The sequence below is a fragment of the Pinus tabuliformis genome, chromosome 4_1 (assembly GCF_031772625.1).
Source record: "Pinus tabuliformis cultivar Carrire ecotype Pingquan chromosome 4_1, CPIR1, whole genome shotgun sequence".
Taxonomy (NCBI): domain Eukaryota; kingdom Viridiplantae; phylum Streptophyta; class Pinopsida; order Pinales; family Pinaceae; genus Pinus; species Pinus tabuliformis.
Window position 1 is genome coordinate 135,227,153 of NC_142303.1, and position 72,089 is coordinate 135,299,241.

General features: G+C 37.7%; 1 protein-coding gene and 1 long non-coding RNA gene across 2 annotated transcripts; both read left to right on the forward strand.

Moving 5' to 3' along the window:
* Window positions 1-22,111: 22,111 nt before the first annotated feature.
* LOC149174578 (rust resistance kinase Lr10-like) lies at window positions 22,112-24,890 on the forward strand. The gene is made up of 3 exons (XM_089422636.1): window positions 22,112-23,129; window positions 23,226-23,255; window positions 23,344-24,890. The coding sequence occupies exons 1-3, from the start codon at window positions 22,436-22,438 to the stop codon at window positions 24,444-24,446; spliced, it is 1,827 nt and encodes a 608-aa protein (XP_089278762.1). The 5' UTR covers window positions 22,112-22,435; the 3' UTR covers window positions 24,447-24,890.
* A 6,526-nt stretch (window positions 24,891-31,416) lies between these two features.
* Window positions 31,417-32,105, forward strand: LOC149174579 (uncharacterized). The gene is made up of 2 exons (XR_016258502.1): window positions 31,417-31,588; window positions 31,890-32,105. It is a non-coding gene; the product is annotated as an uncharacterized LOC149174579 (long non-coding RNA).
* The last annotated feature ends 39,984 nt before the right edge of the window (window positions 32,106-72,089 follow it).

The following is a 72,089-nucleotide window of genomic DNA, read 5'->3' on the forward strand; positions in this document are numbered from 1 at the left end:
TTGAGAGTCATGCACTGGCTGTGTGGTTTAACCAAGTACGTCCAGTAAGAACCCCAATTTAACTTGGTTAACCTTTTGATGGAATCTGCTCTTTCTTGAGCCTTTTGTCTCCAGCTTGTCTGTAGATGTTGTACATTTGGTAGAAATTTACATACCACTTGAGGATATCTCTGATAAATACCACTGGTTTTTAGAGCTTGGGTTTTGCCTTTGGCCTTTAGCACTTTTTCCTACAATTTTACGGGCTTACATGTGATTGAGTGATTAGAGGATTTCCTTCTCAAGGGGTTTTGAATCGCGCATCGGAAACCGCCTCCATTTCTCAATCTGGGCTTCCCTGGTGCTATTTTTCGCCTCTTGCGCACTTTTTGTTGGAAGATGTAAACCTTAAATTTTGTGGAAAGAACGACTCCATGAGTTCTTGGCTCTGAGTCTTAAATTGTCTGTCTGTTATCTCAGCACTATCCAGTACCCATTTGACCATGTTCGTGTATGGAAGAATCTTAGGCCTTGCCGCTATCTGGTGCAAGAACGAGCATGCTAGTTCTGTAATTGACACCTCAGATATCCCGCGTCAGTCTGCAGTAGCTGTAATCTCCATTACTCTGGGATTTTCTTCCTCGAGTAGACTGTGCATGCCTTCCCAAGTAGTAACATCGGCATCTCTGTTACAGGTGGTGTCTGTGTATAAGGGAGTCATTTCTTTGTCTTCAAAACTCAGAGCTTTTCCCTTCTTTCCCATAATATTCTGAACACTGCTATGTATACCTCTCTGCTTTTCGCTCCTGCAATTTGCAAATGAGGAAAGAGTAATGACAAGGAGACTGTGATGGGAAAGCTTTAAATGCCAAAATCATATAAAATATATCACCCTACGTGAAATGGCCCTTCGATCAGATCAAAGCCATATTTCATTAATGATTACCAACTAACTCATTAAATTGACATTAACGCGCATAAATGGGCATCGGTTTATGGAAAAACTTTTTTGAACGACGAGCCCTACAGATCTGCGATAAGGTTATTTTGCGATTTGCTTCGCAATATCGCAGATCGCAATATCATAGATCCGTTGCATGTGGCAATCATGCATTATCATATGTTTTCTGTGAAATGCGATTTGCAAGACGCGCCATCGCATATCCACGGTTTGAGGTATTTCACCTTAAGTGATATTTGAGGCATGTGATGCGATGAGTGTCTTCAGTGCATGATTTCGCATCGCGATTTCGCAATCTTAGGATTCTGTTTGTAGGATGGCACCCATTACCTTTTTGCGATGTGACATTTTTTATTGAGAGAACAATTTTATTCAGACTTATCATAAAACTTAAGCCTTTTTAGATTTTTCGAGTATTCTACTAAGTTTATGATAGTAATATTTATTCAAAAAGGGAATACAAGCACTAATTTATTTTTTAAATTTTTTTTGGATAAGGGTCCCCACTTATTTAGTATTAATGATAAAACTAAATAAGAAGGGGGGTTGCTGCTAGCCACAACAATTGGTGATTCACTTGGAAGAACTAGTTCTCTCTGCTTTTCTTTTGAATTTTCTAAACTTCCAAAACAGAAAGCTTTTCCAGAAAATCAAACTTTATTATAGAAAGATAAAGTACATCATGCTTTCAGCTATCAATGATAGTTTGTTTCTTCTATGTTAACTTTGGTTATTTACTTCCTAGAGCTAGTCATTGTATTTACATTAGTCATTACTTGGTTAATAAAGATAAAAACAAAGCCTTCTCTGTAAATTAGTTTTAAATATGCTCATTTGTCGTAGGTAGAGCCTCTGCTGCTAGTAGGCATTTATAGCCTCGACAGGGTTACCTGTTACCCAGCAATGATCCTGTATCCTACTTGGAGAAATGTACGATTTTCAAAGGGAAATCCATATCCACACTTATTACTTTTATTTTCTTTTAATCCTTAAAGAACAATGCCTTGGTTTGGTAGTCAAATTATGACAATGCCACTCACTTGATTTATAACTTTGCTAAACAAGCTGGCTCGCGATGAGACCCCTTGTCTTTTGATTGCAACAATCTTGAGTCATTTCCCTAGTGTGGTATGCAGTTTTGGCAAAGTCAACAAGCTATAATATCTATGATCATGATAAGTCAGCTCGTGATGAGACCTCTTATTCTTTAAGTTAAAGTGTATCGCTGGATTATTCATTGAAGCTCGTAATTCCCTAGGTGGGGAGGAAGTCATTGTTTCCTTAAGAATAGCTCTGGACGACAATAGTAGAGTTTTTGAAGAGAGCTTTTCTATAGAGAATCTTCGTTTTTTTATTGATACTTTTCATTTGACTGATATAAAACAAATTCCCACTTAAAGGTCGTTTTTTATCAAAATTTACAAAGTTGAAACTAGTATCATTTTCAGGCTTATAGCCTTTGTCTGTATCTTTCAATAATAATGACCAATTTTCCAAATCAATTCTATTTATACAAGCGAAAAAAACAAAATCTAAAAGAAATACTTGTCTTTTTCGTGAATTCCAAATGTAACCACTTACAACTGGTTTTATTATCAAAATAAAAGAAAAATTAATTTACAAAAATAGAAGAATGATCTCCTATGGAAAGTATTTTTTGAGGATTTGCCCATTAACAGGTAAAGATTCTCTTTTTCCTGTTAAATCATGTAACATAAAAGTAGATGGACCTATGATTTGTGCAATTTGGAAAGGGCCAAGCCACATTCATTAAAATTTCGTATGTTTTCCCTTTTCCTCATGAGCCTTATCCCATTTTAAAACTAGATCTCCAATCTGAAATTCCTTTCTGGATATCATGTTTGAATCAAAAGAAGCTTTTACTAATGCTTGGTGATGCGCATGAGTTATTTTAGCCTGTTCTCGTTGCTCTTCTAGCTTAAGGATTTGCAGCTGCCTTAATTGTAAGGAAGAAGTTGGTGTTTCGTCAATAGATTGAACTAAGGCCAAAGAGGGAATCGCTAGATGAGTTGGGAGGACCACTTCTTTCCCATAAACTAAATTAAAGGGAGAAGTTCCAATGGAGGCTTTCTGCGTTATTCAGTCTACCCATAAAGCATATATTAAGGATTTGTGCCAATTTGTTAGGCCCCTATACAACTAATGTAACCCCTTATTGTTATTAGTACAACCCCCTTATTATATTGATGTATCCATGTAGTGCCCATATTGTTAATATTGTGCCCCATAAAAGCCCACTATTGTTATTATTATGCTCTTACATTATTATTGTTATGTCGGCTCTGATTATATTATGACCCCTTAGACTCCTATATATAGAAAGGAGGTATTTTCATTTGTATCATCCAAGAATTGTTCATTTATGTAATGTAAAGGAGGTTATCCCCTTAAAGAGGCTGAATTATAAGGTGTTGATCTATCTTTTCTATCTTTTGTGAGCTGGTTCCATAACATTTGGTATCAGAGCTTTGGATTCTAGGGTTTCGCTGCTCCAAATAGGTCATCGTGGCATTTTCGCTATAACTTTTTTTCTGCAACGTTTCAGAATCGAAAAAAAAAAACCATTTGAGACGCAACTACACTAAACCTTGGGTCCGAATTTCAGAGCTTTTCGCGCTACATTTGCAGAGATCTGATCTGAGGAAGTTGGTATTTTTGTAGACTCCTGAATTACATTCCAAACAGGTGACCTGGGGAAAATCATCATAACTTTCTCTTTGAGCATCGGATTGAAATTTCATAAGAAGGTACAAAAACAGGATGAACTTTAGTTTCTTGTACATATTTTTTTGAGCCAAAGGTCGAAACAGTGACATGTGGCACGTCGTTCAAGTTTTCTCTACTGAACTATTCTATAATCAGGTCACTGTGGGAGATTTGGCATAACTCTTCCTTGGAGAATCCAATTTGAATCAGACTAGTGGCATTGGAAAGAGGAGGCAGAGGGCTACTACAGGTCGTAATTTCAGAACTTAAAGATCTGAAAGTACAGAGTTACGGTCGTTTCAAGATCGAGCTCCTAAAATCAAGAAAAAGCAAGATGAAGAAGTTTGATGGCAAGGATTTGGTAAATTGGATACTTCAGATGGAGCAATATTTTGATCTACATGGTGTACCACTGTTACAAAAGGTATGTACTACATCTTCATATTTAGAACCGGATCAATTTTTATGATATAAAGGGCTTTTTTCTCGTAAACAACTTGTTATGTGGTCAATTTTCACGGAGGAAATGATAGCACATTATGAGGATACAAAGAGCAACACCTTCTTTAGAGCAACACCAAAAAAATTGGAAAGAGTAAAAGGGCTTTGTTACATAGTGGAAAGTAAAATTATGGCAACAAGGAAGTCTACCCCTCGCAACTATAAAGATGGAAGTGTTGTTTCTTCTAGCCTTCCACAACCTACAAGGGTTACACCACAACAATTGGAAGAAAAATGAGAAAAAGGGCTTTGTTACAATTGTAATAGCAAATGCACTAAAGGTCATAAGTGTGCTGAGAAGAAATTATTTTACATAGAGTATGAAGATGAGGAAGAAAAGGATCAAGAAACATCAAAAGAAGAGGATATACGCTAGGACCCAACCCCAGAGAAAGAAGAAATGAATTAGACCATATCTTGTAAAGAATTGACAAGAATTACCACTCCTCAAACTCTCAAGGTAGAAGGACATATCACAAAGAAAAAGTTGCAAGAAGTGAAATATCACATCGAGAAAGAAGAAATGAATCTAACCATATCTTGTAATTCGTTGGTCGGAATTACCACTCCTCAAACTATCAAGATAGAAGGGCATATCAAGAAGAAAAATGTTCAAGAAGTGAAAGATCACATCGAGCATCAAGAAATGAATCCGACTATATCTTGTAAAGGATTGGAAGAAATTACCACTCCTCAAACTCTAAAGATAGAATGACATATCAAGAAGAAAAAGGTTCAAGTAGTGAAAGATCACATCGAGCATCAACAACAAGTTCTCCAACTTTTAAAGGATAACGCCACTTTGGTGCAAAATTGAATGAAACAACAGGTAGATCAACATCGTAGTGAAAAATGTTTTGATGTAGGTGATTGGGTATTTTTATTGCTACATCTCAAGCAAGCTATTTATGAGAAGGAAATGTTGGCAATACTATATGCACTTAAGAAATGGTGACCTTACCCAATGGGAAGACACTTCAAGTTAAAAATGTATCATGATAGTCTTAAATACTTTTTAGAACAACTATTATCTTTAGAAGAACAAATATGTTGGGTTATGACTTTGACATCATCTATAGAAAAGAGAAGCAAAATTTTGTTGCAAATGCACTCTCAAGAAAGGATGAGGATGTGGAAGCATTGTTTTGTGTTATTTCTATTATCCAACCAAATTGGATAAATGAAGCAAGGGATGAATGGAAGAAGGACGAAGAAGTATGGCCACTTATTCAAAAGTTGCAAAATATCCCAATTCAAACAATATTGCCAGAAATCAAAGAGGAAGGAAAAATCATATTGGAACCTGGAGCAGTCACAAAAACAAGAACCCGAAAGCTACGAAATCAATCAATTTTAGAGTACCTCATCAAGTGGAAGAACTTACCCGCTGATGATTCCGCATGGGAGGACAAGAATTTTATACAAAAGCATCAAGAACTACTCAAGCGTTGAGGACAATACTTTTTGAAGGAGAGGGGCATGTTAGGCCCCTATACAACTAGTGTAACCCCTTATTGTTGTTAGTACAACCCCTTTATTATGTTGATGTATCCATGTAGTTCCCATATTGTTAATAATGTGCCCCATAGAAGCCCACTATTTTTATTATTATGCCCTTACATTATTATTGTTATGTCGGCTCTGATTATATTATGACCCCTTAGACTCCTATATATAGAAAGGAGGTATTTTCATTTGTATCCTCCAAGAATTGTTCATTTATGTAATGTAAAGGAGGTTTTCCCCTCGAAGAGGCTGAATTATAAGGCATTGATCTATATTTTCTATCTTTCGTAAGTTGGTTTCATAACACATTTCTTATGAGTTTGATTAATGGTTCGCTTAATGATTCTGATTAAGTTTTTATTTGTTGATTCAGCTAACCCGTTCCCCTATGGGTAATAATTGGCAGAGTATTTATGTTTAAAACCTCTTTTGAGTGCAAATTCAGTCATAGCATTGCCAGAAAAATACGATGCATTATCAGACATTAAAGCAGAGGGTAAACCAAACCTGGTGATTATGAACTGATCTATGAAATCAATGATGTGTTCGGCATTAGCTATCCTGAGAGGAACTGCTTCTACCCATTTAGTAAAATAATTTGTAGCTGTAAGGACATACCAATGTTGTTTATAAGAGTGAGGAACGATCTCACCTATTATATCCAATCCCCATTGATCAAAGGGTTGATCGATATTGACTGGTTGCAAAGGCAACGATGGTTTCTTTTTTCTCCCAGCAGCAGTTTGACAAACTTGACATTTCCTTACATAGCTATGTGCGTCTTTGAATAGTGTAGGCCAATAGTACCCATCACACAAGATTTTATGTGTGGTAGTATCTCCAGCATAATGTCCACCTGCTGGTCCATCATGGAGTTCCTGCAACACCTTTTCAGCTTCAGATTTCTCGAGACATCTAAGGAGGACAGAATCATAATTCATCCTAAAAAGTACATCATTTACGAGTTGATATTGCTTAGCCTTCAACCTTAGAGCTATTTTCTTTGTATAATCGAGGTTTAAAGGAGCATATCCGTTCTTTAGATAAAATATGATGTTAGCGTATAATGATTCAATATCATTTAGGCTTACCTCATACGTTTGTATTTCTGCAGATGGTATTTCGGAAATAAGCGATGCTCCAGCCAGCATTTTGCAAAAGCCTTGACCTTTTACAATATTTGCTGGTTTGATTTCAGCGTCGTATTCTTGTAAGGCAGTAACCCAATTTGCTCTTTTCTCACCCACATCTTTCTGTACTAAGAGATTTCTTACCGCTGGAAATGGTATTATAATTTTTGTATGGGTTTTAAGTAGGAAGGGTCTGAAATGCTTGATTGCTTTGAAAATAGCATCAGCTTGTTTCTCGACGTCAGAATAGTTTAATTCAACCCCTTGTAGATTTGAACTGAAAAATGCAATTGGGGCTTCTGCCTTATCTTGATTCGCTTGAGTGAGTATCGTAGCATATGATCTATCAGAGGCAAATGTATATAAAATGAAAGGATCAGAGAAATTTGGAGTGTTAACAATCGCTTGTTTAATCAGATTGAATGCTTCATATTCCTCTTGGCCCCATTTGAATATTGAATTCTTTTTAATCATTGCTTGTAAGGGAGATACGATCCTTGAAAAGTCTGGAACAAATATCTTTACAAAATTAATCTGGCCAAGGAAGGATTGCATAGCTTTCTTGTTGTGAGGCAAGGGTATTTCGGAAATCTACTTGATTCTGTCGGGATCAATATGGATTCCAGATTTTGACACTATAAATCCAAGAAGTTTTCCTTCACTCAATGCGAAAAAGGACTTTTTTGGATTAAGTGAAATTCCATACCTTTGGCAATGTTGGAAGATCTGTTTTAAATCTCTGAGATGATTACCTCATTTTTTGGAATATACAGTTATATCATCCAAGTAGATTACTACTGATTTGTTTACTAATCCCTTAAATGCGATGTCCATGGCCCTTTGATATGTGGCGCCAACATTGATCAGACCGAAAGGCATATTTTGATAGGCTTAAGTACCCCATTTGGTTCTGAACATGGTCTTTAATTGATCATCGGGATGGACCAAAACTTAGTTGTAACTGGAGAAACTATCCAAAAATGACATTAATTCTAATCCTGCAATTGCTTGTAATATTTGATCCATGGGAGGAAAAGGAAAATTATATTTTTGGCAGGCTTTGTTAAGATTTTGAAAGTCAATGCAAATTCTAATTTCTCCATTTTTCTTTCTAACGGGAACCATATTGGAAACCCATTTAGAATGTCGAACGGGAAAAATGATTTTGGATTTCAATAACTTATTAAGCTCAGACTTGATCTGGTTCTCTAGATTAGGATGGATCTTTCTCAGCTTTTGCTGGACAGGTTTTTCATCGTTTATCATTGGGATAGTATGTTGAATGATAGAAGTGTCGTAAGTCTTAAGTTCATCATAGTTCCAGGGAAACACAATTTTGTATTGTTTCAGAAGACGAACGTATGCCAATCTTTCTTCAGGGGCTACACCAAGACCTAGATTGATATTCTGCAGCTTGGTATCAGTTCCTATATTTACTAATTCATAGTTCAGAGTTGAACTTTGAAGTTTTGAATTGGTAGATCTTTTGAATCGGTCTTTCAAATCATATAGGTCTTCCAATTTGACTACTGATTTTGGCATAGCATTATTAGTGCTATCTTGTTGCAATTGTTTGTCGTGTTGGTCCTCATCAATTATCTGATTAGTGTAAGATCCCTCAGATGTGAGGAAGCTTACAATATCAGGATCATCGTTGAAAATTCTCCAATTGGTAATATTATCAGGAATCGAGGGTCTAAAGATCAATTTGATTGAGAATCTGTCTGGGCTATAGTCTTCTGAGGGAATGAGCTTGGAAGCTATGTTTGCCAAGAGGCTAGCACTTGCATTTTGGAGTCTAGGAATTGATGAAATATTGAATGCTATAAAATGTTCAGTCAGATCTTGTACTAAAGATTGATAATGCTTTAAATGACCTGATATACAATGTATAGTATTTCGTACCTGTCTGATAACAATTTCAAAATCTCCGATGACTTGTAGATATTTGATATCTAATCCGATTTCTTTGTATAATCCTTGGACTAAAGCCTCATATTTTGCAGTATTATTGGTGCAATCGAACTCGAGTGTACAAGTTAGCATAGTTTTGTTTCCCTCTAGACTGATTAGTACGCATCCTGCTCCTGCTCCCTCGTTAGACTTAGAACTGTCAAAAAATAACTTCCAAAATAAAGATTTATTTACAGGACTATCTATAAAATTAACACATTTAGAACTATCTGTTTGAGAAAAAATTTCTACTTGAGATAAAACAGAATGTTCTAAGGTGAAGTATGAGCATTAAAATTTCCTAAGAAATAGTCGATAGAATAGTTGCCAATTATGTTGTTGTTGTATGCTACAGGTTCATTTTCTCCTTCCAATTCTGTTACTATGTATTTTTTATTTCTTTCTCGCTCAACCTTTATCTGATTTGGTTTACCATTGTAAGGGAGCCACATATGCGACCAATCAGTTGCAAAGTATCCATGAAGCTTTTTAGACCAATCTCCGTTAAGAATTAAGCCATAAAATTCTAGAATGTCTGCAACTAAAATATCGATAACTTGACATACCTTTGGATTAGTTGATAGCCTTATGGTAACCTGATTTAGTTCGTTGATGACTTCAACCTGTGACCGGTTCAGCTGAACTATGCGTACTGCAGATTTTTTAGGTTGGACGTTCAATTTTGCACATATCGTTTTAGGTAAGATATTAGATGAAGCTCCTGAATCTACTAAACAATTGTGCGAGTTTTTGTTGAAAACTTCATAAATAAGAAGAAATGGGGGAGTATGAGATCATGATCTTCATCCAATTAAAGCGATATTGTTTTGATCAACTTTATTAATCACATTAGTTGGACGTCTTCCCATCTCATGAGAAGCTTGCGAGATTACAGCAGCAGGCAGAGGTGCAACTGGTATTGCGTGTAACTCTTTTAAAAGTAGCTTTTGTTGGTGTTTTAACTTGCTCAATTCATAAAAAGTAATGTTAGCCCTAGTCTTCTTCATGTCTTCTATGATATTATACTCCATCTCATCCGAAACAATAAATGTTTTAGATGGTGTTGGTGAATCTATTTGGACTGGGCTTGTTTGAGTCACTTTAGGTGACATTTTCTTAGCTGTGACTTTATCCTTAGACATTGAACTTGCGCTCTTTGGCTTAGGAGTAGGTTGTGGAGGATCGAGTTGATTTCTACTTCTAGTACTGACCGGCGATGCCTCTTGATCCTCTTCATCTGGGAGGATGAAATCCCACATACCCTGTACTTCTACAACTTCTTCTTCATCAGTAGGCTCTTCGTTAGAAATTTCCTCTTCTTCTTCTTCTGATTCAGCATTTGTGATAGCATTGGGAGGCTTTGAATCAGTTGAAGGATTTCTTCTATAAGGCTTGTAAGGCTTTTTAGAAGAAGTATCTGCTACTTGTTTCTTAATGTCAACCATTTCGTTAGACATGGTTTTCAAAACTTTCAGCAATCCTTCTAAATCAAATGGGTCTTTCGATTGTTTCTTCTTTGGATCTTCTTTAAAAGTAACCTTCTTAGATTTTCTTTCATCGACAACGTTTTTATTTTCTAAAGCTATGATGCGTTTCTCTACCACTATTGCTTCCTTCATATTGTCATCTAAACTTGTTTTGTTAGCCCTATCAACGAAGATTGCTATGTTTGATGGTAGAGCAGATATGTACCACTCACTCGAACTTCTTCACTAGGCTTGGAGGCGGTAGGAATTTTGTTCAAAAGTTTATTGAAATGCGAGTTAAAATCTTTGATAGGTTCCCTTAATTCAGCCCTAAGGTTAGACAGGTCATTGATCAGTGTCGCAGTAGACTTGTCATCACCGAACTTAGTCAAGAATTGTTCTTGGAAAATATCCTAACTAGTGATAGATCTAGACGGTAATGAGAAATACAATGATCCGGCTGCTCCTTGCAAAGTGTAAGGAAAAATCCAGACAACAACGTCTTCATTAGTAACTCCATTGAGATTTATAGATAACATAAAGTTGTTTACGTGTTCTTCTGCTAGCATGCTTGCTTCAGGATTAAACTTAGGCAGCCATTTTTCAGGATGGGCCGGTATTTGACTCAAGGGCGCAAGCATTAACACTGCCCTTGGGTTATTCCATGGAGTTTGCGCCATCGTTGAACTACTAACAGAGGAAAGTGCAGAAGATGTTCCTTGTGGTTTGGAAGATGAGGATATTACAGTTCCAGATTATTGAGAAGCAGATGTTGAAGTTCCAGTGGTCTGGTGGACAATAATTTGAAGTGGAGGGGTGGATGGTTGACTTCCCGGTGGAGAAGTTGAGAAGGAGGATGATGACGAAAGAGTCTCGCTATTAGACCCTTTAGGTGATTTCCTTGCTCTTTTCGTTGTGGGTAGAGGTAATTCAGTTGGTTCAATACCAAACTTTTCACTCTGCAATTTGGTAAGAGGATGAGAAGGGTTATGTTGCGAAGTCACACTACCTTGAGATTTTTCAGATTTTTGGGGAGATATAGAAAATCGCTGAAGTTTATGGATCAAAGATTCAACTTCAGGAGGTTCAATAGTAGATTTCTCTGAAATGTTTGGGTTTGTGGTAGTGGTTGTTGTTTTATCAACTTCTTGCTCAAGATTTAAAGATTCTAAATGCGATGGAGAAGTCGGGGGAGATGGTGAGGGCGATTTACTCTCAGAATGGTATTTAGATTTAGATTTACTTGCCATTCATAGTTCGGGGCCCTCCTTCTAGCGCCAAATATGTTGAAGCCTCAAAAATCAGGTCTATAACAAGGGGGATACCCACCTAGTCTGGACCTTGGTTAGCAGCTCCTTTTCCGTTTGGTATAGTGGGTCCGACTGGGGATATGGGACCAGTTTCCCAATTTATGTGTGTGTGTGTTGAGAATTGATATTTCCTTTCTAATAATTTCTAAGCAAAATGCTTTTATTTTAAATCTAATTTATCAACAATGCAATTGTATTCTAATGAATAGAAATATCTAATTCTAAAACTAACCTGGGATTCTTTCAATTATGCGATCTAAAATAATTTCTAATGGCAATTGGTAATAAAGATCATTCAATTGCTATGAGAAAAGAATTCAATAAAGATAAACCGTTTCGTATAAATAGTTAGACGAAACAATTGTGAAAAACATATCGCATAATAACTCACTCATATATTCAGCATAAATAGAATAGCTATCATCGTACAGAAGTGCCAAATGATAACTCAAGCATTCAAGCATTCATATATAAATAGCTGAACATGAATATCACCTCAACACATAAGCATAAATAGTTAAGAGATAAAAGTACCATTTATAACGAGTTCTACTCATGAGCTTCAGCAATAATGATTTATCTCTTCTTAATTCAACATCCACTAAGAGTACAAAAGTGCAATTTCAGTAGCAGATATTAAACACGGATATCAATAAATCTTGTTCCATTCATTCATCAAAACCTCCTCGGAGGGTGCAAAAGTGCATGTTCTAAGGACAAGTTTTTGACAAATTTCAGGACCTTTCTCTAAATGCATGAGAAGGGTTTAAATACTACTAGCTAAATCTAAAAATAGTTTATTACAAAAATATAGGAGGCGGTTTAAATGACCGTCCTTTTTTCAGGAAAAAATAAAGTAAAACTAAAACTAAAACTGAATCTAAAACTAAAAATGGCAATTAACTATCTATGTATCTGTTCCTTGTAGTCGCAAGCATCCATCATTGGCTTGAGGAGAGTTGGCTAGCCGACCTCCGACTTTAGCTGTCCTGCGAAAATGGAATCGGTAAGTGCTGGTGCCATCTTCTCGGCAGAGTTAGTGATACATTTGAGAGTCATGCACTGGTTGTGTGGTTTAACCAAGTACGTCCGGTAAGAATCCCAATTTAACTTGGTTAATCTTTTGATGGACTCTGCTCTTTCTTGAGCCTTTTGTCTCCAGCTTGTCTGTAGATGTTGTACATTTGGTAGAAATTTACATACCACTTGAGGATATCTCTGATAAATACCACTGGTTTTTAGAACTTGGGATTTTCCTTTAGCCTTTAGCACTTTTTCCTACAATTTTCTCGGCTTACAGGTGACTAAGTGATTAGAGGCTTTCCTTCTCAAAAGGTTTTGAATCGTGCATCAGAAACTGCCTCCGTTTCTCAATCCGGGCTTCCCTGGTGCTATTTTTCGCCTCTTGCACACTTTTTGTTGGAAGATGTAAACCTTAAATTTTGTGGAAAGAACGACTCCATGAGTTCTTGGCTCTGAGTCTTAAATTGTCTCTCTGTTATCTCATCACTATCCAGTACCCATTTGACCATGTTCGTGTATGGAAGAATCTTAGGCCTCGCCGCTATCCGGTGCAAGAACAATCATGCTAGTTCTGTAATTGATGCCTCAGATGACCCGCGTGAGTCTGCAGTAGCTGTAATCTCCATTACTCTGGGATTTTCTTCCTTGAGTAGACTGTGCATGCTTTCCCAAGTAGTAATGCCGACACCTCTGTTACAAGTGGTGTCTGTTTATAAGGGAGTCATTTCTTTGTCTTCAGAACTCGGAGCTTTTCCCTTCTTTCCCATAATATTCTAAACAATGCTATGTATAGCTCTCTGCTTTTTGCTCCTCTAATTTGCAAATGAGGAAAGAGTAATGATAAGGAAAATGTGACAGGAAAGCTTTAAATGCCGAAATCATATAAAATATATCACCCTACGTGAAATGGCCCTTCGATCAGATCAAAACCATATTTCATTAATGATTACCAACTAACTCATTAAATTGACATTAACGCGCATCACTGGGCATCGGTTTATAGAAAAACTTTTTCGAATGACGAGCCCTGCAGATCTGCAATAAGGCGATTTTGCGATTTGATTCACAATATCGCAGATCCGTTGCGTGTGGAAATCATGCATTACCATATGTTTTATGTGAAATGCTTGCGAGACGCACCATCGCATATTGGTGGTTTGAGGTATTTCATTTTAAGTGATATTTGAGGCATGCGATGCGATGACTATCTTCAGTGCATGATTTCGCATCACGACTTCGCAATCTTAGGATTCTGTTTGTAGGATGGCACCCATTATCTTTTTGTGATGTGACGCTTTTTATTGAGAGAACGGTTTTGTTCAGACTTATCATAAAACTTAAGCCTTTTTAGATTTTTCGGGTATTCTACTAAGTTTATGATAGTAAGATTTATTCAAAAAGGGAATACAAGCACTAATTTACTTTTTTTAATTTTTTTGGATAAGGGTCCCCACTTATTTAGTATTAATGATAAAACTAAATAAGAAGGGGGGTTGTTGCTGGCCACAACACACCCTTAAGAGGGAACTCCATCAAAGATACCTTGGGATGTCAGGTCTACCACCAAGGCTATGCATGAAATGGAATTAAGTGGTTGAGTTGCTCAAAGGGTGAGAAGCATCTTTAGTAGGAGGTGATGATGGGCCTCAATAACATGTATGTAAAAAGTTCTGTATAGTCATCCTTCAACATACATTTACCTCTCTCCTTACATTGGATAACACCTTTTTTATTATAATGTGTGTATTAGGAAGATTAAAGGATGTTGATCATATCTTGTGGTCTAACATGATTAATGTGCAGGAAAAGGGTGCATTTATTATGCAGAAGTATGTTGGAGAAAGCTGGAGGAGATGTAGAAGGCATTTCCATTAAATTTACTCACCTAAAACTTAACTTGGTCCCTATATTTACCCACATACAGTTCGAGGATCTATTGAACAAATAATGCACTCAAGGATTAAGAGGATCTCATGGAACTAGATACACCTTTAAAGGGATTTGGAGGTAAGAAACCCTCCTTCTAAGGAGGTTTACCCTCAACCATTTTTGTAGAAATAAATAAGCCCAAGGGCTCAATAGGATTCAAACTTTTAGAGAAGAGTAGTGACTGTTAGAGCTAGGAAGCTTGTGCTTGTCATTTTCATTTCCATGTACTTGAGCGCTTTTTGAGATCAATGAGAATTCTTGTATTGTCTTAAATTTAAGTGTGTTCTATAGGGCTCAGTTCCCTTAGGTCAAGGCCCATCCCAAGCACTCTAGTCTCTCTCTTTGTACATTTTATCACGCATCTTTCTTTTCTGTATTTAGATTAGCAATATTTCCATTTTAGAAGTTGTGTTTATATGAATAGTTTCCTTTGTAAATTTACTAATCATCTCTCTTAGATAGTGTGGTTGTAAGCCTTGTATTGGAAAGCACAAAAATATAGGTTTCATTTTTCATGAAGTAGGAAGATCATGAATAAAATTCAACTCATCCACATTACACGAAATTTAAGCCTAAAAGTGGTTTCCTAAGGAAAAATAGGAAAATAATAGTTAAACTAATAAAACAATAGTTTTGAATTTTGGAGGGGAAAGAAGAAAACTACCCTTTTTAATTGTATTTTTGGCTTACCTCCTTATGGGTTTACTCATATTTCAAGTGTAGACACTCATTGGACACGGAATTGAATCCTACATTCAACGAGTATCCATTATGCAGCCTTTTGAGAAGACCCACATTGATAAACATTGAAGATAGATTAAAAAAAACGTGTTCAACACATTTTTTTAATGTGTTGTAGCTCCTAGAGACAAACCCTGGGTTGAGGAGAGCTCACTACCTAGGACATCTTACTCTCTCTTGAAGATAATTCGGTGCGGATCAAGAGATGAATGTAAAATGATTTTAAAGTTGGTTCAATTTCCTTTCTCAGAGGCAAATCCAATATACACATGAGCAAGGTATCATTCCCAAGAAAAAACGTTTAAGGTCCAGTGGATGACACACAGAGAATGCATCTTAAATTTTTTTTGTTACGGTAAGATGGGAAGAAGAAAAAAAAGGAAGGAACTCAGTGCAGAGGGCTCAATAAACACGTAAACCTATGCAACAAATCCCAGTATAATCATGAAAGGATAAAAGGAATGAAGTGCATAAATTATGGAGTGCATTATAAGGCTTTCATCTCCATGTCTCACAGGTACTATCTACTATCACACAACATAGGTAAATCAACAAATGTCACATGTACCATCTGTTATCACATAACGTTAGTAAATTTTTGATTTCACAAGTACTTCCTGCTATCACATAACATACACAAATATGTAATTTCATAGGTACTGTCTGCTACAATATAACATAAGTAAATATGGGATTTAAGAGTGAATCAGGTAGCTACAATTACATAATTTCTGAAGAAGAAAAACACACATGAAGTAAAATACAAAAGAAGAACACATACTACATATCCCAATTGATTCGAATCACCAGAGATTCTTCATTGATCTTTGAGAATGAAAATACATGTCACATGGCCTAAACTCGCGAAATATGCAAACAAAAAAAATAGATACAACCTCAAAGACAAGAAAATAGAACCATTGGAACAAGAAAATCTAGAACCTCTGGAACCAGAAAATCTTGAACCTTTCTAATGATTTTTTCCTCCCTCTTTATAGGGAGAGAGTCCAAAAAATAGTTACAAAATATCTTTAAAGTGCTAGTTCTCTTAACTGCCCAATTGTTTAAGCATGCGAATAGCCTAGTTGTACTAATGATTACATAACAGATTGGATTCTTTTCTTGAAAACACAATATTAACCAAAAAATGAGAAACAAGAGGTGTCACGATTGACACATCAAAATATCTCCCATGTTAATTCCTTTAATTGCCTCTGATCTGGCCACGCCTCTGCCATAATATTCCTCCATGGTTACCTGCCAATATGCTTGTTGCTTTCTCCCTTTAACTGCTTGAATTTCCTCACTTTGGAACTAGCTGCGATTTGATGTGGTGGCACTGGGAGGTGCTCTGCAACTTAGCTGCCGACCCATCCATATTATATTACCCATGTGCTACACTATCAGGGCCCAATACATCCTGTAATATTAGCATAGTGCAACTTTAGAGCACTTACTCATTGTAACTTCCTTTAACTTGATATTACAAAAATATAAAGTTTTGATTCCTCGAGCCCTTATGTGCTTATCTCCTTATTGTGCATATACCATAGAAACACCACCTGTGACCACCGATTTAGCGCTTAGGGACTACAATATCGGAGCCTTCCTTCGTCACAACATTCTTTAGAAAAGTCTTACGAATTCACAGAGTTTCAATGACTTCACCCCCTTCTATGTTTGGCCTCGTTACCATTTCTCCCCTATAGGGTTGTGTGTTGTGACCGTAGGCTCAATGTTTCGGTTCTAAATCCTTTCGGCTCTTGTCAAGGGGCTATCTCCCTTTGTAATCGTGCTCTACCCTTAGTTCTTTTAAATTCTTGAAACAAACTGCCTCTCCCCATCGGAGCTCCTCTCATCATAAGTTCTCCAATTTCCAATTAAAAATAGAGTTTTGATTCAACCTCCCTCCAATATTCTATATATCACTTAGGTGCTCATCCCAGCTCTACGCCCTTGGTCCTTTGGGTCCTCATGACCAAATGCCATTCAACATGGGAACCCCTTTCATCAGATCCTTTTCAAAAATAAATTGCATAGGAGTTCTGCTATTCACATCCCCGATATGGTTCATAGCACTTGGTGCTCATCCAAACTCTACACCCTTGGTTCTCTTGGGTTCCCATGACTGGGTGCCAATTTTACATCAGAGCCCCTTGATCAGATCAAAACTTTTTATAAAAAAATTTAAATAGGGGTTACGAAATCTCTTTCCTCTGAAATTCTGACCTCTGAGATGATGTCACGCTGAGGTCATCATATCCACGTGGTACCTCCTAAGTGGTGACACATGTCACCCATATTTGCCACATTACACCCTCGAAAATGTTGAAACCAACTACCACGTGTCCATTGTACGATAATTTCATGCCAACATCATCTGTCATGTCTGCTTCTCGGAGCTAATTACCTGCCACCATGTGTCTTCTTGAAGGAGAGAGAAAGGGGTCCCTCGGTTCTTGTTTTTTCATGTGATTTCCTTTGTAATTCTATTTTCCTCACTACCTCGGGGCTTCTAAGGAATTGTAATTGTTAAGGAGAATGAAACTCTGAGGCTCCAAAAGCTCTAGGCTTCTGAAATTAGATCGCTCTAAGGTTCCGATATCTGGTCGGTCTTTGAATAAATCACTGAGGTGCCTTAGTTCTGACCTCTGAAATGCCGAAGTCCCGATATGCCTTTTTGTCGGTCCTTTTGATATCGACACCCGATATTCTTAGTCTATCTCTGATATCCATTGTTCCAAAAATCGACTCCCAATATTTTGGCTCTCCTTTTTCAGCTCCCTTCTAGATCTCGGCCTCCGAACTTTGACACTTCCTCTTGGATTTCGGATTCCAAATTTCGGCACTTGCTTTTGGATTTCAGCTTCAAAATTTCAGTTCTCCCTTTCATTTTGACCTCCAATTTGCGGCTCTCCTTTTTGGCTTTCCCTTTAGTCCACCAAGAATGCACCTGTCCTTCTTTGCACCAAGGATGAAAAATAGGACCATTTGACACAAATATAAGATGGTGTGATAGGTGACAACATAATGTATCTTCAATTTTTATCAATGTGGGTCTTCTCAAAAGCATGCATAATGGGTAATCGTTGGATGCGGGATTCAATTCCGTATCCAACGAGTGCCTACACTTGAAATTTGAGTAAACTCATAAAGATATAAGCCAAAAATACAATTAAAAACTATTTTTTCTTATTTTCCCTCCAAATTATTTACATGTACCTCTTTTTAAATTTAAATGATTTTGATTGGTTTACATATTATGACATGGAAATTAGATGAAAATTTCATGGGCACTTTTTGGATGAAATTTCCCCTAATGTTCCTTTGTAGTTTAAATTCCTGCAATTGACATTGTTAGCATGCTTTAGATGTTTTCCAAGATTGGGTAATGCTTGCAGTGTGGAGGTCATAATGTTGGGTTTTAGGACATAGATTTGTCATTTCCTCTTTTCATATTAATATTAACACCCTCCTTCCTTCCTCACAACTTCTTCAACCACATTGTTTACCGATAAGTCTTTTCAGATTTGTTTAATGCCATCGTGTGCATTTCTCCTTATGCAAGATGGGCTCCTGAGGAGTACTAAGATTAAAACTATCACATACATTATTATTCCACCTTCCACTACCTTTCCTCACCTTCATATAAGCTTTTAAGTCCTCATAATGCTCTCAGATTAATTCCTGTAGTAAAACAAGGAAATCTTGTAACATCCTGTAGCAATCTTGTCGCTCCTATAACATTGTGTAAAAGCTCTCCAAACTTGACCAGAATCGTTCTTTAAGCTATATTTTTTCCTCCTAGCCTTGCATGATTCCCCTAGGCTTTGAAACCAAGTTTGAGGAAGAGTAGAGACCACTTATGACTTGTCTCTTCACCACTGCAATTCATTTCTCCAATTAGGGTTAGTAAACACGTTCATGAATTGAATGTTACAATGATGGTTTACATGATTACTTTTTGAAGCACTTAGTGAACTTTGTTACTAGGATATGATCTCTTTTGAATGTACTTATTGAGAGTTGATTTCATGCTCTTTACTTTATGCAAGTTAGATTAGGTTTCCTTTATCTGTTTTATATTTCCTAGGCTAGGGTTTCCATTTCAAGCATTTTCATTTCTTGCAAATAGACTAGAATTTACTTTAATTCACATTTTTATTCATGCAAGTAGATTAGCATTTACATATATGCAACATTTACATTCTTGCAAGTAGTTTAACATTTACTTTTATGCAAGATCTTCCATCCCTGCAAGTAGACTAGAGATTCCTTTTATACAACATTCTTTCATTCCTACAAGACTTATATTTAGTTGGTAGAATGGTCTTTGTACACCTTAGTTTGGTTCACTGTCTTAGAGCAACTTGAGTAGAGCTTAATTTACTATGCATACAACATTGTCACCTCTTAACTTTGTACGAACCCCGAGTTGATAAATTAAAGCTGGTATCCCTAGGAGTTGCAACATTTTTGTTGCAATACCAGAGCCCATCACATGGCGTAACTCCCTCTTGAATTTACCAAGGTTAATTCCTTGCCCCCAGTTGTCCCAAGCCGCGTAATCATCCATATTCTCGTCCAAGTGTTTGAGAGGCCCAAGTCCCGATGTTAAAGAAGAGTCACCAATTTTATATGGGATGATTCTAGAGGATCGTGAGATAAGGGAAAGGTATGTCATGAGATCGTAGGGCCTCCTAATAACTCATCCTTCCATTATTTGTGCTTGATCCAATCATTACACCATATACTTGACATATAATTTTGTATCTCATGGAAGAGGTTTAAAAATACCATTATTATTATCCTAGGCCAAAAGCCCTTGTTCCATGGAGACTCCTTTATTAGTTAAGGCATTTGCCTTGGAATTCAAATGCCTTTTGACATGATAAAACTTAAATTTCTCAAATTTCACAATTTGCAATTTTATCCTCTACATAATTGGAGGTTGATCAAGGCTAAAATTCCCTATGAGTTTAACCAATTGTTGGATGGCTATCATGGAGTCCCCAAACACCATCAATTACTGAATTTTCCTTGAAATGGCTAGCTCTATCCCTAGTACCACAAAGCCAAAAAGTCTGTTAATTGTAGCACTCCCCAAGCCCAAGCATATTGACTCTAGATTTCTTCATCAGGGCGATAAATAACCTCTCCCACTCCTGCCTCCTCTGGATTACCTTTCGTTGCTACATAAAAAAACATAAAGTTTTTTCCCTTACTTATCCTCTAATTTAGGACTTCTTCATTATCCATTATTATACAAAATGACTTTTTATCAACTAGTTTATGATTGAAGCTGCCAACATGATGCGAGACTTTACCTAGTTTTAGCTAATGCTGCTTGCTTAAGTCCTCCAATTCAAATGGATCATAACCTTGAGCTGTGATAGATTTAAAGAGTAGGTCCAATTAGTTGTTAAAGAGGAGTTTGGACGTTCACCATCAAATATTTCTTTGTTGCGTGCTAGCCATACAACCTAGCACAAGTACTTAGGAAAAGCCAACCACCCTAACACAAGTACTTAGAAAAAGCCAACCTACATCACATAGACACTGAAGTAGATTTCATGTTCCACAAGATTACTGAAATAGTTTCATGTTCCACGAGATTTTATTTTTCCAGAATTCAAACATATCACATCAGTAATTTAAAATGCTTGAAATAATAGTGACACTAATTATAATTATAATTATAATTTTTTATTTTAATTTAATTTCTAAAATTTTATTTTATTTTGACCAAACCAAAATATATATTATATATTACTTAGAAAACATCTTTTGAATATATATATATAAAATTTAACGTGGTCATCCGGCTACATGTCACATTGGCGTGGCACGTTCAGCTGGAAAAAAATAACTATTAGTAGGGCGTCGATATTTCAACAGAAAAATGACACTACTCATTTTCACCCTATCTTTTATTTCAAACTTTGTATGTCCATCCGATTATAAATAAGCGGGTGGCCCCAAGGAATTAGGCTATTCATTTATATAGGTTATGCAATGAATCTTTATTTCTACATTCAATTAATTTAGTTCGCTGAGTGGGAGTGTAACTTTTGAACGAGTCGTGGTCATCCCGGTTTCACGTCACATTCGCTTGAAAGGCGGTTCAAGAAAAAAGCAATGCAACGTGGTCAACCCGGCTACATGTCAATGCATGTCACGTTGGCGGGGGTGGGCGCACGGACAGCTAAAAGAAAAGAACACCCTCTCCCATTATTCAATGCGTCATGGTCATCCCGGTTTCACGTCACATTCACTTGGAACGCTGTTCAAGAAAGAAGTAATAATGTAACGTGGTCGTCCGTGGTCGTCCACGGACCACGTTTGCGGGGTGGGGCACGGACCTAAAAGAAAAGAACTTTATCAAGACCCCTCCTATTATTCAATGCGTCGATATTTCAACGGAAAATAAGGCTGAGGAATTGGGGTGGAATTTGGGTAAAAAATTCAATTTTTTTTTGTAGATGTAGTGTTTGAATTGGTGTTTGATGGTGGAAATAGATTCAGTATGATCAAAAACTTGTAAAATCCTTGAAATTTTGAAGTGTAACAATTATAACTTAAATTTACAAAAATCCTTACCAAATTTTCTCTAAATATAAAAAAATTAATTTATTATCCAGCATTAAGTGACTGATAAGCATTAAATAATCGAATATAAAAATGTATAAAATGTACGGCTGCCGTTCATTTAATAGCATGCTGAATATTTATATTTACAGGCTATGTTTTATTTTAAATTTTCTATATTCATTGGATTATAAATTTTATTTCAAATTTTCTAAGCCAATGCAGATTCTTAATTTCCATATTCATTCACTTGATTTTATGCAATTTTAGACACTCACCACTACCCGGGAACTTTCTTACATGAAGTCCGGGTCAATGACGGCTCTATGGTTCAATGCCGTGTGGATCATTCCAACTCTACCTCTGCCGGATCACTGCCCAGCTCTGGTTAATAAAAAGCCTCATCCCATCGTCATCCTCGACTGCTATCAGGTTCATAAGCTTCTCTCCTTCGCATACCATCCCTCTGTTTGCATATATGATATAAACAAATTCAAGGTTATAATCAGTATTCTTGCAAAAACAATATTGCCCAATCTTGCTGCTGAGATCCAGGGATAGATTTTGTCATCCGAGGGCCAAAGCCTAACGATTCCTGTCATTTCATCTCATCCTCTCCCAATGGAATTATATGTTCCTGGCCTTCCCTCTATCCCGATACACCTCGTCTTCCTTATCGTTACTGCCTGCTGTGCCTCTTTATTCCCCTACTCCCTAAGCTGGGACAAGCAATATGAGATCTGCCAATATAATAATACATGTGATAGCATAACTTTTGAGTATCCTTTCGGTGTAGGAAAGCATGGATGCGGTGATCCTCGCTTTCAGATCGATTGTGTGCAGAACTCAAATCCATTAATTGAGATTAATAATCAGGATTACACAATACTGCAGTATTACCAAAATAACTCCTTCCTGATAATCAAGTGCCAGGACTGCCAATTTTCAGATGAACTGCAAGCCTCCGAATTTGCAGGCTCTGCCTTCAACGTTACAAGCGGATACAAGTGGACTCTAAACGTGTACAAGTGTAGCGCATCTCCTGTGGAAGGGGAAATCAGGAAATGTAATGATACTTTCTATTACTCTTTGTACGACCTTGGGTATCTGCCGCTATGTGTTGTGGCCGAGCAAGTCATAGTTCATGATGGAATATCGGAATTGCTTTATAATGATACACAGAGAAATGAAAGCTGTACATCATGTCGAGAAAGTGGAGGGATATGTGGTTACAATGTTTCGGTTACAGATGGGGTTGCGCCGTTCCTCTGCTATTGCATGGATGGACCCAGTACCGACAAATGCTCTGGCAAAGGTATTCTTTCATTGATATTTATGTAGCAGCGGCTCTGAATATTTTGGTTAAGCAGCCGTGTCAATAAGCTAATTTCCCTTCATATTTGTGAATCAGGAAAGAAGGGTACGAATGGCGTTGCAATAGGTAAAGATACTCTCACAAGTATTTTCGCTGATCTGTTGATTGATATGGCTAGGTTTCTTGATTGCTAATATCATTTTAACAACTCCAGGTGTTTCCGCTGGAGCGGCTGTCTTCATAGCAGCAGCATTATTAGTGGGTATAACGTTATGTGCAAAGAGGAGAAAAGTCGCTTCTCGCTGCTCTGTTTCGAAGGTGGAGGAATTCCTAAAGGAATATGCTGATCAAATGCCAACCAGATATTCGCTCTCACAAATCAAGAAGATCACAAACAACTTTGCAGAAAAATTGGGAGAAGGGGGTTTTGGCGTTGTGTATAAAGGAAAGCTTAGAAACGGCACTCTAGTGGCAGTTAAGCTTCTCGATAGACATCGGCAGGGCGAGAGCACCGACTTCATGAACGAAGTGGCCACCATTGGTCGGCTCCATCACGTCAATGTGGTTCGTCTTTTGGGGTATTGCTTTGAAAGCTTTACAAGCGCACTGGTATATGAATTCATGGCTAATGGGTCTCTGGAGAAATTTATCTTCGCCGGAAAGGAGAAGGGGAGATCGTTAACGTGGGAAAATTTGTATTCAATAGCTTTGGGTGCTGCTCGTGGAATTGCATATTTACACCAAGATTGCGAGAATCGCATCATACACTTCGACATCAAACCTCATAATATATTGCTGGACGCCGACTTCACACCAAAAGTTTCTGATTTTGGTCTCGCAAAACTTTGTAGGAAGGGAGACGACCATATCTCAATGACTGCCATGAGAGGGACGCCGGGATATGTTGCGCCAGAGGTGTTTGACAGATCTCTGGGACCTGCTACAGATAAGTCAGATGTCTATAGTTTTGGGATGCTTTTGTTAGAGATTGTCGGGGATAGAAAGAACTTCGATTCAAAGGTGAGCCACTCCAGCCAGTTTTACTTTCCGGAATGGGCTTTCAAGCTGCTTGAAAGAGGGGAGTTGGGAATGAGATTGAGAGGAGGAGAAGTGGAAGCAGAAGATGAGGAGAAGGCAAGAAGAATGACTAAAGTCGGATTATGGTGCATCCAATACAACTACCATGATCGCCCAAGTATGAGCAGCGTTGTGCAAATGCTACAAGAAAATGGAGGCGAAGTCGCCAATCCTCCTTTCCCCTCGAATCCCCACTCAGCTTCACCTGAAAAACCGTTATTGTCTTCTGCTTCAATTTAATCCAGATTTCGGAGTTACAGATTGGGTTATTTAATCCAGTCTTGGATATCGGAGTTACAGATTGGGTTATTTAATCCAGTCTTGGTTGACATCTAGAGAAATTTCATTTATGCAGGCCTAAATAGCAAACTCAGATTGGGTTATTTAAATTAGATTGTTTTTTTTTCCAAATTAGGGAAATTATGAAAATTCTAAATTTGGTAAAGATTTTTGTAAATTTAATTTATTTATTCGTATAAAACTCGACGCGACGCCTATTTAAACTAGTCTTTGTTGACTTTCAGATAAATTTCATTGTTGCAGGTATACGCAAGTAATTAGGTCTATGTTGTTACTAATACGCTTCATACGCTTAACGTGTATTATGCTGGTGGAAGCCAGGGGTAATTCGGCTGGTTAAATTGCCGATAGTTCGGTTTCCTTACCAAGTTTCTTTATTATGCTGGTGGAAGCCAGGGGTAATTCGGCTGGTTAAATTGCCCATAAGTTCGGTTTCCTTACCAAGTTTTTTTTTTATGATGGTGGAAGCTAGGGGTAATTCGGCTGGTTAAATTGCCAATAAGTTTGGTTTCCTTACCAAGTTTTTTTATAGTGCTGGTTAAATTGCCGATAAGTTCGGTTTCCTTACCAAGTTTTTTGAAAACTGAGAAATTTTAAATTTATCTTCTTCCATGATTTATTTGATAAATAGAATATATATTTTTTAAAAGGTTAAATAGTTTTTCTCAGTTTTAACTGTGGGAATTTAAGGGAATAACTTTTCTTAAAATTGAAAGTTAGATTTGACCAAATTATTACTTCAACATAAAATATTCGAAATTCCTGATATACAATTCTTCAAGATTATTATTGAATTAAAATATATTTTAATTGTTTTTAAATTTTAGATTTAATGTTTCTTTGATTTATGAGATAATGTTTATATTTTTTTCAGAAATTTTATAAAGAATAAAAAATCGAACACATTTCGAATCTAAATCTAGATTCATCGTCATAACAGAGTTTCTTCCTAATATTAACTTCTACTTTATACATCGTTTTCCATTATTTGGAAATTTTTATACTGTGATTTATACCGTTTTTAATTATTTGTGATTTTCCATATAGTTTTCAATTATTTGCAACCATCGGTTTATTCATATGTTCTATGCATCGCTATCAAATTTGGCCGAATTTGACAAGGAATTCAAAAATTCGATGGTTAATATATTTATACTCTATATTTGAAAATTTGTAAAAAAAATATGTTTTGTAGTAAAAAATTGCAAAATGGTTAAATTTTATCTTTAAAAAATTGCAAAAAGCTTTGAATCACATTATTTCGGATATTCTGAGAATTCTTTCCGAAGATATTTAATAAATTTGGGTGGCACTTAATAATCATGGTAGGTTTTGCATATTTATATTTATATTTTGATGGGTTAAAGTGTTGAATAATGCATAAATAATAACGAGCCACAATTCTTAAGAGTAAATATGTTATTTAGAAGACTATGATCTATTTTGAAGGATTTTAATTTTAGATGGTTTTTTTATGAAATTTAACAATGGAAAGTAAATATCTATATCTAAAAATATCTATATCTAAAAATTATCCACATAACATTGTATTATGAAAAGATGCGATAAGACTTTCAAGTTATGGTCCAATCAAAAGTTTGAAAAATATATTTTTCAATATTGAAAAATAAATATTCATTTTTCAAAGTTAAGGATGGTAAGTTGCATTCATCAATGATAAACTAATTCAAGTCTTGCCTTGGCAGGAACTAATAATATGATATTTTTGTGTATTTGAGTAAGGCATGCATTCTCTTTTTTTAGTGCAGATGATGCCTTTATATTTTCAAAGTTTACACGAATCTATTTAATGATTAAGACATAAATTTCCTAGTATGTGAAGATTACATGAAGCCTGTTCTTAATATACAATATTTCATTCTTTACATTGAACTCAGGCTACCAATATTTTATTCTTTACATAGAACTTCAATTTTGAGTTTTTATTAATCATAATATTGGATTTTACTTTTATATATTTTCTCAATCATCAATACTAATAAGCCATCTTAACCCCGGATCTATAAAGTGCCGAGAGGGATCAAATCTCTCAAGGTGCAAACCTTTCCTAGAATTTTGCACTAAAAGAAGGGTTTTTCACCTCGAGAGATTTGGTCCCGCTTCGCAAGATGGGGTTTTCACCTCAAGAGATTTGGTCCCTCTCGGCAAGATGGATCTAGGCTGGTTTATATTATATATCTCCCTTATTTATATTGATATTATATTATATGTCTCTCTATCTATCCCATACATTTGATCCCATTGTACTCTATTAATTTTTTTTTTTTGTAAAATATTAAACCTATATTTTGGGTCAGTCATGTCAAAGAAAATAGAATAATAAAAACTTAAGAAAATAGAATAATAAAAACTTAAAAGAATCATGCGCTATCTTTGCTATCTTTCTTCTATCGTTGTTAATCACCTTGCTTTGTCTCTTCACTTGGATCCTTGGTTAAGATGCATATATTTCTGTTTTTTATAATATTATTTATATTATATAAATTTCACATATGTATATACAAAAGTATTCTAATTTTTAATTTATTAGATTCTCCATTGGGAATATTTTTAGTAGTCACGAGGATGGAGGGATGGAGGGTTTAGATATATCTCAAAAGTAATTATAACTTTTTTTTTTCTTTTAAATTTAATTAAAATATGTCATAAAATTAAATTAAGATAAACTAGCAATTGCACGAGATGTTGCAAAAGAAACGTCGTAAGGCAATGACACCTAACACTAATTAATGCTTCTTTGACATCTGTTGAAAGACAAAAAAATATCAACAGAAGGCAAGGACCATGCTACAATGAAATCTTATTGCAATAATGCTTCCTTAATCCTTACAAATCATGAGGCCTATGATGAAGTTAAAGACCTTGTCTGATTATGCCAACATGAATGCCTCACAAATACAAAAATAGATTGTGATTTACTACCTTCGAAACCATAGGTCGTTTTGGTACAATTCCTCCATATTTCTTCTCGATCACTTCCTCCTGCTATAGACAACCTTAATGAGTACAAAGAATTTTTATTATAGTTTGAAGAAACTTGTATCTACAAAGGACTATAAAACTTTTGTAAATAAATTTTGAATTTATATGTGAATTAAGATCTACCCTTGAATAAAAATGCACATATCTCCAATATGGAAATTAAACCCAAGAATAGCATCAACTACATCTCTTCTTGAGAAAATTTCTTGTGTTTCTCTTTTGACTATTGAATCACCTCTGTATTATTTCCTTCATGATCCTTGAAACTATTTAGAAAATCACATTGCTATTTACCACTAATCTCCTTGGTGTCTACCATGGTATTGTTTTAATCCAACAAATTCTACTTAAGAAAATCTAACCCATGTCATGCAGTTAAAAATAATCTAGAGATCATTCAACAATATTTAAACCATTTTATATTGAAAATCAAGCAAGTGTGGTCCATAAGCAGCACAACAAAAACAATATTTTTTTTACATGAAAAGACCACACCTCACCTTGGTTTTAAAATAATGGCCCCAAAATTTATATAACCTAATCATCTATCTGATTGGTAAAAAAATGAAAGAGTTATTGTGAATTTTGCATTTTAGACAAGAAACATAGGGATAAATTTGACAAAAAAAGTTGAATGAAGAAAAAACATGCATGTGGAAATTGCACATAGTGACTTTTGTGGTCCCATGAGAATTTAGTCATTGGCAAGTCCAAATTATTTTATGACATCCATTGATGCCTTTCTAAGAAAAAATTGGTTGTGCTTTCTCAAGTACAAGTGATTAGCTCTTATAACATTCAAGGAATATAGAGCAATGGTTGAAACTCGAAAATAAAATTGATAAGAAGATTAAGGTTCTCAGAAATTAGAGTTTGGAAAAATAAGCTCTAATTACTTCTACAAGTATTGCAAGACTCGAGAGGAAAATAGGACGATTGTTGAGATGGAAAAGAGAATTTTCAAGGAAAAAAGCTCTCAAACAACTTTTGGGTTGAAGTAGTCTATACCATATACAACAATGTAATCATTTAATAGAATCCCCACTAAGGTTGTAAGAAACTTCTCACATATAATGCATAAGTGGTAGGAAATCACAAGTAAATTGCTAAGTTTCATGCAAGTATGGACACATGTGATATCTAGTACAAATATGACAATTTTCTAAAACATATTGGATACAATATGGCTAGGGCACAAGCAATTTATATAGAGAAATGTGTGTTTGCATGCAAGAAGGGGAGAAAATTTTAGGAATGTCAATCATGAATTTGGAAATAGAACCAAAAAGATAGTTCTCATTATTATTAGCAAAATTTATTTGTCATTAACGATACTGGTCATTATCAATATCGATATGTCAAGGTTAAACTTATAAAAAACAAATGCCATGATATTATAGATTATACTAGTTAAATCAAGATGGGTAGGAGTAGAATACCAACCATTGAAAAAAATATTTGTTTGATGCAATACTAATTGAAACATAGAATGTTGAAATTAGACAGTTATTATGCGTTGAATGAGATGTTGACTAGAAGACACCAAGAAGCAATGAGTCTTGTGGTCTTAATGTCAGAACCGTAATAGAAAAATAAATTTAACCAAATGAAATTTATTGCTTAAATCTTGAATAAATTTAACCAAATGAAATTTATTGCTTAAATCTTGATTTTTTTAAGGTATCTGTAGCTTGAATATATTTCATGTTACAATCATGCATGTTTTTAAATAATTGTTTTTATCTAGAATCCAAAAAATTGATTTGCTTCCTCCACTCCCTCTCGTTGTAGCATAAAAGAGGTGCTTGATATTCCACATAAATGCTTCCCAGTAAATATTAGTAACAATACCTTTAATAATATTTTATGTTTTCTACATCAGATATATTCATCATAAATCATTGTAATGAACATTGAAAAAAAAGTTCTCAAATTTACCTAAATTATATCATAAGTACATGCTTCACAAGATATTAAAATCTAGTTTCAATCCTTCTGAAGTTAAACCCATATTACTGTAAACCATAAATTAGAACAGATATTGGCTCAAAGAATGCATAATATCCAAACCCTTATCAAAACATTTCGAAGCTAAAAAAAATATGCAATTTGACAGTTTACAGTCAATGAATCAGTTGTCCCATGTGAACCCATAAAAATGTACGCTGGTTGTCATGTCAGGAATACGAAATAATAGTTGTTCCCTTAGTGATACAGAATTGGGTTTCCCATTAGGACTTGTTAGAAGAGAATGTTTCCTTATTATAGGAGTTCCCTTCTCCTAAACATCTGGACTCAAACTTAGTGAATGAGCATGAAGCTTTGCTTTTGCTGACTCAATAGAAATTATTTAACTTGGAATTGATGATCTACCTCGAGAAGCATGTTCAATATGCTCAATCTTAAGAGATCCAAATGAACATCATCTTTTGGGTTCCTACTTCTATAACGCTATTTCACCTATCTTCCTGCCTTAATAATAATTTATGCCTAATAATAGAAACATTGTGAGTTATACCAAATAGAGTATCTAAATTCCCTTACCCTTTAAAATCATCCTAAATTCTTGTACCACTCACCTCAACATCCACTCTAGACATCCTAGGTTATTCTTAATTGATCAAGAATATAAAATTTTTAGGGTGGTTTTCTAAGTGCACTAAAATACCTGTGACGTCCAACACTATGTATGGGGTTTTGTTTTTGTTGAATACATCCCATGGGCTGCTAATCCTCCACACAAACACATGAACAAAAAAATGAATCCAATCATTAATTATTTTGTCTTAAAAAAGTAAATTTGTCCTCAAGTTCTTTACCCTCATATATTATATGTTATTGATCCACATGGATCCTTTGTGGGAAATCTAGATTCCACTTTCATTCTGAAATTTACGCATTAATCATGATTAGAAAATGATTTCTTCAAACAATTGGCAAGAAAACACTTGGCATGTACCCGCTATTATTATGATCACTAAATCCGAGTACCGACCTAACCGTTAGAGATAACTCGTTTTGAACATAACTATCATAAACCAATCAAATATGGTTTAATCCCCTCCATGGATGTGGATGACCCTTTATCATAAAAAATTTAATGTTGGAAAAAAATATGGTTTAATCCCCTCAATGGATGTCGATGACCCTTCCTCACAAAAATTTTCATGTTGGAAAAAATCAATCATCTATTTCCGACATTTACATTATTACTATGTTTATGGATTTATAAAATAAAGTTTAATTTCTTATATGACCGTTACATTATTACTATGTTTCCTTTATCACAAAAAGTTTCATGTTGGAAAAAATCAACCATTTATTTCCTACATTTACATTATTACTATGTTTATGGATTTATAGAATAAAGTTTAATTTCTTATATGACCGTTACATTATTACCATGTTTATGGATTTATAAAATAAAGTTTAATTTTTTATATGACCGTCGAAATTGAATTACTCACCAAGGGTACTTAATGCATTTATTTAATAAATGGATAGTTCCCTTATGTAGCTATGAAGTTATCATCTTGGTTTGTAGTGAGACTTATCATGCTACGGGTACAAAATCGTGGTCTGGAACTCTAAGTTCATATCTTTATTTTTTGCCAGTAAGCATGCAGGATATTACTTGGAAAGTATATCTATTTGTCATGCAGATATCTGGGTTATTTTTTTTAATATATGTATACATTACATTGAATATAACTTGGTATTAAGGGTTTATTTTTATTTTTATTTTCCCTCCCATAGATACATTTCTAGAAACTTCTATGAACCCGACGGCTTCAATCACCAAAGGTTGATACCGTGGGTCCTCTCCAGTCCATCCCAGCCTTACACTTGTGACATTTTAAATCCAACGACTAGTACAGATTAGGGTTTGGTAAAAACAACCGTTTTCGGGGAATAGGCTTTCGATGTTCCTCATTCTTTCTGGCTGTGGATGAAAAATGAGCTATGTTTCCTGTTCGAATAAAGGTTCTGTTTTCTCACCAGGACCCTACACAGCAAAGAACGACCCTCAAGGGGGTTAAATAGAACTTGGATCAACATTGCGTAATGGAACTAAAAAGGTGCCATCACTGACTTTGTGTTTTTTTTTCTCAATATAAAAATCCTGTAGAAATTTGCCATGCTTCTCATCCACTTCATCTCATAATCGGGTAGTGTTATATGCAGAGTCTATAGAAAATCCCTACTAAATGTCTACTCATATTGGTCTATCTTCCGAGTCTTTCCTTTGGAGGTGTCGATATCCTCCAGTACACAGGTCATTTCTAGAACTTTAGGGTCTCTGGTTTGAATTTTGGTCCAGAAAGGGAAATTACCGCCTCCCTTATAATTATGAATTTGTGTATTTTTTCACCCTCACAGGAAATTAGGGGCACATGAAGAAGGAAAAACAAAGAGAATTGTCGCTCCTCCTCGGGTAACAGGAAAAGGACAAGGGTTTCAATTTTGTGTTTATTGTTTTTCTTTACTTTTTAAAACAAACTCATGGGGTTTACTATCCCATTGAAGAGTCCTAACACTTGGAACCTTAATATTTGTATCAATTTCATGATTTTTGTCTCTTTGATTTGAACAAAATGCTATTTCACTTGATTTGAACATTAGAAAAATCATATGTGGGTGTCGGTTCTTAGAAATATTCATAATAGCAAACCTAAGTACGCAGGTCATTTCGCAATGGAAACATGTTTTCATGTTTCCCTCACAGGCCTCCTGAAGCCTGTTCCAGTATGCAACAATTTTTGGTAATGTTCTCAGTCCAATAATTTTCTAAGAGTATTACACCTAGGTGCAACACAACTAAAATCTAGCTTTTGTTTTTTCTTGTGTCCATGCCTCCATACAAGACGAAAAACTAGGTTCTGGGCCATCCCAAAATTCTTGCCTTCATTTCCAGTATGTCTAGTTTATTCCAAGGGGTTGACTGCCTTAAGGTTTGGTTTATGTCTTGGATATACTATTTTATTAGAACACATACATTCCAGACTTAATTAGTGGGTGCTATGTAATTTTTTTTTAAAGGACAAGAGTTAATTTTTCCGAGTTTACCAAGGTTTTGACCGCAGGTGATTGTCTGGTGTACCAGAGTCTTTTAAACTTTGAAAATAGTTTTCCTGTTCTTTTGTGTATCTGGTAATGTTTTTATTTATATAAAAATCTTTATATACTACTCTCTTGTTTTCCAACAGTGTCTTTGGCACTAGTACAAAATTTGGTAGAGATTAATTGTGTTCGGGAGCACTTATATGTTAAATATTTTTCTTCTTTATTTTGCTTGCAATGCAGCACTTTGTTATATTATATAAGCAGTTTTCATTCCATCCTCATGTATCTAGAGAGTTTTGTTCATAAATTTGTTTAATGTTTCTCTTTATATTGAAATGATAGTAAATTAAATTTTTGTAGAAGGAAGAACACTCTTCTGTATGAAAATGTGTATTTACAGTTTTTCTACCAATCCAGTTTTCTCTTTTTCTTCCTACATAGAATCGGTGCTCCTCCTTCTAGCCATGGGATTGTGCCTCGCAGTTGAGCTTCTTGCCTCGACTGCCTTGGTACTAACCCTAGTCATTGGTAGGACCATATGAAATTCACCCTTTCTCTTCCTCCCCTAGTATCTCCTTACCAAAGATAATAAACAACCAATGTTGGCAGCGTTACAGCCTGATATACAAGATATACTCTAGCATGTACAATATTCACATAAATATAAATTTCCTATTCCTGTTTTCTATTTGGAATTTTCCCTTACTGTATTTTTTAAGAGAAAGAACGCACACGTACTGATCATTTGAAAGAAGAATGTGTATTTTACATCCTAGAAATTCTTTTAATCTATAGGTCTATCCTTTTTCTTGATTGGTACATGTCATACTGCTTTGCATGGTTCCTGCCCTGCACTCATGCGCATAAAACATATTAACATACCGTACACAATTCTAGATTTCCTAATCTCTGTATATATTTTTTCTTGACAAAGCTACCTTTCTAAAACTTTTTCCACACTTAGTCGAATCATTTTTTCTCTATCCCCACAAAGAGATTTTTTTTGTTTTCCATGTATAAAGTCACTCTAAACATTTTATATTTTATCTCAAGGACTAGAAACTTATTTGAGATATTAAAATTTCAAGGCGTTATTCAACCAAATTTCTTTCTAGCTTCCCCTAAGATACAAATTCTTCCAGCCAGAAAAATAATTATTTCATGCTAATCAGTGATATTTTCCTCAATTCATTTTCGTAGCGCCCCCATGCACCTAACCTAAGAAATGGTAGTGGAAACCGACCAACCCCCCAAACCTAGTTTCAGAGATTCTAAGAAATGGTAGTGGAAACCAACCAAGCCCCCAAACCTAGTTTCAGAGATTCTAAGAAATGGTAGTGGAAACCAACCAAGCCCCCAAACCTAGTTTCAGAGATTCTAAGGAGGTAAACATCATTTCATATAGATGAGTTCATTTATGTTATCTCTCTTTCTCTCTGAATATGAAGACACTGAAGGAAAACAGTTAAAATGAGTTTCGCATGAGTTAAACTTATTAACTATTAACTGCCTATTAACTTGAGTCTAACATTAAATCTGAAGGTGCAGAGTGGTGCAAGGTGGCACCTAGGGGAGTCTTTCTCAAAGGGAACACCTTAGGGTGTAAATATTTATAAAATATTTTGATTGTGAAATAAGTTATTATTTTTATTACTTGGCTCAAAATATTGTGTTGTTGTTGTTGTTATTCTTATTCTTATTCTTATTATATAGTTGACATTAATAATGTTGACATATGATCTTTCTTAAATTACATCTAATGCCTTCACATCTACACTATATTGGGTTGTAGAGTGCCTCTTGGCACAATAATACATTTTATCCCTCATTATTTTTGAACCATGTAAAATAGCATCTTAAGCATGAGAAGTTAATTTTGGAGATAAAAAAAAATTATTCTCATGAGAGAAATATTTAATGACTCTTTGTTAAGGTTTTGAATATAATGCTTGTTTATTTTAATCTTTTAAATTTTGATTTTTTTTTTTTTTTTTTTTTTTTTTTATATTTGTACGCTGTATATTTTCACTTTTTTCCTTGTTTAATTTTTTTTCATATGGAATCAAATCAAATAAAAGTCCAGAGTCAAATTTGAATTTAGTAACTATGGTTTTATGAGGGTAAGTGTATTGTAAGACCCCCTCCTAGGTGTACCCAAAGTAACCATGCCAACCAGGGTAAACATGATGAGAGATGCTACTATGATCATATTTGACCTCCTATGTCACCTTAAGGAAGTGGAATCAACAGAACATCACATATAGTCATCCAACATCATCAACGGAACCCTCAGGAGATAAGTCAACAACTCAAACATCCTGTCCCTGGTTCCCACTGCTATTTTGCAGCTCTTAGGCCATAGTCTTTCTCATGTTATGGGCAAGGGAGCGGCCAAATACCCATAGTCTCTCTCACAGGCCTGCCTGCCATCGACTGTGGACCAAAATTTCTAGTTTTGTGCCAGCGACCTCGGGATTTAAGCCACTTTTCTAGCTCATAATCCTAGCCTCTTCCGAGAACTTGTTGTAACTTCCATAATTCATTAAAAACATGATAAAATTGATGATCAATAAAAAATCCCCCTCAAGACTAGGCTTGAACATCCCCAACCGGGACTGACATTCTGTCAAACACTTGGCATCAATGCAACCTAAATGTCTAGGATACAAGACAGAGCATAGATGACTGCAACAAGTTATGAAACATAACTAGAAGGATCACCTCCTTCTCCATTGAACTACTACATCATCAATTAGGTCTTGCACCCATCTATTTAACAGTTACAAGTAAATATATGAAATAACCATGACATAAACCAGTCATTCAACTATGCTTATAACCAACATAAAACCATATAAATATCAAAGATATGAAAACCATTAAATCCACATATAAATCAATACAAAATTAAGAGAACTTATCTTTCATTAATCATAGGAAAATCCATCCAGGTTCGGGACTTCCACATACCACTCGACCATAGACATGGCTGAACCAAATCTTTATTTCATCCAGTCACCCTCATGCCATATTCCAAGCATGGATGTGGGCTCTCATAGAAAAACCAATCCAAGAACAACCAAGGGAATCAAAAAGTTAAACCACCTCCACCCTCATCAAACCGTGATCACACCAAAACCGGTGCTCTGATCACAACCAAACAAAACTTAAAATTCCATCCAAAATCCATCACTATCCTTGAGGAATTTTTCATCTCCTTGTCTCTTAGGTTTTACCGCAATCCATCTCCTTGTCTCTCAGGTTTTATCGCAATCCAAACCCAGATCACTAGGCCCTAAATTGAGACTGCTCCCTTAGGATTTACTTTGTATCCCACCAAAACTGGTTAAGGGATTCCTAGGCCTTTGGGAATGAACCTTGAGAACACCTCCACCCCAGATTTTGAAATCCATCTGGCAATTCTAAAGCTCAAAAATTGAAATAACAGCACAAGATACCATGGCATCCGGAAAAAGGCTAGGCTAGGCTAAAATCCACTGTCATAACTCGACAAAACCGTACCACCAACAACAAGAGAACCATACACCAACATGTGAATCCATGCATGTTCGAACCAGCCAGGAAACCATACATGCAAAAGGTTACTTGCAAGTATTCCTGCTGAAGTTGCTTGAGTCCTACTTTCCTTTCCTTGATCCTTGCTTTCCTTTCTTTTCCTTTGCTTTTTTCCTTTCCTTCCTCCAAATTAGAGTGCTCCAAGAAACTCCAAGTGACCAAGAGTGAGAGAAAGAGAGAGAATAGTGAGAGAGCTCCAAACTTGAACTGAAAAAATGTTACCAACTGATCCTCAAAAGTTTTTTTATGAATTAGGCCTCTATTTTTTTCATTTTCTATTATTTTCCTTCAATTTCCTCCTCACATGCAACCTGTGAACTTTCACCTTACTTTTCTCCTAATTTCCATTATTTTCATAAATAAATGTGCCAAAAATGCCTTTTCCTTAGCCTTTGCCAATTTTCCTTAGCCAAAACACACGTCCAGTGATGCCCATTAAGATATCTTTGTCCAACATTCAACTTGGAATACATGGTCCTTACCCGTGATCTTATTTTGCCTTTATCGACTTTTATTCTATGAACTTTTCACCAGGGTTATTACATTTATTTTCAATTTTCAATTATTTGTAAATATTTGTAAGCCTAGTTTCTTCACAATATTGAATCTTGCTTTATACACATAGTTTACTAGAGGGTAGTTTATTATTGAATGACAATCATATTAATTAGATTTTAGTTATTATATTTTATCTTTTAAATGATCAATTATCGCAAGGAGATTTATTAAACAATAAGATACAAGGAAAAACATTTTGAAAACCAAATATATGGGGAGAGGTGGAGAACATTAAAACTCATAATTGTTGGTATAAAAGAGTGGAAAGATAAGGACATACTAGCCATATTAAAAGAACTAAAAATTAAATCACAAATTAAAACAACTTATTTCATAAAAGAAAAGAGGTTGGCAAAAATAATAAAAAATAAAGATAGGTTGATTTGTGTGAAGGTAAGTTATAATAACCATGACTATGGAATACTTAGTAAATATGGAGGCTTAAAAGGTTCAAGAATCTTTATAAATAAAGACTTGGTTCCTGTTAGCACCTAAATCTGCCTTAGGCTGAAGGAAGGCAAAATTCAGGGCAACCACAAACCATGCTCAGTCTGGTAGCTAGCCCTACCAGAACAGGGGAGGGCTCTCTCCAAGTCACGCTCAGCGAATAAGTAAACGGAATGGTTTGAGATGACTAACAATGAAATATTGATCTTAGGCTAGTAAGTAAATATGGATACAAGAAGCAATTTTTTATGAATGACAGAGTTTCTGGGATTGTATGGGACCAACGGTCAGCAATGAGTAGAGAATTTAATACAAAGGCACATATTACTTCATGAGGCAAGACAGGCGAAAAGTCTAGCAATTTAGTTTGAAATAACGCGGAATGGAGGAATTGCTTAGGAGGGTGAAAAGGGCATGAGTACATGAATCCTTTTCAACAGAAGAAAAACAGTGAACATGAACTTTTCCCACAGGCAGAGCAATAAAAATGAATTGTACCTTATCTAACTTAGAAAATTTCACTGGAAATGAATATGAAATGAACTGTGAAACATTAAGAAATACATATGAAACATAAGAGACACATTTGCTACACTCTCAACCACATGAATCTCATGAAAAAGAGCCGCTGCCTTTCATTAATCCTCTGTCAAAATATACAATGAAGAACTGAGTTTCTCTCCCACAGTCTCCCAGAAATTACAAGCCAACCAACCCTTTGCAAACAGTTTGCATATAATATATAGAATGTGCCATGAAGAGATAGAACGCCCAAGGGTTGGGGAGTTACTCGAATCATTACAAAATGGAGGTGGAAAGCCAACCATTAGCTACAGGTGCAACGTTACAAACATGACAAATGGCTTGGGTGACTGTTTGCCTTCCTTTGCCACTTGGATAGAAGCCACTCCGGAGTGAAAATACTTTAAATGGAACCTTAGGGGCCGAAAAAGTGAAATGTAGATGAACAGGCCCACTTGGAGAAGTCGCGAATCGAAATTTCGCGAAACGGAGGTGAAATTGGCCTTTTTCCCTATATGCGCCGCGCCACTTTGGATCCTGTTTTAAGGCACTTGCAGGAGTCCAAAATGTGCCCAAGTGTGCTTGTTGGAAATCCTGGCCTGTCTACTTTCCAACCCAAGTGGAATTTCTGAATTTGGTGCTCATTTTCCCCTCCAAATCTTCATTCTCCCAAGACTGCTTCCTGTGTGTCAAAATAGGGGCAGAGAGGTCATTTTTTGAGTGTTTTTGACCTCCTGGAGACTCAAATCATGCCCAAATTTCTTGTCCAAGCACCAGTAGTCGTGATTTTGCATGCTGAATCCAAAAATGCAAGCCATTTGTGATTTGGAGCTCCCAATCCTAAGCGCCGCGCCATAGGGAGAAAAAACCTGTGTTGTGACAAAAAAATTTCCATGTGACCAAAATTGCCCCAAATTTCTTGAAATTTGGGCTGGAGATCCTCTATGAGGTGCTATGTTGGGCCAAAGAGGCTTTGGCCAATATTTGAAGTCGATCGAGCTCCCTTTGCCTCTTTTGCTTCTTGATTGCCTTCCTCAATTTCGCCTTCAAATTCCTGATTCGGGCCTTGCATACTTTGTTTTGCGCCATGTAGTGGAAAGCCATGTGTCTCAGCAATGCATGGTCCTTATCGGCCTTGTCCAAAGGCGTCTCCAAGTGCATGTTAACTCTCTCGAGATTGGCCTCCCGATCTTCATTGATCTCTTGCTCCAATGACGTGAGCTCAACTTTTCTCCTTTGTGCAGCTTGGTGATGCTCACGAATGTTTTGTAGCTCCATGATTGCTTGCTGATCCTCAAGCTGTTTGTTCCTCTGCTCCAGATATTTCATGTTCCACTTAGCCCTCTCCAAGTCAAGCGATAAGGCTTCGATCTCTGATTGCTGCTCCTGGATGATCTCTTTGAGCTGTGCACTTGTCGGTTCTGTATCTGTCTCATCATCATGAAGGAGAACGAATTCGGTCTCTCGTTCACTTGATGGCTCACCTGAAGGCGCCTCGTCCTGCATTGGCTCCTTGCCTTTGTCCTGTTCCTGTGATGCTGATGGAGGAAGCGAGGCCCCTTCCACCCCGGGTGGAGATAACACTCGCTTTGTCGCTGCAAACAAACGCCTGGTGCCTTTTTGATATGTGATGAAAACTGGCACACTAGCAGTCTCATGGCGCTCATACTGACGAGAAGGTTCACCCTCTTGCTTAACTTCTGATAATACCTGTGAAGTGCTGAAGAAGTCACGGGAGATGAAAGCATCCCAAGTAATTCCCTGCAATCCCAGCTAATGAACTACCAAAATCCTAATAAGAGCAAAGTGATAAACACTGTTAAGTTGCTGCTGAGGGGTCTTGTGCTGTATGAAGGTGTTCATCCTCTCTATGTTCCTGAAAATGAAAAATGAGATGTTCATCATCCGAACCCTAGTAAAGTGCGTGAGCAACCTGATGTGATAGGCATATAGACGAGAGAACCTCCCCTCACAGCTGAAGTACTTCATGATCAACTTCATGAGTGGAGCATATTCATCTTTCAAATATCTGAATGGGAAGACTCTTGTGAGGTGCCTCAAGCAACTGGCCTTAATGTAAGGCTCATAATGCTGCCGATCAACTTTCTGTTTCTTGTGCCATGGTTCTCCAACATTCGGTATACCGGTTTCTAATGAGACAATTTCGGGTGTCAGTGTGAAGGTGACCCCGACCAAGATAGAGTGATCTCCATGTAGGTGAAGCACAAAAAGACGGGCCAACTCATGATGAACTCGAACATTATCCACCCTTTGACAAAACTGAAAACATGATAGATGCTGGAAACATGACATAGCAAGAGGGCATGCCTGCAATTCTATGAGGGTGGTTGGCTCATCCCTGACATGTTTGCCACTCTTGTGATGTCTCCTGGGAGCCTGCTCTTCCGAGGATGAGTCACTTTGTGTCTCCATCTCATACTCTGATGAATGTTGTGATGCCATGACTGCTGTGTGTACTGTATTTAGGTTGCCCTTTGATGATGGTGTGAAGCTGGGTGCTTTTCTGATATCTGCCACCAAGGGGAACAATGAAACAAAAGGGAGTATTAGGAGGGGAGTAAAGTGATGGGAATAGGGGTTATGGGGAAAAGTTTGTTTAGGGATATGTAGGGGGTTTGGGTATTTGATAAGGTAGGTTTTTTGGGGTGTTATGTTGACAAATAAGAGGAGGGGAAAGAGAATAGGGTTTGGTAGTGTTTTAGGGTAGGGATAATAGGAAAAATGAGAAAGGGAGGACAGGGAAAAATGGTGGGTGAAAAGGGAACCTTGGCCATAATACCACAATTATGCAACCCTAACAAAAATGGCCTTTGGTGTTTTCTTGTGGTTGATTTTATGAGTTTTGTTGCATTCAAACATAGCCATAAACCACCATATCATTTATAAACTTTGATGAATAAGTCATGTCATAGAGCCTACCTGTCAATTTGATGGGCTTCACAAGAAATTTGAGGTGATTTGGCACGGTTTGGCCCTTTGTGGGTGTGCGCCGCGCGCCAAACCCAGTGCACCGCGCCCGTTGAAAACTTGAACTAAGGGGTGGCTCTGTGTGCGTCGCGCCCTCTGTGTGCGTCGCGCCCTCTGTGTGCGCTGCGATCCTGTGTATATGCACCGCGCCCTGAAAACTGCCTCCAACCTTGCTCCAAACACGCATGATGCACACTCAAACACTTTGCAGTGTTTCCCTATACAATTCATTTGCACAATAACTTTGATTTTGGTGGAAACTTGTATATAAAGACTTGGAATTCATGTGTTAAATTTTTGCTTCTTCAAAAACCCATTTTTTTAATGTTATGTTTTGACACTTTTTCATTGACTTAAAGCAACACCGATTTTCACTTTCCATTTGAAATTTTAGCTCAAATGATGAAAATTTCGGCACTCTTTGCAGGGATTGCATGACAGAACATTTGGCCATGGAAACCATGCCTGCACTGGAAGAAATCAACTGACGACTTTTTTTTGAAATTTTATCACAAATGACACTGTTTGACTTTTCTTCAAAACATAGTTTTGAAGAAGAGTCGAAGTCTATCCACATGGCGATGAAACTCTCTGAATCACAACTGTGTAAGGGCCTCATTCTGGCCTGCATGGCTTTATTGGACATTATTGGAGACCAAATTGATTAATCCCTAGACCTAACTATCGAAAATGACTTTTGTATTTTAAAGGACCAGACCTTGATTGTCATAGACTTTGGTGATCATTGACAAAAGACTTAGGCCAGCAGGAGTCAGACATGGGGGGAAATGACTAGCAATGACCTTTTCCGTCAGATTATGGCATGCCCCTAGAGGAATGTAGCTGAGTGAATGGAGTGAGACTCCTAAAAAATGAAATACATAAAGAGTTTTGATCTCTGACGGAGGACTGACCAGACTGACTCTAACATTGGCTCCAATGGGGGATGGTAGCTCCTTGGAGGTGCCAAGAACAACAGATCTCTGGAAGAGCTAGACAATGCCTTCGTCCATTCGGCTATGGAGTCATCTTTTCGACAAACAACACATGACTCTGACTCATTTATGAAACTAAAATGACCAAAAAATTGACTCAAACTTGACATTGAAATGACTTGAAGACTAACTTGACAAACTCAAACCAAACTAAAATAAAAATGGTATTTACAATGACAGTGGAAGCAACGTTAATAACTCAGAAATGGTACCGCTTGAGCAGTCGACCATTGATCGGCCCTCCTGGACAATCTTCCCCGTTCATTTCCTTCAGAAGAAAGGCATTCTGACCCTGATATGCTGTAATATTGAAAGGGCCTTTCCAAAGATTCTCAAATTTACCGTGCTTACATTTTTCCTCATTCCTTGCATCCCACTTCAACACCACATCATCCAACTGAAATTTATTCGCCTTTGATTTTCTGTCATAAATTTTCTTGATCTTCTCCTGCAATTTGGATGTGTTCTTGAAAACTTCTTCTCTGGTATGCTGTAAGTGGACCATTTGATTCAACCTTCTCTGCATGGGATTTTCTTCACTGTCGGACTCCTGAAGAAGTTTGACTACTGGGATAGCGAGAGAGGTAGGAAATACTGTATCAACTCCATAAACAAGCTCAAACGATGACGTACCAATGGATTTCTTCTGGCTGACCCGATCTGCCCAAAGTGCATTGACCAACCTCTTATGCCAGCTCTTATTTATTTCCAACAGCTTCTTGATGATGTTGACCAATGATTTGTTCAAATATTCCGCCAATCCATTGCCTTGCAGATGATAGGCAGTTGAATGACCCAATATGATGTGATATTTATGACAAAACTCTACCATCCATTTTGATTTGAAAGCTATGCGTTATCAGTGATTAACTTATTCGGGCAACCAAAGTGAGACAAGATGTTATTTTCAAGGAATGAAATGATTACCGCATCAGTAGCTTTCCTGGTGGTAATTGCCTCAATCCATTTCGTGAAATAATCTGTTGCTGTGAGGATCCATCTATGCTGACCGGAAGAAGCGGGATGAATTTCACCAATGAAATCCAATCCCCATTGCTGAAAAGGAGCACTCACCTCAATAGGCTTAAGTGGCAAAGGCTGTAACTTCTGCTTTCCTTCGAAAATCTGACACTTATGATAGCGCTTGACCATCTTATATACATCAGCGAACAATGTCGGCCAATAGTACCCTGTTCTCAGAATTTTATTTGTTGTTGACTTCCAAAAAAGGTGACCACCACAGTCTCCTTGGTGGCAGTCCTCCATGACCTTCTTTGCTTCCTCTTCCACCAGACAATTCAAAGAATGCCACCGGGATCTTTCCATAAAGTGCAGAATTTAGAATGCAAAGCTTGGCAGCGTTCAACTTGAGTGTTCTTTCTTTGTTTCTAGTCATGTCGAGTGGTGGTGACAAATTTTTAAGCACATATATGATATCTAAATACCACGGAGAGAGAGCAAACATTTCAGATACCTGAATTGATGATGCTTCCTCATTATCATCGGACATAGCAGCGATCAGATTTATGTCCAAGGCGTGAAAGTTTGATTCGACCATTAACTTTGCCAATCCCTGTCCTTTAACCAGCTTTGTGGGCTTTATTTCCACATCATATTCCAGCAAGGCTGCAATCCATTTGCCTCGTCTTCCTTCCGGATCGGTCTGCACTAAAACATCTTTGACAGCAGCGTTAGGAACATAGGCCAAAATATGAGAATGTAGAATATATACCCGGAAATCTTTCAATGCCTTCACAAGTGCAAGGGCTTGCTTCTCAATGATGTTGTATTTTAAGGCTGCATCTCTTATGGCTCCGCTGAAGAATGCAATGGTGTAAAATTTTCTGTTTCCCACCCCGGTTTTCAGTTTCACCTTATTTCTCCCATATAGTTAAATGCCCATTCCCATAGCCATACATTTAACAGACTGAAAAAATAAATATTGCTGAAAACACAAATTCTGGAAATTTTTCAGAGTGCTGGAAATTGCAGAAATAAAAAATCAGCAATTAAAACAGCCATAAAAACACATTTAAACTCAGTGATTTTTGGTCAACTTGACCCTGGAAAAACCCCCTACAACTCTTGGGGAAAACCAGTTTGAGAGCTCTTCTTTATTTCTGGAAAATGCCTTTTACAGAGAAAATATTTTTTCAGCAAAAACAGAAATTTTCCAGCAAGCAAACTTATCTGTTTTTTCAGCTAACAGACAGTCTGAAAATGGCTGTACGGACTGTACGGACGTACGGATGTACGGACCGTACGGACTGTACGGACGGCCGTACGGACTTGTACGGACAGACCTCGAAATTCGTGCAGAAAATCGCCTCCTCGATATTCGTGCTGAAAATCAATTTTTTCACTGTTTTGCTCACTAAATCTGCCTTTTTCTGCTTGTTCTTTATGCTGTTCAGATTTGCTGAAATGCTGCCTTGGTGTGTGTGCCAAACTGCTGCCTCTTTCTCCTCCTTGTCCAGAAATCTCCCTTGCTCTCTTGCTCTCCTTCTCCCAATCTGCTCATGAAAGAATGAATGATCTTTTTCTCCTTTTCCTCCCTTAACCCAACCCTAAATGACTTTTGGGTGATCCCTAAATCCAATGGCTGAAATAGATTTAGATCAATGGCTGAGATTAAATGCTCATTTAAATCTCACTTTCTATTTTTTAATTCACCCCACTTTAATAAAGACCCACTTAGTCATTTATTTCCAAAGTCACTTTTCCTTTCTAATTTTTCATTGACTTTATAAAGTCACTTTAAAATTAGACTTAGTAACTTTATCACTTAAAGTCACTTTCAAATTAGATTTAACTTTATAAAAATTATAAAGTTACTTTAGGAGAAAAATTAAATTCTTTTGGACACTTTTCCCTAGGCCAAAGATCAAAGCCTTAGGGAACCACCTGTCCTCCGGTACCAAATTTCAACACTCCCTCTTACCGAGGAAGGTGTTCCTCACCACACCCATCTTGTCTCTGAAGTAGACATGCTTGCCCCGTGGTAAGGCTTTGGTAAGAATATCTGCAACCTGCTCATCAGTGGAAATATACTCAAGCTTTACAGCTCCCTTCTGAACATGGTCTCTGATGAAATGATATCTGATCCCGATATGCTTTGACCTGTCATGAAATACTGGATTCTCCGTGAGTTTAATGCAACTCTGATTATCACAGTAAATCACTGAAGGTCTCAACGGCTGACCAAATAAGCCAAACAACATCTTGCGAAGCCAGATGGCCTCACAACTAGCTAGACTGGCTGCCATATACTCTGCTTCCGCTGAACTCAGTGCTACTGACTGCTGCTTCCGGCTGAACCATGACACTACTGCTGAACCCAACCCAAAACAACACCCTGAAGTGCTCTTCCTATCAGAAGCACAACCTGCCCAATCAGAATCAGTGTATCCTGCCAATCTCACTCCATCTCCCTGCCTATAGTCCAGACCATAATCCACTGTCCCCTGCAAGTACCGCAAAATGTGTTTTGCAGCCACCCAGTGAACCTTCCTAGGCTCACACATAAACTGACTCATCGTGTTGACTGCAAAACAGATATCTGGTCTGGTGTTGACCAAATACATCAAGGAACCAATCAGCTGCCTGTACAATGTGGGATCCACCAACTCGGAATCCGAAGCATGAAGCTTCTTCCAGTTGGTGATCATCGGTGTCGACATGGGTCTACAATCCTCCATGTGGAATCTGCTAAGGATGTCCACAATATACTTCCCCTGCCCCAGGAAGAAATGCCCCTCCTCCTGCCACACCTCCAAACCCAAAAAGTAATGCATCAAGCCGATGTCCTTCATCTCAAACTCCGCTGCAAGATCTCTCTTGCAGTGCTCTATGAGTCTCTCTGCACCTGTAATGATCAAGTCATCCACATACAGCACCAGAATGAGAGGCTCCTCACCAATCACAATAAAGTAAAGGTTCGGATCTGCCTCACTCTTTGTGAAACCCATCCCCTGCAAGTATGCATCTATCCTGGAGTACCAAGCTCTGGGAGCTTGCTTCAGGCCATAAAGGGCCTTCTTCAATCTGCACACATGGGACTCCTTCCCATGCACCTCAAAGCCCTGTGGCTGCTCAATGTACACCTCCTCCTGTATGAAGCCATTGAGAAATGCGGTCTTCACATCCATCTGGTGGATCTTCCAACCCATCTCTGCTGCTATCGATATAATGGAGCGGATCGAAGTATATCGAGCCACGGGAGCGAAGGTCTCCTCATAATCAACTCCCTCTACCTGTGAGAACCCTCTAGCCACAAACCTTGCTTTGAATTTCTCAATGCTGCCATCTGCAGCATGCTTTACCTTGTAAAGCCATCTGGAAGTAACCACGGATTTGCCCTCAGGCCTCGGCACCACCTCCCAAACATCATTCTTCATGATAGAAGAATACTCCTCCTGCATGGCCTCTCTCCAGACCTGCTGGCTAGCTGCCTCCTCATAGCTAGAAGGCTCAGAGTCAAGGATGCTGGTAACCATCGCCATATAGCTACAAAATCTCTCAGGTGGTCTACTCTCTCTGACCGGCCTCTTCGGCTCAGCAACAGATGTGGCATCTCTCAAGGTGTCCTGAAGCCACTTGGGCTTCCTCTTCCCTGAGCATGCTTCTCCCATAGGAGAATGAAACTCCTCCTCCTCATCCCCATCAGTAGCCTGAACTCCTGACTGTCTGTCTGCTGTCCTCCTGCCTGCACCTGAACCTGTAGAAGCTGAGGTACCGTGTGAACTGTCCATCAGTGGACTCCCTAGTGAACTGCTCTGTATGCTGCCCGGAGCACCACCCCTCTGGCTCGGCGAGCCACTGCTCACTGATGGACCTGACATCCTCATAGATGTACCTCCGGATCCTCCTGATCCCTGCCCACTGGATCCCTGCGACTGACTCAACTGCTGCTGAGGGTCTGGCTGATCCAGATACTCTAACTCCCGTGACCTCCTAAAGGCCCTGTCCTCCTCGAACTTCACATCCCGTCTGACAACAACTTTCCTCTGTGCAGGAATGTAAATCCGAAAGGCCTTTGAGGTCTCACTGTAGCCCACAAAGATACCCTTCTCTGCGGTGGGCTCTAGTTTGGTCCTCTCCTCCTTGGGTATATAGGAGTATGTAATGCATCCAAGGATATGAAGATGACCAAGATCAGGCTTCTTCCCAAAGAAAGCCTCCTCCGGAGTCATGTGCCCCAAGGCACGATGCGGACTCCTGTTCTGCAAGTAAACAGCTGTGTTGCAGGCCTCTGCCCACAAGAACAATGGCAACCCCTGATCATATAACATGGCTTTGGCAGCCCCTATGATGGATCTGTTCTTCCTCTCCGCAACCCCGTTCTGCTGGGGGTTGTAAGGAACAGTGAACTCCCTCCTAATGCCTGCCTCTGCACAATAGTCAACAAACTCTCCAAGGGTGTACTCTCCTCCATTGTCCGACCTCAGGGACTTGATCTTTCGACCTGTCTGAGTCTCCACAAGAGCTCTGAACTCCTGAAACCGCTTGAAGACCTCACTCTTGGTCTTCAAGAAATAAATCCAGGTCCTCCTGGAGTGATCATCAATGAATAAGACATAGTACTCATATCCACTCAAGGAAACATGAGACATCCGACCGCTCACATTGGAATGAATCAAATCAAGTATCCCCGTCGCTTTGCTGTCACTGCTGGGAAAAGGGGATTTGGCAAACTTGCCCATCGCACAACCTCTGCAAGTATCATGGTGATCAGTACTGAAATCTGGCACACCTGTAGTGATCTCCCACAATGTCCTCAAGGCTCCATGAGACATGTGCCCCATCCTGCGGTGCCAAATCTCACATAGCTCAGAACTGCTAGCTCTGCTGTCGGTACTACAGCTCAATGCCAAAGGGGGCTGGAATGCAAACTTGTACACCTTTGCATGGCGTACACCTATCACTCTAGCTGAATCAGCTGGAGAGCCCCTGGGATACATCAACACCTGTCCTTCCCTGAACAGTACCTCATATCCTCTGTCCTCCAACGCTGAGACGGATATGAGGTTCTTCCTCATCCCTGGCACATAAAGAACCTCTGACACCTTCAAGGGAGGTTTGGACTCCCTCTGAAATGTCACTGTCCCCACCCCGACTGCTCTAACAACTCTGTCATCACCGAGTACTACCTCAATATCAGTGCCACTCTCTGAAAGCTCTGAGAAGTACTCCCGGACTCCTGTCATGTGACGTGAAGCCCCACTGTCCACATACCAGATACCTGTAGATGCTCCGCTAATCGAGGGAAAAGCATGCTCCCTCTGAACCTGTGTGGCAGGTGATCCTGCACTAGAGGACTCACATGTAGTGAACGCAAACTCCCGGTCAAAACGACCTGCAAAGTCCTCAATCTCAGCTGACGCTGCCACATCCTGGGTCTTCCCCTTCTTCTTCTTCTTCTCCGGACACACAACTGCATAGTGTCCCATCTTCTGACAATTCCAACACTTCACTTTGGAATAGTCCTTTTGTGAGTTACCCTGTTTACCTTTACCTTTGCCTTTGCCTCCACCACCGCTTGTGGAAGCCTGCTTCTTCCCTTTGCCTTTCTTGCCTCCTGCCACCAGTGCTACGTCCTCATCCTGCTCAACTGGCTTGGCTGCCCCAAGCTGTCCTTTCCTGATCTCTGTCTGTATACAATCATCCCAAAACCTCTCCCATGTGGGAAGGGTCTCACGTGCACAAACCCCATCAGCAAAGTTCAACCATGAACGGGGGAGGCCATTCACTGCAATACGCACCAACTCAGTGGATGGAATGGCCTCTCCAATCGCTGCCAACTCATCTCTCACATTGGTAATCTTTGTGAGATATCCAGCTGCACTATCATTCCCCATCTTAATGTTCTTCAGCTTCTCCTTCAGGACCATCTTCCGGTTCTCATTGGTACTCTGGTAGAGATTGGACAATGCTGTCCACATCTCATGGGCATTGCTCTTTCCTCTCACATGAGGAATGCAATGGTCTTTGATTCCGTCTAGAATCAACCTCTTACCCTTGTTGTTCTTTCTATTATAAGCTGCCAACTGAGTAGCATCAGTAGGCACAACAACAGGGTGCTGTGCTGTATGCACCATGATATCCCAGACTTCTGCCTCCTCAAAGATACTCTGCATTCTCTCCTTCCAAACGCTGTAATTTGTATGCCCATCCAACCTATCCTCCACCCTCAATCCCAATGACATCTTGCTGTCCTAAAACTGAAAAATAGCACTGCTGTGGTAAAGATAACCCTGCTGTTTATGAAAAATCAGCTTGCTGGAATTTTCTGAGTGAAAAATCAGCAGCTGCATTTTTTCTCTTTTGCTGTCCCAAACTGCCCTTCAGCACTCAAGCTCCGATACCATGTAAAATTTTCTGTTTCCCACCCCGGTTTTCAGTTTCACCTTATTTCTCCCATATAGTTAAATGCCCATTCCCATAGCCATACATTTAACAGACTGAAAAAATAAATATTGCTGAAAACACAAATTCTGGAAATTTTTCAGAGTGCTGGAAATTGCAGAAATAAAAAATCAGCAATTAAAACAGCCATAAAAACACATTTAAACTCAGTGATTTTTGGTCAACTTGACCCTGGAAAAACCCCCTACAACTCTTGGGGAAAACCAGTTTGAGAGCTCTTCTTTATTTCTGGAAAATGCCTTTTACAGAGAAAATATTTTTTCAGCAAAAACAGAAATTTTCCAGCAAGCAAACTTATCTGTTTTTTCAGCTAACAGACAGTCTGAAAATGGCTGTACGGACTGTACGGACCGTACGGATGTACGGACTGTACGGACGTACGGATGTACGGACCGTACGGACTGTACGGACAGACCTCGAAATTCGTGCAGAAAATCGCCTCCTCGATATTCGTGCTGAAAATCAATTTTTTCACTGTTTTGCTCACTAAATCTGCCTTTTTCTGCTTGTTCTTTATGCTGTTCAGATTTGCTGAAATGCTGCCTTGGTGTGTGTGCCAAACTGCTGCCTCTTTCTCCTCCTTGTCCAGAAATCTCCCTTGCTCTCTTGCTCTCCTTCTCCCAATCTGCTCATGAAAGAATGAATGATCTTTTTCTCCTTTTCCTCCCTTAACCCAACCCTAAATGACTTTTGGGTGATCCCTAAATCCAATGGCTGAAATAGATTTAGATCAATGGCTGAGATTAAATGCTCATTTAAATCTCACTTTCTATTTTTTAATTCACCCCACTTTAATAAAGACCCACTTAGTCATTTATTTCCAAAGTCACTTTTCCTTTCTAATTTTTCATTGACTTTATAAAGTCACTTTAAAATTAGACTTAGTAACTTTATCACTTAAAGTCACTTTCAAATTAGATTTAACTTTATAAAAATTATAAAGTTACTTTAGGAGAAAAATTAAATTCTTTTGGACACTTTTCCCTAGGCCAAAGATCAAAGCCTTAGGGAACCACCTGTCCTCCGGTACCAAATTTCAACAAATGGGTCTTTCATGATCATCTCTTTTCTGCAATAACACAGCTGCCATAGTGTGCTCCGAAGCAAATAAAAACAATATGAATCTTGAGTGTAGTCCGGGCTGACTAAAACGGGAGCTGAAGAAAGAGCCAATTTGACTAAATTGAAAGATTTTACAGCCTCCTCTGTCCACTTCACTTGTCTGTCCTTCTTAAGCATGTTTTTCATCTCTCTTAGGTGCTTAGCAAGATTAGGTACAAAGCGGCATAGAAAATTCATTTTACCATTGAAATATTGTATCTCTTTCTTATTCCAGGGCAGATCGATTTACCGAATTTCTTGCACACGTGCTGGGTCAATACGAATACCATATTTTGAGATAATGTGCCTGAGTAGTTTGCCTTCCTCCATGGCGAACAAGCTCTTTTTCGGATTCAACAACAAGCCATATTTTCTGCACTTTTGAAAGACAGTTTTTAGATGGTACATGTGCTCTTCATCAGATTTGGAAAACACCATCAAATCGTCCAGGTACACAACCAAAAAGACATCCTTCTCATTTGCAAAAGCCAATTCCATTGCACACTGAAATTTGGCACCGGCATTTTTTAAACCGAAAGGCATTTTAGCATAATGAAAGGTTCCCCATGGAGTGGTGAACGTTGTCTTGTCTCGGTTATCTTCATGGACAGAAACTTGGTTATATCTGGAATAACCATCAAGTAGTGACATACGAGATGCTCCCACTACTCGCTGAAGTATATGGTCCATTTTGGGCAGTGGATAATTATCTTTCAACAAAACTTTATTGAGATTTCTAAAATCAATGCATAAGCGAATCTCACCTGTCTTCTTTCGTACGGGCACCAAATTAGAGATCCAATCTGAAAATCTGATGGGAACAATGATCCCTAATTTGTACAACCTGTTTATCTCCTTTTCAATAGATGGCAACAACTTTGGATTTAGCCTTCTCAACTTCTGTCTGAATGGTTTTTGATTGGGCTTGATGGGTATAGTGTGCTGAATTATATTGGTATCATATGTCTTTAAGTCAAAATAGTCCCAAGCAAACACATCTACAAATGAAGACAACAAACTGATATATTTGTCCTTGATCTTTGGTGGCAATGCTTTAGACAGTTTTACCAATTTAGGATTAGCAGTTGTTCCGACATTGACCTCTTCCACACCCTTCTCTATTGGCTGCAATGTTGGTTTGCGGGCTACATCATCTTGATCGAAGAGTTCTTCTAAAGGTATCAAGCCTTTAGGAATAACGTTATTCTTTAGCTGCAACACGTCCATTTGATTGATCTGCACATCATCTGTACCATTACCTTTACCATCATCATTTTCTACATCAATTGAGGTTTCTTTGAACTTACCTTTGTTTTGCAGAAAATCATCAATCTCCTTATCATCTTGGAAAACTTGCCAATATCTCTGATTGTCTGGGACAGTCGGACGATGCTTGACATGGATTTCGAATTTATTACTAGAGTTCATTGGGATCTTCAAACTACTTGCTGCCTTAGCAAGAGCATCAACAATACTATTTTGTATACGAGGCACACATGTCAAGGTGTATTCTGAAAATAATTTTAGGATGTCTAGAACTGCATTACGGTAAGCCCGCATCCTAGGATGCTTTGCTTGATACTTGCCTCTGACCTGCTTAATTACCAATTCGGAGTCGCCATATACTGAAATCCTCTTAGCATTCAGCTTTCTTAGAATCTTTAGGCCAGCAATCAGAGCTTCATACTCAGCTTCATTGTTTGAACACTCAAAAGCCAACTTGTAAGAGCATACCCGCACATTACTAGGCACTTTGTTCGGGGCGGAGAAAGGACTGCGTACCCAAATTCCAATTCCAACGCCATCATTTCCCACTGCTCCATCGAAATCCATGGTCCACAAACCTTCTTCCTCCTCTTGCAAGTGCTGGAAATCTATTTGTTGTGCCTTGTCTTCTTGCTGTCCATTACTTTCAGCTGATTGCCCAACAATAATCTGCTTTTCTTGTCCTTCTTTCTTTAAAATTTCTCTGAAATTTTCTGTTATTTCCGGAATATCATCTGCTTCAACTAACTGACTATCTATATCATTGAAACTACTGAATACAAAACAAAAGACTCTACATTTGTATGTACACAGTTAATTGGATGATTTATTGGTTTCTCCTTGTTTGTGATCATGTATTTCATTTTTTGTTCCCGGTACAATTTCCTCATTTGTCTAAACACCGAAATCGTTGCATAGGAGAAATTTAGCTATAGTGTCCCTTTCAATTTCGCTACCCAAGACCTGGAAAGAAGCATGCCAAACCTGGGAGGAATATCTGCTACAACAACATCCATCAAAACATTCTTCATTGGGAGCTGATCCAGACTCACAACCAAGTCTTTGATGAGTCCTATACATCTTACTTTGCTGGAATCAAATGAATAGAGATCATGGTATTTCCGGGTGATGTCCAGACCAAGCTTATCCATCATAGCCTTGGGCATGAGATTGTGAGAAGCTCCGGAATCAAACATGGCATTATGTAACACAAAATCATGCAACCTTAAACTGATATAAAAGGGTGGCACATCACTATCAGGAGACTCACCATTCGATGCTAGCCCAAAAATCATTTTAGGTTAATCGTCTTGGACATTCACCATGTCAGACATTGGGTCCAAATTCAACATTTTAGATACTTGCCCTCTATAACTGTTGTTCCTCATTATTTCAGTCAAGGGGATGGATACCTTTAATTTAGAAATCTCATTCTCTAAATTAAAAGCGGGAATCTTTTCTACCTCTTTGACTGGGATTTCTTTCTTTTCCTTTTCTTTCGATGCAACTTGCTGATGTGATTGTTCTGTTGATGGTGATTTGCTGCTCTCCGGACCAACCGCTTCCTTTCCTTTCCTTTGTGTAACTGATGAATCATTCTTTGATGCCTCAACATCCTTCCTTTTCTGAATTGGTTTGACCGGCACATCTCTGTTTCTAAGTGAATATCGCTGCTGCTGGGCGAACAGAGCATTCATATAGCCTCTTTGGTACTCATCTGATTCTTCCTCCAAGACAGTGTTGTTTGCTAGAATGAAATCTTCATCTTTATCTATAGTCGAACTTTCTGCATACTCCCCATCCTCAGTGAGATAAATAGGTAAATCATCAGGAGTAAAGAGGTGGTTTTCTTCACCTATTATATTCCTGTCCTCATCTGACTCCGGTCCATGCACAAAATTTTGCTGCAAAGGTGTCTGTACTGGCTGTTGTGCTGTCTGCTCTTGGGTTCGCTGATCTCTCTGTCTTATTCTATATTGTGGTTGTTGCTGACCACGAAAGTTAGGATTTCTAACTTGTGGCTCCGGTTTGTCAAGTTTCACCCTTTCAAGCATCTGCTCTACCTTTCGGAGTAATTGATCTACCGAGGAAGACTCTTTTTTTACGGTGACCTTCTTCTCTGCCTTTGCTCTAGCTCTTTTGGACAACAGATTTGCTTCAATGCTAACTGCGATTTTATGCATGTCTTCCATAGTGGCCGGTTCTCTCTCTCTTAATTGATAAGCCATGTTAGCATCAAAACCATCTGGGAACTTCACCATGGCTAGTCCCACAGGTGGCCTTAGATGATCTGGAATTTCATTATAAACTGAATTGAATCTAACGCAATAGTCTTGGACCGACTCACCAGCGTTTCGTTTGATTTGCTCATATTCAGCCATAATTTGAAGAGGATTCTTTTTCACTTCCCATCGGTTTAAAATTTGTCTTTTTAGGTCGGCCAAGGTAGCGATACGTGCCGCCGGCAAACCTCTGAACCGTTTCCTCACTTCATCTGCAAATGTTTGTAAAAAGAGTCTCATTGCCACATTCTCCGCATCGATCTCATGAAGTTCATAGAAATCTGCCATTCTATCCACATGTTTCTGAGCAGTAATGCTATTAGGAGTGCCATCAAAAAACGAGATTTTGCTTTGATAATCTGCGGGCATATCATCTAGAACTTGAGGCAGAACCAGGGGTGCAAAACGGGCAGCCATCACTCTTGGTGGATTTGGCCTTGTAGGTGTTGGAGGAGTGTGTGCAGTTTGTACGAAATTTACAATTTGAGTTTGAAGCTGTGTTGCAATATAATTGTCAATTGACCGGTTAGTCCTTTCAGTTTCTAGGTCTACAAGAAATTGTGGATTGGGGACAGTATAGTCAATAGCCCTTTTGGATTTGGTCTCGAACAATGATATTTCAAACCTCTCATCAAACTCAATCTCTTCAAGATACTCAAAAATGTCATGATATGAATGGGATTTGAACACGGGAGTTATAGTGCTCTCTTGACGAAGGAGTCTTGGAATCAAGTTGGGGTTTGCGTAAATATGAGGGGGATCCGAATCTGGATTGGCTCGGTATATCGTCTCGAAGCCAGCGTGCTATTTTGAAAAAATCAGAAGGACATGAACAACTTACTTAGCCTATCAAATCCTAAACTTATCATCCGGAAGCTTAGAATTATCAAGAAGTAAGGGGATTAATTTTGTTCTCCAGTATGGTCGCCACTATGTTAGCACCTAAATCTGCCTTAGGCTGAAGGAAGGCAAAATTCAAGGTAACCACAAACCACGCTCAGTCTGGTAGCTAGCCCTACCAGAACAGGAGAGGGTTCTCTTCGAGTCACGCTAAGCGAATAAGTAAACGAAATGGTCTGAGATGACTAACAGTGAAATATTGATCTTAGGCTAGTAAGTAAATATGGATACAAGAAGTAATTTTTTATGAATGATTGAGTTTCTGGGATGGTATGGGATCAACGGACATCAATGAGTAGAGAATTTAATACAAAGGCACATATTACTTCATGAGGCAAGACAGGTGGAAAGTCTAGCAATTTAGTTTGAAATAACGCGGAATGGAGGAATTGCTTAGGAGGGTGAAAAGGGCATAAGTACATGAATCCTTTTCAACAGAAGAAAAACACTGAACATGAAATTTTCCCACAGGCAGAGCAATAAAAATGAATTTTACCTTATCTAACTTAGAAAATTTCACTGGAAATGAATATGAAATGAACTGTGAAACATTACGAAATACATATGAAACATAAGAGACATTTCCTACACTCACAACCACATGAATCTCATGAAAAAGAGCTGCTGCCTTTCATTAATCCTCTGCCAAAATATACAATGAAGAACTGAGTTTCTCTCCCACAGTCTCCCAGAAATTACAAGCCAACCAACCCTTTGCAAATAGTTTGCATACAATATATAGAATGTGCCATGAAGAGATAGAACGCCCAATGGTTGGGGAGTTACTCGAATCATTACAAAATGGAGGTGGAAAGCCAACCATTAGCTACAGGTGCAGCGTTACAAACATGACAAATGGCTTGGGTGATTGTTTGCCTTCATTTGCCACTTGGATAGAAGTCAATCTGGAGTGAAAATACTTTAAGTGCCGCCTTAGGTGCCGAAAAAGTGAAATGTAGATGAGCGGGCCCACTAGGAGAAGTCGCGAATCGAAATTTCGTGAAACGTTGGTGAAATTGGCCTTTTTCCCTATATGCGCCGCGTCACTTTGGAGCCTGTTTTGAGGCACTTATAGGAGTCCAAAATGTGCCCAAGTGTGCTTGTTGGAAAGCTTGGCCTGTCTACTTTCCAACCCAAGTGGAATTTCTGAATTTGGTGCTCATTTTCCCCTCCAAATCTTCATTCTCCCAAGACTGCTTCCTGTGTGTCAAAATAGGGGCAGAGAGGTCATTGTTTGAGTGTTTTTGACCTCCTGGAGACTCAAATCATGCCCAAATTTCTTGTCCAAGCACCAGTAGTCGTGATTTTGCATGCTGAATCCAAAAATGCAAGCCATTTGTGATTTGGAGCTCCCAATCCTAAGCGCCGCGCCACAGGGAGAAAAAACCTGTGTTGTGACCAAAAATTTGCCATGTGACCAAAATTGCCCCAAATTTCTTGAAATTTGGGCTGGAGATCCTCTATGAGGTGCTATGCTGGGCCAAAGAGGCTTTGGCCAATATCTGAAGTTGATCGAGCTCCCTTTGCCTCTTTTGCTTCTTGATTGCCTTCCTCAATTTCGCCTTCAAATTCCTGATTCGGGCCTTGCATACTTTGTTTTGCGCCATGTAGTGGAAAGCTATGTGTCTCAGAAATGCATGGTCCTTGTCGGCCTTGTCCAACAGCCTCTCCAAGTGCATGTTAACTTTCTCGAGATTGGCCTCCCGATCCTCATTGATCTCTTGCTCCAATGACGTGAGCTCAACTCTTCTCCTTTGTGCAGCTTGGCGATGCTCACGAATGTTTTGTAGCTCCATGATCGCTTGCTGATCCTCAAGCTATTTGTTCCTTTGCTCTAGATATTTCATGTTCCACTTAGCCCTCTCCAAGTCAAGGGATAAGTCTTCAATCTCTGATCGCTGCTCCTGGATGATCTCTTTGAGTTGTGCACTTGTCGGTTCTGTATCTGTCTCATCATCATGAAGGAGAACGAATTTGGTCTCTTGTTAACCTGATGGCTCACCTGAAGGCCCCTCATCCTGCATTGGCTCCTTGCCTTTGTCCTGTTCCTGTGACGCTGATGGAGGAAGCGAGGCCCCTTCCACCCCGGGTGGAGATAACACTCGCTTTGCCGCTGCAAACAATCGCATGGTGCCTTTTTGATATGTGATGAAAACCGGCACACTAGCAGTCTCATAGCACTCATACCGACGAGAAGGTTCACCCTCTTGCTTAACCTCTGATAATACCTGTGAAGTACTGAAGAAGTCACGGGAGATGAAATCACCCCAAGTAATGCCCTGCAATCCCAGCTGATGAACTACCAAAATCCTAATAAGAGCAAAGTGATAAACACTGTTAAGTTGTTGCTGAGGGGTCTTGTGCTATATGAAGGTGTTCATCCTCTCTATGTTCCTGCAAATGAAAAATGGGATGTCCATCATCCGAACCTTGGTAAAGTACATGAGCAACCTGATGTGATAGGCATATAGACGAGAGAACCTCCCCTCACAGCTGAAGTACTTCATGATCAACTTTATGACTGGAGCATATTCTTCTTTCAAATATCTGAATGGGAAGACTCTTGTGAGGTGCCTCAAGCAACTGGCCTTAATGTAAAGCTCATAATGCTGCTGATCAACTTTCTGTTTCTTGTGCCATGGTTCTCCAACATTCGGTATACCGGTTGCTAATGAGACAATTTCGGGTGTCAGTGTGAAGGTGACCCCGACCAAGAAAGAGTGATCTCCATGTAGGTGATGCATAAAAAGACGGGCCAACTCATGATGAACTCGAACATTAACCACCCTTTGACAAAACTGAAAACATGATAGATGCTGGAAACATGACATAGCAAGAGGGCATGCCTGCAATTCTGTGAGGGTGGTTGGCTCATCCCTGACATGTTTGCCACTCTTGTGATGTCTTCAGGGAGCCTGCTCGTCCGCGGATGAGTCACTTTGTGTCTCCATCTCATATTCAGTTGAATGCTGTGATGCCATGACTGCTGTGTGTACTGTATTTAGGCCGCCCTTTGATGATGGTGTGAAGCTGGGTGCTTTTGTGATATCTGCCACCAAGGAGAACAATGAAACAAAAGGGAGTATTAGGAAGGGAGTAAAGTGATGGGAATATGGGTTATGGAGCGAAGTTTGTTTAGGGATATGTAGGGGGTTTTGGTATTTAATAGGGTAGGTTTTTTGGGGTGTTATGTTGACAAATAAGAGGAGGGGCAAGAGAATAGGGTTTGGTAGTGTTTTAGGGTAGGGATAATAAGAAAAATGAGAAAGGGAGGATAGGGAAAAATGGTAGATGAGGGAAAAATGGTAGGTGAAAAGGGAACCTTGGCCTCAATACCACAATTATGCAACCCTAGCAACAATGGCCTTTGGTGTTTTCTTGTGGTTGATTTTATGAGTTTTGTTGCATTCAAACATAGCCATAAACCACCATATCATTTATAAAATTTGATGAACAAGTCATGTCATAGAGCCTACCTGTCAATTTGATGGGCTTCACAAGAAATTTGAGGTGATTTGGCACGGTTTTGGCCCTTTGTGGGTGTGCGCCGCGCGCCAAACCCAGTGCGCCGCACCTGTTGAAAACTTGAACTGAGGAGTGGCTTTGTGTGCGCCGTGCCCTCTGTGTGCGTCGCGCTCCTATGTATATGCGCCGCGCCCTGAAAACTGCCTCCAACCTTGCTCTAAACACGCACGATGCACACTCAAACACTTTGCAATGTTTCCCTATGCACTTGATTTGCACAATGACTTTGATTTTGGTGGAATTTGTATATAAAGACTTGGAAGTCATGTGTTAAATTTTTGCTTCTTCAAAAACCCATTTTTCTAATGTTATGTTTTGACACTTTTTCACTGACTTAAAGCAACACTGATTTTCACTTTCCCTTTTAAATTTTAGCTCAAATGATGAAATTTTCGGCACTCTTTGTAGGGATTGCATGACAGGACATTTGGCGACGGAAACCATCCCTGCACCGGAAGAAATCAACTGAAGACTTTTTTTTGAAATTTTATCACAAATCACATTGTTTGACTTTTCTTCAAAACAAAATTTTGAAGAAGAGTCAAAGTCTATCCACATGACGATGAAACTCTCTGAATCATAACTGTGTAAGGGCCTCACTCTGGCCTGCATGGCTTTACTGGACATGATTGGAGACCAAATTGATTAATCCCTAGACCTAACTATCGAAAATGACTTTTTTCCTTTAAAGGACCAGACCTTGACTGTCATAGACTTTGGTGATCATTGACAAAAGACCTAAGCCAGTAGGAGCCAGACATGGGGGGAAATGACTAGCAATGACCTTTTCTGTTAGATTATGGCATGCCCCTAGCGGAATGCAACTGAGTGAATGGAGCGGGACTCCTAAAAAATGAAATACATAAAGAGTTTTGGTCTCTGACGGAGGACTGACCAGATCAACTCTAACAGTTCCCACTGAGAAGGGTGAGTTGAGGAGATAAGTTCAAAAAATTAGGGAAACCATAAAGGAATGCAAATGTGAAAAATTGGAAATAGAAGATATATTATTAGGGATATAGCCCATAATAATAATAATAATAATAATAATAAATAGGAATCTGGGACACTCTGGATCCTTTTTCAGAACTTTTATGGATTTTCATGGCATAAAGCTCATATGCCAAGTTGGATCCTAAGTGAAATTGATATTATTTTTTATCCAAGTAGCTTAGTTCATTATAGGATGTATACTTTTGTACTAGTGAACCCATTAATAACAAATGGGGTCTATATCATCCCTTACCTATAACCACTCATTTGTGAGAAAGAATTTACATAGACTTTATGGAAGGTTTATCAACAACCAAGAAGGGGCACAACTACTTATTTGTGGAAGTTCAACAAGGAGTGCATTCTCATGCTCTATAAAAAATCCATCACAGTGTAAGAAGAAATGAATGTGTTCTCTAAACATGCCCTAGTGCATTTTGGAATAGTATGGAGCATCATTTCAAACAAGGAAACCAAATTTCATAATGCATTGTGGACTACATTATGGAAGAAAATGGATACATGATTGAAAATGTGTACGATCTTCACAAAGAATGGGTAAACATAAGTAGTCAACAGGACTTTGGTACAAATTATTAAGGGTTATAATTAGAAGTATTTGAATACCTAGGATGGATATTTAGTTGATATACAACACTCCTATAATAGAGCATTCCACACTTTAATCAATAACTCACCATTGTTTTGGATGTTTTTCACCTTTACTTCTCGACGTAGTAAGTTGACATTAAGGAGTCGTGAGGAAGGATCTTAAAAGGGATGCTTTATTTTTTTCTTTGATAAAGATCAAGAAAATCCATTTATAATTATATGACGCATTAAAGAAGTCACAACAGAAATACAAGGCCAAAAATGACCAACACGAGATAAAGAGGTCATTGAGAGTGGGAGGTAGATTATGATTACAGTTGAACAAGGATGTTATCCCAAGTGTCATGTTTTTCATTGGAGGTACATTGATTTCGTCCCTTCCAAATAGCCCATGCCAATAGTCCTTCCGCTAGTCTCCATAATTTGTTAAAAAGTTGGCTTTGAAATGGCTTTTAAGCCAAGTTTTGAGATACTATAATGTAAAGGGGTTTTTTAAGACAATATTTAAGATTTTGTTCGAGTAAACTGTCTTAACTTGAGACAAAAGAAAAACTTGTGTATTGTCTTAAATATTTTCTTTAAGTGAGTGTCTCAAATTATTGTCTTAAATGTTTTTCTCTATAAAGACAATATATAACACAAGCATTATTGTCTCCTAGGGGACAATTTCATTTGTCTCTCAAGAGACAATAGTTGGGATTAAAGACATATTATATTTATGGAGACAATATGTCTTTAATACTAGTTATTGTCTCTCTAGAGATAATAAAAAATTATATACATTATCACTTTTGTCTCTTTAGAGGCAATATAAAACAACGAACCCAGGAAAATATCTTACCATTGAAATAAATCAACATAAAAAGTATTTAATTAAAAATAAACTACAATATCATTTATTAATTCATATTAGGGCATAATGGAATTGAACCACCAAACTACTTCTTATAAGGTAGGTGCTATTCCATTGAGTTGGCACCCTTTAAAGAATTATGTGAGGAGTTATGGCAATCCTTGAAATTGCATATATATGCATTTATTTTTAAAAAGGGGCTCGACACATAATGGAATAATCTGTGTAAAACATAGAATCATGCAACCCCATGTTGACTGAATGTCACAATCAAGTTTGAGGCCAAATCTTGAAATCTTTTGAGCCCAAGGATAATAATTCATGAAAATGGTCAAGCTAACTAAACAAAAAAGTGACATGAGCTATTTAATATTAATTTCTTTCACATACAAATTTCCATATCAAATGTCCAACCCATTTTGTATTATTCAATAATATGCAAAAGTATTCCTACCGTCTACATGACCAACACCTGCATGTCAAAAACTTGAATCTATTCTAACTGAATGCATGGCGTTCAAGAAACTATTATTTTTTACAATATCAGTGACATCAATAGTAGTAGAAATGAGGGCCTGAGGATTCTGGATTCCTAAGTTTCCAAATGATCCATCATCATCATGCTAACTCTGTCCAATGTGGTGTGTGTTAAATCCTTGCACAAAATATTATAATTTCCCATTCTAAGGATATCATAGATCATTATTTTAGTAGTGGCATTTTCCATTATATCAACAACAGAAGTGATTAGCTTTGTGTCTTCCTCCATGGCAAGGGCCCATAGACAACATGGTCATTTTAATCTGCCTCTATGAAAAACATCATCGTGATTTACAAAAGAAATCATTTGCGCAGAGCCTTGGGTGACACCCAATTGCTGGTCCATTTGAATATCTTTCGAATACAATAATCCATCACTACATTTTCCTTTCTTAGGTGAAGGATTTCATGACATCTCTCGTATATTTGTAATCTTGCAATCTCATACACAATTAGGTCCCTATAATAGTGTAGTCCCATTATTGTTATTGCTAACGTAGCCCCCATACTATTATTGTTGTGCCCCATAGAAACCCATTATTATTATTTTTGTGTCCTTACATTATTATTGTTTTGTAGGCTCTAATTATATTGTGACTCTTCAGACTCCTATATATAGAAACAAGGCATTGTCATTTTTATCATCCAATAATTGTTCATTTATGTAATGTAAAGAAGGTTTCCTCTCGAAGAGGATAATTTTTAAGTTGTTGATCTACATTTTCTTCTATTTTGTGAGCTGGTTGCATAACATTTGGTATCAGAGCTTTGGATTCTAGGGGTTTGCTGCTTGAAACAGGTCATCCTCGTATTTTCGCTAGAACATTTTTTCTACAAGGCTTTAGAAGCTAAAATACGGACCAGATAGAGATAAAATATTGAGGAATTTCATGTACTAATTTTAGTCTTGGTTCGCTATATTTTATGAGATATGATCCAAAAAGTCTTGGACAATCACTCCAAGGTATTTGAGAATCCCAAAGGCCTCCCACCTATTCGTGATCATGATCATGCTATTCATTTGATTCTAGGAAGTGTTTCTCAAAACATGAGGCCTTACAGATATCCCTATGCCCAAAAGAGTGAAATTGAACGTATGGTTGCAAAAATTATAGAGGTCAGTATAATTCAACCTCGTCAAAGTTCTTTCTCTACCCCAATAGTATTAGTGCACAAGAAGGATGTGTCATGGCGTATGTGTTCAAATTATAGGTAACTCAACAAGATCAGTATTAAAGATAAATTTCCCATGCTTGTCATTGATGAATTGTTGGATGAATTACATGGAGAAATTTACTTCACCAAGTTGGATCTTAGTTTAGGATATCATCAAATTAGAATGAAGACTGAAGACATTCCAAAAAAAATATTTCAAACTCACAAGGGTCATCAGGAATTTTTGGTCATGCCTTTTGGCCTTACTAACGCACCTTCCACATTTCATGGTTTGATAAAGTATATTTTAAAACCCACCCTTAGAATTCATTTTATTATTTTTGGATGAGACATTAATCTACAATAAGTCTTGGAAGGATCATGTTTAACATGTTGATAAGGTGCTCAAACTATTGGAGGAGAAACAATTATATGCAAAAACCTCAAAATGTTTATTTTGAGAGCAAGCGCTGGAATATTTGGGTCATATTATATCTCATGAGGGTGCTAAGGTAGACCCTAACAAAATTAAATCCATTAAGGAATGGAAAATCCTCGCAACCATAAAGCATCTTCGAGGATTTCTTGGGTTGACAGGATATTATCACAAGTTTGTTAAGAATTATGGGAGAATAGAAGCACCTTTAACAAATTTATTGAAGAAAGATGTGTTTTCTTGGACTCCAGAGGCAACTAAGGACTTTGAACATCTTAAAGAGGCAATGTGCCAAGCACTGGTCTCAACTACACCAAACTTTACAAAAACCTTTATTGTGGAATGTGATGCCTAAGGAAATGGAATTGGTGTTGTTTTAATGCAAGAAGGAAGACCCATTTCTTTTGAAAGTCGTCCAATCAAAGGAAAGTATTTACACAAACTTATTTATGAGAAGGAAATGGTGGCAATAGTACATGCACTAAAGCAATGGCGACTTACCTAATGGGAATACACTTCAAGGTAAAAAATGATCATGATAGTCTTAAATAATTTTTCGAACAAATATTATCTTTAGAAGACCAACAAAAATGGGTCACAAAGATGTTGGGTTATGACTTTGAAATCATCTACAAAAAAGGGACGCAAAATATTGTTGCATACACACTCTCAAGAAAATATGTGGATGTGGAAGAATTTCTTTGTGCCATTTCTATTATCCAACTTGATTGGATAACCGAAGGAAGGGATGAATAGAAGAATGACCAAGAGGTGTGGACACTCATTCAAAATTTGCAGCAAGACCCCAGTACATCTGATACATTTAGTTGGAAACATTATTCATTATGGTACACATATCACTTATATCTTTGTAAGAATTCCCAACTCAAACAAAAGATTCTTTTGGAATTGTACACCTCTCCTTTAGGAGGGCACTCATGATTTTTAAAAACTTATCATAGGATCAAGAAAGAAATTTTTTGGGAGGGCCTTATTGAGCCTCACAATTGCTTCTTTTTAACATCCTTTTTCATTCCCTTTATTTCGTTTTGACCTCCATAAGTACACAGTGGGCATCAAAATGCAAGATTATCACATGACAAACATAAAATTGTCTTGTATTTCATAAGTTAATAATTTTCTATATTATTTAGTTTAATGTTTGCTCCAACTATCGAATTGTAATGATTCTGTAGCTAATACATGATTCTACTACCAAGTCTGTGGTTTGACAGGTTCCAAGGTGCCAACTGGGAAGCGAAATATATGGATAGGAAGAAATTGATTCACTCAATGATTTCCTCCTATTCTCCTGAACTAGATCAATGGAAGAAAGTTCGATGATGCAGTCAAATATAAAGTCAACCCCTGTAATCGGTAACAAGCTAGCGAGAAAATGATATACACCTCATGATTTGCTTTGATAATAGAAAATCATGAGCGAATTATGCTACATTATCTTTTCAAGTGAAAATTAGTATTTTGTTGAGAAGGATTAGGCGTAGAGCTCTGAACAGTTAATGCTATGAGCTTATAAATAAACCTCTCAGTAGAAATGAAAATGTTGTTAAGAAGCACGTGACAGTAAAGTTTTAAAACTTTGTTTTTAATATCCAGTTTATGAAAGAAACTTTTTGTTTCTGCGCGTGTGTCAATTGTTTGATCGATAATGTGATTACTTTCTTCTCGTGGAGGTTCCTCTCGAGGAGTAAGGATTCTTGTTTGTTTTTAGTAGATGGAATTTCTATATAATTTCATAAGCTTTACGTCTGTTCAATTGAGTAGTTTCATTTTTAATTTCTTTTATATTCGAATTAGGATTGTTTTACTAATCATTTCTTTTGTTTATAGATTTTAGATGCACATGAATTAAGCTTAGCAGCAATGATATGATTTTTTACTTAGATATAACTTTATTTTCCTTATAGAACAGAAGATCTATTTGTAGGGTTAGATGATACATTTCAAGCATGTGTGATTTATAATTCAAGCAAGTGTGGATGTATTTAAGTAGAGGTTTATTTCATTTCGATTTCAAACAATTGTGAATGCTATTTTTACAGATGTGTGAGAAGATTAATAGTAACCTTTCCTTTTGAAATTTAGTGTGCATATAATTGGTGTGAAGAGTATAATTAATTTTCATTTACAACAAGTGTGGGATTGATTTACTTATATGCAGAGTTGTGAGATTTTATTTCAAAGCAGAGTGTGAGATTTTCCATAAGTGGTTTTCAATAAGAGAGTGTGATCATTTCATTTTTTAGGAATAACTACTTTTCTCATGTGCATTTCAATAACTTAATTTAATTGAGAATTTATATTTCGATAACTCAATTTAATTTAGAATTTGTGTGAATAACCAAAGACTTCTACTACATTTTTGAATTTAGACTTCTGTTATCCATAATAATTATAACATCATCTCTCGGTAAAAATCACATAGGAGATAATCCCGTCGATGCGTTTCAAACTAGCGAGTGTGGTTCATCTTCAGGACAAGATGAAGAACTAGATTTAGGCAATGAAATAAATAGATGAAGAGAGCAACTAACTAGCCATTAGAAAATAACAACTAGTTTGACTAAATAGCTGATATTAATAATTAAGATTTGACCAAGAAAGGGAAAGGGAACCAAACTAAATGAATTTTAAATAATAATTAATATTGTTAAATTAAATTCTATTAATATTACGATTAAAATCAATATTTATAATAAAAGTTATTAAACAAAAAATATTCTATTATATGTAATACTATTAATAAGAATTAGAATTCCTAACTAGCCATTAGAAAATAACAACTAATTTGACTAAATAGCTGATATTAATAATTAAGATTTGACCAATAAAGGGAAAGGGAACCAAACTAAATGAATTTTAAATAATAGTTAATATTGTTAAATTAAATTCTATTAATATTACGATTAAAATCAATATTTATAATAAAAGTTATTAAACGAAAAATATTCTATTATATGTAATACTATTAATAAGAATTAGAATTCTAAAAAGTAATAATATTATAAACTATTTTGTTAAGATGGTATTAACAAATTTTATTCTTCCAAATAACTAGTAATATTATTACTAAGAAATAGTAAAAATAATAATAATATTGTAAACATATTGTTAAATTATAATTAATAAATTTTATTTAAAAAAAAAAGACAAATATATATACAAATAAAATAATATTAATAAATAAACATAAAGAAAATAAATAAGAAGATAAAGAAAAAAATTTAGGAAGAAAGAGCAGGGATCCAACACCTGCTGATACTCCAACCATCGTCTCTATTCAGATTAACAAGATTTTTTCAATTTCTAAAGCCTTTCTAAATTTTCTATGATGAAAATAGTCAATCCTAACAATGAGCATAGCCTCTTATATGCATATGTGATGATTGATCTTTTCTACATGTTCTGCCAATGCGGAGGAGAGAGACTTTCCATGCTTGATGTCCACAACATGCTCACAAACCCTTTGATTTATTGATTGACCAGTCTCACCAATATAAGGAGTCCCATAGGAACAAGGAATGATGTAAACACCCTTCCCATCCTTGGGGTTAACCAGGTCCTTAACCTAACGAAGAGAACTTCAAATAGTGCTAAGGGGCCTAAAAGTAGTAGGAATCTTATTTTTTTCAAGATCCTTACGATTTTATTTGTGGTCGCCTGAATAAAAGGAAGATGAACTCCAAAAAATTGATCCTTAGGATCAATCTTATTCTCAGGACCTTTTTCAGCATTAAGGAAAGCTCTAAGACCTTGGGACCTGCTATAACCGTTCTTGTTAAAAACCTTAAGGAGGTGGGTTTTTTCATCTTCAAGGTGATTTTCAGTAGAAACTCGCAAAGCCCGAGTGGCTAAGGTGTTGAGAACACCTAGTTTTTTAGCAAGGAATGATGAGAACTAACTTGAAAATATTGCTTTGTGTGAGTTTCCTTCCGAAAGAACCTAATGAGAGAACCATCATCCTTTTTTGAAATAAGAACGTCAAGAAAAGGCAAGCTACCATCAACTTCAACTTCCATGGTGAAGTTTATGGAACTCGATTGATTATTAAGATGATGGTAAAACAACTCCAACTTTTCTTTACCATGAGACCAGATGACACAAGTGTCATCCACAAACCTTTTCCAAAGCTTGGGTTGGAATAGAGCAGATGACAAGGCCTTGGATTCAAAGTCCTCCATGAAGATATTGGCCACAACAGGGGAAAGGGGTGAACCCATAGCAACACCACATGTTTGTTCATAAAATTCACCCTCGAAACTAAAGAAAGTAGAGGTGAGACAAATTTTAACTAAAAAAGCAGTATCAAGATCTGTAATGTGATTGATGACATCAATGGCCTCATTAATAGGGATATTAGTGAATAAAGAGACCACATTGAAACTCACCAGCTTATCATTTGGATCAATTCTAATATGCTTTAAGTTGTTAACAAAGCAGGACAGATATTTACAAAGGACTCAGTTCGACCAACGAGAGGTTTGAGCTTATTAGCAAGATATTTCACGAGAAGATAAGTCGACTCTCCTATAGTGTTGAATATGGGGCATAGGGGGCCCCTTCCTTATGAACCTTGGGTAGACCATAAATCCTAGGTGATCCAAATGGAAAATGGCATCAACCCATGGTATTCATCCACCTATATTATCCATCTACCCATGGAATTTACTCATGGTATTATAAATGGCATCCACCCATGGTATTCTAAGTGACATCCACCCATGGTATTCATTCACCCATGCTCCGAATAGAAAATGGCATAAACCCATGGTATTCATCCATCCATATTATTCATCACCCCATGTAATTTACCCATGGTATTGTAAGTGGCATCCACCCATGGTATTATAAGTGACATCCACCCATAGTATTCATTCACCCATGGTATTTTCCCATGGTATTGTGACATCAACTCATGGTATTCATTCACCCATGGAATTGACCCATGGTATTGTGACCTTCACCCATGGTATTCATTCACACATAGAATTGACCCATGGTATTGTGACATCCACCCATGGTATTCATTCACCCATGGAATTGACCCATGGTATTGTAACTAAAAAATACTATAAGTAACAAGTTGCATTTTGTAAAAGGATAGATTTTCCACCACAATGTAATCTTTGTAGTTATTATATGTTTTAATAAAAAAATTCTTTGTGGTTTTGTTTATTGGGAATTCTACTCTTTTTCATCTGGCAATTTCAAATTTTCAGATCTTGGGGGCCTCCCCCCAAGATCCATTTCAATTTTTTAGATCTTGGGGGCCTCCCCCTAAGATCCAGATTAGTGGTATCGAAGCAGGTTATGATTACATGGGAATGAGGGTTTGATGCATATTTCAATTTCAATTTTTATAGCAATATTCAACAAAATTCAGGCATGTGCTACCTCCTCCACATTGCATTTTCTTGTGCTAAGCGGGAGGATTTTTTTTTTTTTTTTTTTTTTCTTTTTTTTTCTTTGCCGGAATGTTTTTGGGAGGCAAGTTTGAAGATCAGATCTGAAATTTTTGGTGCAAAATTTATAAAAACAAATAACATATCTGGATTCCTTGTGAAAAAATACCCAAATTCAAGAAAAAAATCAGTCGAATCGGAGTTCGGATGAAGGAGATATTACTGATTTAAAATCAACTATGTTGCAGAGATGTTTTTGATGGCAATTCGTGGATCGTGTCTCTCCTATCCTTTTTTGAAGTTTTGGTGCAAAATTTCACAAAAGTGATTGTAGATCTGAGCTTCTCTTGAAAAATCACCCAATTTCAAAAAAAAATTGGGTCGAATCGGAGTTCGGATGTGGGAGGTATTGTTGATTTAAAATCAACTAATTTTGTCAAAACTTTTGTGAAATAGTTGCAGCGCGAACCTAATATTCTAGTGTGTCAAGATAAGAATTTACAACACATGGAAATATGAAGAATGATCATTCTGCTTCCAAAAACAGGTTATAATAAATATTCTGAGTTATATTGACCGAGTTATGTCCATTTTAATTCTGGAGCAGCATTCAGAGTGGGTTCCCGTTGGAGACGTGCCCTCCCACCCCACTTTAGTAGGCACCTGCTTCACATTCATCAATTTCAACATAACAACATTCAGCTCGGGTTATTTGGAGACTTTCCCTCCCACCCCACGCTATGTAGGCACTTGCTACTTCATCAACAACCAACATCACAGTTATGGGTCAATTGCACAAAATCCTTGTCATCGAAGTCCATTTGCTAGTCTGCACACTGTTAGTATCACAGTTGGTCGCAAGCATTACAAGGTATCTCTATCCTCGGATCTTTGTTTGTCATGGTCATGGGTCATCCACAAACCCACACTTTATCAAAGTCCATTTGCTAGGCCGCACACTGTTAGTATCACAGTTGGTCACAAGCATTATAGGGTATCTCTATCCTCAGATCTATGTTCATCATGGTTATGGGTCATCCATAAACCCACACTTCATCAAAGTCCATTTGCTAGGCTGCACATTGTCAGTATCATAGTTGGTCACAAGCATTACAGGGTATCTCTATCCTTGAATCTTCGTACATCATGGTTATGGGTTAACCACATAAAACCCTTATCTTCAGTGGCTCTTCATATGTAGGAATTTACAGGGTAAGTTCCACAGAAAGAATACCAAAAGGACATCGCTCACAACCAGATCTCAAATCAATACACCAGTGTTTTTGACGTGGTTAAAACTCTCAGAGTGCAAGGAGGGAAACAGTCCACGGCCTGTCCCAACGTGGGTACTACAGGAAATTTATTAATCAAAGAATGAAAATTTACATAAGCTTCTCTCATGCACGGATTACCCGAACAATGACCCTCCATGCGCTTTAAATAGAACTCATGGACCAATCGGGTGTCAAGCCACGGATCAAGTGTCGGTAATACCGAGGTGAGAGTGAACCGTCGGATCACTACATATCGTGACCGTCGGATTGTAAGTTACAAAATGTACAACGGTAAAGAAACACACTTTACCTAACTCTAACCTAACTCTATACTAGACCAAGTTGAACTTAACTATATCCTATGTGTCGGAATATCCTAACATCCCCCCTTAAGAACAACTTGGGATAGGATTGAAGGATTTACAAATATGACACAATAGGAGAAGGAAGGAGGCACTAGAGCCTATCCCCCCTTAGTGACAACTTCCTGAACTCCAAGCATATATCGAAGTTTAGTGAACTTCGCCTCTGTGAGAGCCTTTGTGAAGATGTCTGCAACCTGATCATCTGTTGGACAATATTGCACTTCAAGAACATGGTCATGAATGAGCTTTCTGATGAAGTGCATGTGTAGTTCAATGTGTTTGCTGCGCTGATGCTGGACTGGATCTTTGCATAGCTGAATGGCACTTTGATTATCACACCAAAGTGTGGTTGGATGCTGCTGCTCAAAGCCAAACTCTGATAGGATCTGACGAAGCCACAAGGCTTCCTTACTAGCTTCCACGACACCACGATACTCTGCTTCTGCTGACGAAAGAGAAATGGCGGCCTGTTTCTTACAAGCCCATGTAATAGGTCCTGAACCAAGAGTGAAGACATAACCGGCAGTAGACTTCCGATCATCAAGGTCACCAGCCCAATCAGAATCAGTGAAACCAACTAACAGAGGAGCTGCTTTGGCACTGTAATGAATCCCAAACTGTACTGTACCTCGAACATAACGAAGTATTCTTTTAGCTGCTTTCCAATGACTTTCACGGGGGTTTTGCATAAAACGAGCAACAAGGCCAACAGCAAAGGAAAGATCAGGACGAGTATGGGTTAAATACAAGAGTTTTTCGACAAGTTGACGGTATAAGGTAGCATCAACTTCAGGAGAAGTACAAGAGACTGAAAGTTTGACTCCAGACTGAAAGGGAGAAGGGGCTGGCTTACAGTCTTCCATGTGAAAATGACGAAGAATATCACAAGCATACTTGGACTGGGAAAGGAAAATACCCTCTTGGGATTGCAAGACTTGAAGACCGAGAAAATAGTGTAAGTGTCCTAAGTCTGTCATTTCAAATTTCTTTTTAAGGCTGGACTTCACATGGTTTATAAGGTTGGGATCACTACCAGTAAGAATAAGATCATCAACATAAAGAACAAGGATGATAAGAGAGTTGCCCACTTTCTTGGTGTAGACAGTATTGTCAGAATGACACCTAGAAAAGCCAGATTCTAAAAGAAAGCTATCCATTTTGGCATACCAAGCCCGAGGAGCTTGCTTGAGGCCATAAAGGGATTTCTTAAGTCGACAAACAAGGCTGGAGTCTGTTTGTATGAAGCCAATGGGTTGTTCCATATAGATTTCTTCCTGCAAGTCCCCATGCAAGAAGGCAGATTTAACATCCATCTGATGGACTTCCCATTTTAAAGAGGCAGCAAGGGAAAGAACAAGGCGGATAGAGTTCATTTTGGCAACAGGGGAGAAGGTTTCAGTGTAGTCAATGCCTTCAACCTGTGAAAAGCCCTTAGCAACGAGACGAGCTTTATGTTTATCAACTTTCCCATCTGGTCCATACTTGGTTCTGTAAACCCATTTACATCTAACAAGTTTGCGTCCCTTTGGTAGAGGAACAAGATCCCATGTATCATTTGTCATCAATGAATGATATTCTTCATTCATAGCTGCTTCCCAATGTGGATGGCCTGAAGCTTCTGCAAAAGTGTCAGGATCATGATTTACTGGAGCTTGAGCCAGTAAAGAAGAGGCTCTTTCAAACTGAGAACGTGTACGTCGCTGATCTGTAGGATCACCGGCAAGATCACCTGCTGCATCCCGAGTAGCACGGACCCATCTTGGAAGTTGAGGATCCTGAGAAGGTGGGGGAGGATTATCATCCTCGCTTTCATCATCTGAAGAAGAAATGTTTTCAAAAATAGAAGAGATAGGAAGAGGTGGCACATCCGCCGGACTAGGCTCGCAGGCCGATTTATTTTCATCAAATTTTACATCTCTTCTAATGATAACATTTTTGGACTTAAATGGAATAAGTCTATAACCTTTTACATCTTCAGAATATCCAACAAAAGTACATTTCTCACTCTTAGGTTCTAAAGCTTTATGCTTTTCATCTGGAATATGGGCCCATGCTTCACTTCCAAACACACGAAAGTGACTTACATCTGGTTTAATGGAACTCCAAGCTTCTTCTGGAGTGATATTCTCTAGAACCTTAGTAGGAGTGCGATTGATTATATAATTTGCACAATTAATTGCTTCGGCCCAAAAACTAAGACTGAGTCCTTTAGATTGCAGCATACAATTAGCCATTTCCTTTAAGGTGCGATTTTTCCTTTCAGCTACACCATTTTGTTGT

What these genes read in the sequence shown, in the direction of transcription:
- LOC149174578 (XM_089422636.1), top strand. Translation starts at nt 22,436, where the DNA reads ATGGAATTATATGTTCCTGGCCTTCCCTCTATCCCGATACACCTCGTC. An exon ending in CGACAAATGCTCTGGCAAAG is followed by an intron (nt 23,130 to 23,225) that starts GTATTCTTTCAT and finishes TTTGTGAATCAG; the next exon opens with GAAAGAAGGGTACGAATGGC. An exon ending in TACGAATGGCGTTGCAATAG is followed by an intron (nt 23,256 to 23,343) that starts GTAAAGATACTC and finishes TAACAACTCCAG; the next exon opens with GTGTTTCCGCTGGAGCGGCT.